The sequence below is a fragment of the Thermobia domestica genome, chromosome 11 (assembly GCF_964235325.1).
Source record: "Thermobia domestica chromosome 11, izTheDome1.hap1.1, whole genome shotgun sequence".
Lineage (NCBI taxonomy): Eukaryota > Metazoa > Arthropoda > Insecta > Zygentoma > Lepismatidae > Thermobia > Thermobia domestica.
The window spans coordinates 119,995,154-120,067,242 of record NC_137464.1 but is presented as its reverse complement, the minus strand read 5'-3'; the positions used below and the strand labels follow the sequence as shown (position 1 = coordinate 120,067,242).

The following is a 72,089-nucleotide window of genomic DNA, read 5'->3' as shown; positions in this document are numbered from 1 at the left end:
AAGAGATACTATACTATTTTTCGATCGATATGGAAAAACAATATTTCTCCATACTATTTTACCGTAAATTATTAATTGTCAATAAACTTTGTTACTTTTAAATGAATGAAGCGAGATAATTTTACTATGATGTTTTAAAAGCTGGTCATTTGGGGGGGCAGGAAACCATTTGGGGGGTCTGGCCCCGATGCCCCCCCCCCCTTGGCTACACCCCTGCCTATGAGCGACCGATTCGATCTGTTAAGTGGCCTATGAGTCACCGATTCGTTCATACCAAGATAATGGAAGAAGATAAGGTTCCCTCCTCTTTAAGTTCTTTCACGGTAGTGTGATTTAAAACCTTACAAAATGTCCTATGAAAAATTCACGTTCCTAGAGGTCTCACTTTAAAAACACGGTGTATCCACAGAAATTATTACACAAGTTACCAATCTCTCGCAGGACTTAACAGTTTATCTTGTCATGCTCTTAATTCACCATAACTGCCAATCCTGTGTGGAAGTAAACACTTTTTGAAATGCGCTTTGCACTATGGTTAAACACATATGTATTTAATATTGCCTGGGTCACCACCACGCGTTCTGATGTGGAAAAGTCTTCACAGAAGACTCAGGTAAGAGTGGAGATATTAAGTGTAACAACGACCAGGAAACAATCAAACCGCGACTTAACTAATTTCTGTGGATGATGCCATCGTTAATTTCTTACATTAAAATATATATTGAAAGAAAACCAAATGCAATTACAATAGCTTTATTGATAGGGATGCCAGCCAGATTTGACCTGTTCCATGTACGAGTTGCTAGAAACTGTATTTACACGTACAGTAGTTATTCATTCAACACATATCTGCAAGAAATCTTATTTGTCTCCATGTAATTTTATAATATCGGTTAACATAGCGTTTCAGAGGTATCTTGTCATTTAGCAGAATGAATAGGTGCTTAGTACTTTCATCATTATCGTATTTATACATATTATGACAAGGTTAAAACTTCATTTTATAAAAATTATTCGCTCATTTAATATAACAATTACCATTCATACTTATTCAACATACAAGGTATATATATCATTTATACTTCATATTAATCATGTTTTTAAGTAATATAACTTTGCCCAAACTTCACATGTTAATTCGAAAAACCAAAATGTTTAGCACCAGTAAATAAAAGAATCTGCTGATAGTAAAGCGGATAAGATGTTTCATAATAAAGGCAGCTATTTTAACATATTCAATATTTATTATATATACCAGGCCGATATGGACATATTTTAGAATCAACCATTACATGGAGAAAACATACAGATGCTCTATTCATTGTAAAAGGTGGTATTCGTACATAAACAGAAGCCGAAGAACACTAAAATTTTGAATTGAAGTTTTACATGTATATATTGATTACTATTTCCACATTTTAAATTTTGGGTGGCCTACGGTAAAGACAAAAGCCTAAGCCCCTAGAACGAACTTTCTAATACGACATATTGATCGCAGTTAGGCTTATCATCACAATTAATAATCAATTTATAACCATAAATACAGTCTTGGGAGTAACGTAATGCAAGTAACGCGTTACTTGTAACGCGTTACTTTTTAAGTAACGTTTCCTAGTAATGCGTTACATTTTTTCGAAAGTAACTGTAACGGTAATGCGTTACAAATTTTTAAGTAACGTACCTAGTTTGCGTTACTTTTTTTGCGTTACATTTCGGATAAGGAACTACAATATATGTATATTTTTTTTCGGAAATAAATGTTTCTTTCCTGTAAGTGAATTTCTCAGAATGAAGCAATCGAGCATGAACTACTTATGTCAGTGACCGACAGTCATCGACACACAGAGAAACAGATAAGTTCGTAGTGCCACTTGCTGTTTTTGGAAGATGAGGACAGCCTCAGGGAAATCACGTGTACTGATTGCAAGCACCTGGAAGATTTTGTCGTAGAATTTGACAGGTCCAAATCAATTCATTCAGTAAGTGAACTAGGAGTGCAATGATACCGGTAGTCTATTTTACTTTGATTGGTGTTGTTTTTATGAAGATGGAGAAAGAAAATATTTTACCGTTCGAACATTTGAAAGAATGCTTTTTTCTTAAGAGCTGAGGATGATGGTGGACAGAATTTAAAAGTAAAATGTCTGAAGTCTCCTAGTGGAAAATATCAACAACTAGGGTGCCATAATTAACGATATACAGTAAGGGGTTAATATGAATAAAATGTTCTGAGAAACAGGCCTACTTTATTACTAGAAAATAGTTTGCTGATGGTATGTAATATTGGAGCTCTTTAAGATCAGTTTGCTTATCCTAGAGTCCCGTTGATTATAGAGTTTGAAATTAGCTTTAAAAAGCATGTATCGATTTTAGAGTTATTGGCAAGTTTTGATTCACCCCCAGTTCATGTGTTCTCATTTTATTGGTTGTAGTGTTATGTTTCTCTATATTCTGTATTTTTAATTTTACATAACAACATTGTTATTATTATACTAGCAGCGTTCACCCCGCTTCGCTGCGGTCACCCCGGAACGCAATAAACTTTGTTACTTAGATAATTTTTACTTTTTCGCTTTCAAATTGCAGTAAATGTTAACATTATAGCGCCTGTCATTTATGTTAACCCGCCGAGTGACACGGTCATGCGGGTTGCATATAAATACGTTTATTTTTATACCTATGATGAACTAACAAAGGATTTGTACGTTATGGACACTTGAATGGTCAATTATCTCAAGACACTGGTAATTAAAAATTAAAGTGATATGATAAAAACCATCTAGGGTCCAAATCCTAATAACCCCCCAAAAATGAAAGAAATTGGTTCAGCCGTATTAGCGTGATGAGCTAACAAAGGATTTGTGCGTTCTCTTTTATATAATAGATAATTAGTTTAGCAGTATAATAATAAGCAACAGTTTTTTCTAACGCATAAGGATGAGCACAAGTCAAGATAAAACTCGATTCGACTCGAATTCAAGTCGAGTTTCGAGTCAAGCAAAAGGTAATATTCTTGAGTCGAGTTCCAAGCCGATTCAGTTTATCGCGTCGAGTTTCGAGTCCAGTCGAGTTTGTTAAATGGCTCGTTCGTTTTAACTCGTCTTGAAATCATGGCCTGATTACACTGGAAATCGAAAACCATAAGAAATGTAAGCTAAGCAGTAATATGGAATACTTTTAGTGTTGCTCACGAGAGGAGACACTGTTCGCATCTCCTCTCGTCTCGATAGCGAGACCACAAGAGATTTTTTATAATAAGCTCAGCTCCGCTCGACTCAACTGAGAAGATAGCTCGAGCCGGCTCGCTTGGGGTGAACCATCGACTCGAACTGGCTTGGTTGGGATGAGCAATCTGCTCGGTTCGGCTCAACTGAGCCGAGGGCTCTAGCCGAGTTGGTCGGGTGAGTTGTTGGCTCGGCTCACTTCTCGGTTCGGGTCGATAGTGATTGAGCTGTGAGCCGAGTTGCTCGAGGCGTTGACAATTCTAAGCCCGGGCCGAGCAGTTTTGAAGATATTTAGCCATTGCCTATAATTTTTAACAGTGTTTGGCTCGAGCTCGAATACTCAACCTAGACCCAAATTCAGAATGTCGTGAACAATGTCCTTGACTCCCAGACTTCACGACTAGCGAGGTTGGCAATCAACTAGTTTTTAGTATTCAAATACAAACCGCCTATCTTTCATGTTTATATACGGTGTTATAATAATAATAATAATAACAATAATAATAATAATAATAATAATAATAATAATAATAATAATAATAATAATAATAATAATAATAATAATAATAATAATAATATACGTTGTAGTAGTAGTAGTCATTGATAATAATTATATTGTCTATGTAATATACTTGAAGAGAGTATACACCGGATTTGGTTCGACTCAACTCGAAACTCGACCCCAATTCGAGTCGAGTTGGAGGAAATTTTTCGAGCCGAGTTCTCGGGTCAAGCTCAAAGATGTATGTTTCTAGTCGAATCGAGTTTCAAAGAAAACTCGCTCGTACCCATTCCTAACAGTAACGCAGTATGGCATTTTATCAATGTTACATTATATGAAAATGTTCATATAACAAGTAAAAATTTGTCCTTGCATTTACTTAAAGCGATTCAGAAGTACAATAATAATAATAATAATAATAATAATAATAATAATAATAATAATAATAATAATAATAATAATAATAATAATAATAATAATAATAATAATAGCGGTAGTAATAGTAGTACGGAAAATTGAAGTAATAATATTTTCACATATTTAAAGTTTCGGACCTAAAAGTAACGCGTTACTTTCAAAGTAAAGTAACAGTTACTTTTTTGTGGCAAGTAACGCGTTACTAACGCGTTACATTTTAAGAGAAAGTAAAGTAACGGCTATAGTATACAACAGGTCCTCATCATTTCCCGAGGACTCACGAAGTTTATTTTTTTACGGATTATTCATTGAGGATCTAGGAACTTGAAAATGGGGTAACAAAGCGACTTTCATTTACTTATCGACTAAAACTTGTACCTGACATACCACCATTTCTGTACGTGGTCACTGTTGCCACACTTGGTACAATCGTACCAAATTCAGCCCCTTTTGTCATTCATCGGCCCGTTGGTACCACGCTGGCATTTTCAGCCCCTTTTGTGAAAAAGTTGGTACAATTCTGCCCAATGCAGCACCATTTAACAAATACTTGTCACATTTTCAAAAGTGTCAGTAAGACTTTTCCTACATCTCACGTTACTCATACTGTGTGATGTCATGAGGACCAAACTTGGAGATGATTGATTTGTTTCTCGTTTTATATATATTTTTTCATATATGGCCATAATACCGTTTTGGTTTATTGGTCACTTTGAAATAGAGGCGCGTTTGGTTTCCTTACAATAAATACCAAAGACGATAACTATTTTCTCTTTTAATTTGCAGCCTCTGTCATACTTCCTACGTGCAACAAAAGTTTCATCTACTTCCACGGATGTTTGGGGTCCTCCCAGTGGCATAGCAATAGGGTAGGCAGGGTAGGCATTGCCTACGGGGTCAGGACGTTTCGGTATATTAGGGGGCGCCCCAGGCTTTTAGTAAAAGAGAAGCAAATTATATAAATGGAGCCCCAAGTTTTCGTGGTCTTCATTTCCAAACATGGCAAGAATAAAAATTCCTGCTCACTCCGCTCGCAGTTTATTACATTTGCGTATCGAATTATTGGCATTACTGTTAACTCGTCGAGGTTATAGCACTGTATGATTAAGAAATTAATCCTCCTGTATTAATACGATACCAGTCCTATATTACATGTACTAAGCTTACTAACTATAAATAAAATTCGCCTGCGTAACAGGCTTTCAACAATAACGACAAATTCTATGACCTATAAGATCTGGAGTAAAACGAGTTAAAAAGTGTTATCATGAGGCACAGCACAATTGCCACGTACTGCGGCTACACAGAACCAAGCACAAACACCAAAGGTTGGGCAAACCGGGCAACTGCCCGGGACAGTAACGTCAGGGGCGCCCAAACGAGCACTACAAAATAAATTTTCGAACGTATTTTCTAACATCACTGTAATAAAATGTAAGGTATAGGCTAGGACTAGGTAAGGAGGCAAAGACTCATTGGCAGGGGGAAAAATTTGCCTTCGTCCGCTACTGACGTTGACTGAGATGACGTAGTGTTAAAGTGATGAGGACAATACTGATCTATTTATGCTCTAATCTCAACATTATTGGAGAGTAATAATTAGGTGATCTTAAATACCGATTACAATACTACTTACAATATTTTTGTAGACGTGATAACTTTTTTTTTTTTTTTTTGCAGTTAGCGAATTTTTAGCCCTGTTTAGCGGAAAGAAAAATTTCGTGTTGGCAACACTGCCCAAAGCTAGCCAAATGTGGGATGTGGCGCGTACGCGTAAATTACAGATGGTCATACATTGGCCTATTATATGGGTGAGGGGGGCACCACTAGGGATTTTGCCTAGGGGCGCCAAAAACCAGTTACGCCACTGGGTCCTCCTATTTGGATGTTTTTTTTTAAATAATTTTTAAAAAGAGCACTTTCTTGATTTGAACTCTTAGAAGAGGGGAGGGGGAGTGTTCTAGAACTTTATCTCTTTTAGTTTCGTGCTATAGAACCATATAGGTATAAAATAATGAATTCGGCCCTTTTTGTTTCAATTTGGTACTATTTTTCAGCCCACTCTAGAGCTAGGATTGTGGTAACACTGTACGTGGTACAAGAGTTTCAACTACCCTCGAGTACGGTGCACTTTATGTGCGCCTCTGTAGTGCCCTTGTACTTTATATTTCACTATGTGTGTGTGGGGGGGAGGGATTTGAACGCATATTGCATGTCTTGTGCTCGTGGATAGTTCTTACTGTTGCATTACGTACAAACTGGTATTTCATGTAGAAGTTGTAATAGCACACATAAGAAACGCAGATCACGGTGTACTCATACTGCATATTCCAGTGTGAGTACAACATGATCTGGGTTTCTTATGTGTTCTATTACCACTTGTACATGACATACCACCATTTCTGTACGTGGTGCAAGAGTAAGAACTATCCTCGAGTACGGAACACGATGAATAAATATATACAGACAATCTATAGATTACGATTTTTAAACTAACTTCTGGATGGTCTTTTATATAAATTTGCTTCAAAATTTGTTCTATTTATCACTTTTATAAATAATTCACATTGGTTCAATTCGATATTCAAAACATTTACAAATCTTTCTTTCTTTTATATCGATTTAAATCTTAAAACTTTCTTCTTCTTTTTCGGACAATTAAATCTTTTATTAATTAATATCCTAAACAAGGTGTAATTTTGGTGCAGATAAAGAATAACATAACAAATTAAATAACTTAGGAAATTCTAATTTTGGTAAATCAAACAAAGTATTATGAAATTCATTACATAAACACCTAACTTATAAACTAATTCTGTGATTAAATAAACTGTCAAGAGTAACAAATAAAACAGGACTGTTGATGCCTGTAGTGGGGCATAACAATCTTGGTATAAGGGATTATATCAGATTGTTATATGGCAAGCTTTTATATATAAGTGAAAACAAGGAGGAAGGCGAATTAAGTAACTATTTTACGTTTTGGTAGTTTACAACAAGGTGGGAAGGTAATTTAAAGGGTTTGGTTACCTTTTGGATTGATTAGAGTGTACTGCATTACAATTGGTGGGATTCATTGGGAATAACCAACCAGATGTAAGGGATCTCAAAACCTGTCTATTATTGTTGATTTTTTTTCATTTTATTCATAGAGTCTTAGGAAGTCTAAAAAGTAGATAGTTGGCAAAACTGTTACACGTTTAAGTTTTCCAAAATAAAATATATTGTTTAGCTTAGTGAGTAATTAGATTTGCATTAAATTAAGTAGAAAAAGCAAAACTTTTGAAGAAAGAGGATATTATGATTGGATTTTCAATAATTAATTACCAAGGAATATACTTTTCATGGTAGTATCCCTGTTGTCTCGTTAGGTTATTTGATATGTTTTATGTCAAATCTAACTCAAAATTAAGATAAGTTTTATTTGCATTTACGTAGAAGCGAACAGTATCACTAGCTAGTACTGGCGAGGTTGTTCGGATGCTAATAATTCCAGAGGCAAACATATTTTGCGAGAGGGAATCATATCATCTTCCATCATCTCAATGTAAATGAATCGGTCGCACATAGGACAGATAACAGTTCTTGTCGCTAATAGGTCTGTCGTTTCTAGGACTAATTCACCATGGAGATGGCCCCTCCCTAGAAAATTTTCTTTGGGCGCCCCTGCTTATACTTCCTTAGTTTTTCAATCAGATGTCTCAAGTATTTTTCACAATTCACGTCCACTGCTAATTCCTTCAATAAAAGCAAAACAATGAAATTTTGATTTCATATCTCTCAGCCATTTTTATTGCTTTCAATCAACTTTGAAATTTCGACATAGTTTATTTTTCACCTCTAGATTGGGTCGATTATGTCCTAACTTCTTTCTAAACTTTCAGAATCCACTAGTGACTAAATGATATATAGTTTGCAATCACTCAACAGAATTCTATACAAAATAAGGTAATGATAAGATTTTTCTTACAAGAAATCTTCCGAAAATGCTCCCATATCGAACAGGCCTTAGATTCATTAGTATTGAGAAAGTATTTTAGGAAAACCTAACACTACAAGCCTGTCGAGAAGGATATACGGGAGTATACGGCATATACTCACCTTCAGTGTATTATTACTTCAATTGAGAGGTGTAACTGGGTAATAAGAATGGATATAAGTTATATTTTCGAAAGTGGTCGAGCGATGGAAACTATGGAAAAGAAACATAAATACTTGCAAACAAATATATAAATCAATGAGTATAACACCACACAACACATTTTCACTTTTGCTACTTTTAAATACACTGAGAGAATAGTGTCTCTGTCCATAAACTGCAATATCCAAATCAGCATTGAGAGTACAATTTCCGAATTTAGTTACGCCCCCTCCCTTCAAAGGAAAATGGAGCGGTTCCGTCATTAGTATTCTGAACGTACGTTACTGCAGATAACAATACTCTTTTTTCTATTTCCCACATGTTAAAGGTGAATGTTGAAATGGAGAAACCAGTTCCAAAATTCCTTCAGGTTCCCACAATAGAAAAGTAAAACTTTACCATTGTAACACACAATATAATGTGAAGTGAGTCATCATGAGAGAGGAACTGTTCATCATGGTGGAGAATCAAGTAACATAGTGGATATGTGTTGTTATATTTATTCATTAGTGTTGTTAAATATCTCAATGCACTATATTAAGTGATCCGAAGTTCACCTATATACCCAGAAACTGCAGTAGAAGTGGGAAAGGTGTAAAAGTGAAGTTGTGAAACCCAAAACTGTAAGGATTCCTAACAGTGACTGAATAAGCCTAACCGGAATCCTGCTCTTTGCAATCGGGTGAGATCTCAACAATCCGTTTCCTATGTGCATGTTGATTGGGTATTCATGGTGGCAATAGTTTAATTTTCTTTTAGTGTTAAGAGTTTAAGTGATATTATCGATTGTGTATTTTCTTAAGTGTATAAACTTTAATTCTTGTAAGTCATTATACCTGTAATTCAATATTAAGATGGCGGACAACCAGTTTAATGATATTAGGAACATAGAATCAACAAATCCAAACACAAAGAAATATCTGATAATTCATCAGCTATGGAAATAACTGATAATGCAAATAAGCAAACCATATCAAATCCAATAAAATTAGGCTCAGATAAGAATGAATATAATAAGATGGATCATACAAAGAATTATGGTGATTATGTAAATATAAACACATCTCTCGAAAATTGTTATACGGAAGAGCATGTAGCGCCTTATTATGTATTCACAAAATCAAATCAAGAGGATCTAGGAACGAAGCATGTAATGGCAATTAGCCGTAAACTCTATCTAGCTTAGTAGAAGGCATTACAAATTTCAAAAAAATCGGAAAAAACTTACTAAAAGTATCTTTTAATTCTGCCAAAGTAGCAAACGCTTTTTTAAGTTATTCAATATTAAAATCACAAAATTAGATGGCATATATACCTAACTTTGCAATTTATACAACGGGGGTTGTAAAAGAGGTTGACCCGGAAGTACCGGTAGAGAAACTTTTACAAGAAATAGTCTCTGATGTTCCAATAATATCAATTAAACGTATTTACAGGACACATGAAGGCAAAAATAATCCCAACTTCTACAATAATAATAACTTTCAACTCGCAACGACTACCACTCCACATTAAAGTTTTCTTCTTAAGATTGCAAGTGGAAACGTATATCCCAGCTATAAAACAATGTCAATTATGCCTACGATACGGTCACACTTCCCGTACTTGTAAAGCAAAAAATTCAATTTGCAAAACTTGTGCTCAATCTCATCCATCATCACAATGCTCTAATGTAATAAAATGTTTTCACTGTGGACTACTGCACGAAGCGGATAATGTTGAGTGTCCGGAAAGAGCTCGACAAAAACAAATCATGTCTATAATGGCTACAGAACATATTTTAATTAATGAAGCAAATATGCAAGTTGGTAAATTAAATTCAGAATCAAGGAAATGGAATTTAAGTAATAGCACTATTAAATCATCGGAGAATGTGATCAATCACTTTCAGAACAGAGGTACCGCACAAACATCAAAAAATAAAAATACAAATGCTGTAAACATTTCAAACTACAGGAAAAGAAGGAAAAGTACTGAAGAAAATAATGGTAATGGGGAATACTTTGAACGTAAGGGTTACGATTTTACTTCAGCTAGTAGGAGCGGACAATTGGTATCAGTGGTAACATCTTATACAAACACACACACAATGATGGACCAAAATCCACAACAATTGTGACCTGAAATGTATTACTAACGACAATAGCCCACGTTTCCAAGAAAAATTCCCATTGTATTTATTTATTTATTTATTTATTTATTGAACAAATTCCCAGATACAGCATAACTTTGCCATTTTACACAGGGACATGCTAACAAAAAAAAACAAGACAACAATAACAACAACATAGAGAAAAAGAGTGTAAAAGTAAAACTATTCCGTCAAAGCTCGTTTAATTGCTCTTTCAAACACTGGGTAGCTCGAAAAAATGTCCACATCAGTTGTTACTTGATTATAACAGTTTGGTATTCTATAAAAAAGAGACCTCTGTATAACAGCCAACCTAGGACGGGCAAGATGGAATAGGTGGGTATTCCGGGTGATGCGGGAAGGTACACGTAAGGATAGTTCCTGAAGTAATATTTCCGATCTTAAGTTTCCATTAACTATTTTATGTAGATACTTCAGGTCAGAGGTAATTCTGCGTACTTCAGGAGTCTGAATATTAAGATGTCGCAAGAGTTCCTTCTTAGATAATAATCGCAGTGCAGGAACACGAAAACGGACTATAGCAATGAAGAAATTGAGAACAGAATCAAGTCTGGAGAGATGTGTAGGTGCTGCCATGGCCCATATGGGAGAGCAGTATTCGATCTTGGGCGCTATTAAAGTCTTATAAAAAGTTGCTAATGAAGAAACAGTGCGTAGTTCGGTGAATCGATAAAGAAGTCCCAACATGCGCATTGAATTCTTTAGTATTGAGGAGATGTGATCAGAGAAGGTGAGTTTTGAATCAAAGATGACACCAAGATCGTTATGACTAGCAGAATGTGTGATAGGGGAATCGTTGATATGGTATGTGGAGGGAACAGGAGACTTTTTCAAAGTAATAGTAATACTGTCACATTTCTTACTGTTGAGTTTCAAGTGCCACATTTCACACCAGCCTGTAAGGTAATTTATGTCTTCCTGTAGAGCAATTGTGTCATGGAGACATGATATTTCTCTGTATAACTTACAATCGTCAGCAAAAAGCAGAAGGCCACTAGGTTGAGCTGATAAGTGCGTGTGGAGATCATCCATATACAGTACAAACAGCAGAGGCCCAAGTACACTCCCCTGAGGCACCCCTGAGATCACGGGTTGGGGGTTAGAAGTCGCCCCTGAAAGAACAACTCTCTGTTTACGGTCCTTCAAGTAGCTTGTGATTAGAGAGAGAAATTTGCCATGTACATTAAATCTATTGGAGAGCTTATGAAGAAGATGAATGTGACTGACAGAATCAAAGGCCTTCGAGAGATCAAAGTAGATAACATCTAATTGAGTATTGTTATTCATACATTTGACTGCACAGGAAAGAAGAGTACTTAAGTTTGAGAGACTTGAGCTTTTCGGTAGAAAGCCGTGCTGAGAACTATGGATGTAAGGTGAGGTGAATTTAAGTAGCCTGTCTTTGATTATTTTTTCGCAGATAATTGATATTACAGACAGAAGAGATATTGGCCTATAGGAGGATACATGATCTTTAAGTCCTGATTTATATAGTGGGGTCACGTGAGCTAGTTTCCAACTGGTGGGATAATATCCTTCCTTGAAGCATCTATTGAATAAGATAGATAGAGGAACCGCAATAACTGAAGCAGTTTTGTTGAGAAAGAGAGGACTAATTTTATCAGGTCCAAGTGATCTATGTGGAGATAACGATAGCAAGAGAGCCAGAACTTCGCCCGGGGTGGTAGAGAGAATGGATAAGGTGTCCGAACAGATGGGATGGAGAGGGGGAGATGGGTTGTAGAGGGAAGAGAAGTAAATGTTTTGCAGAAGTAGTTATTGAAGAGGTCTGGTCTTTGATCATCACTCGCTTCAGTATTTTCATCTTGAACTGTTGCCGGTATGCCCGGAGATTTTGTTCTAGATTTAATTACAGACCAAAAGACTTTAGGATTACTAACAGTAAAATCACCAATTGAGTCCATGTATTCAAAATATTTACGCCGCTGCACCTTCTTGGCAAGACTTCTAATTCTAGCAAAGTTTTTGTATGTGTAGTCACTCGGATGTGATTTCCATAGAGTCCAGGCAAGCTTTTTGTTTTTAAGAAGTTCACGGAGTTCGTTGTCGTACCAGACCGGAAACCTGTTCGATTTTGATGCTTTCACCGGCACAAAGTCCTTTATAGCTGAGTGGACAACAGATGTAAATAAGTCCACAGCGTCGTCAACAGTTCCTACCTCTAACAAACACCAAGGAAGCTTTGTATGTAGCTCAAAACCAACCAATGCTTCGGCCTCAGAGCAATCTTTGCACACAACAGATATTCCAATTCAAAAAACAAGTAAACATATTTTTCAAAAATCTACGGAAAATTCGGAAAAGAAAACTGATATAGATTCGGCAAACTCAAAAACAATATTTGCTATTAAACAGTTACTAGGTAGCACACTAATATTCTTAAATTGTAACGTAACAACTGTGCATATGGAACAATTATCGCAGCAATTTTATCTGCTATTCAATTCAATACATTCAAGTTAATTCACGTGCCGAAAAAAACTTGGTTTTTCCACTTAAACATGGAGCATAAACAAAGTCTTAAAATTTTGCAGTGGAACTGTCAGAGAATTTACAATAAAAAATATGCAATTCTGCATTTAATAAAATACTTTTCTCCGGACATCTTATGTTTACAGGAAACTTGGGCAAAACCTAAATTTTCTTTAAAATTACATAATTACAATATCATTGAACATTTAAGGAATGATGGATATGGTGGTTTAGCTACATGCATCAAGAAAAATATTCCTTTTCGTACGCTCAATTTAGCATTAAGTAATACACATAATGAAATACAAATAACTGGTTTTGAAATAATACTAAATTTGTTAACATTTATATACCGCCTGATATTACACCGCAACTCCAACTCTGGAAAGAACTGTTAGTAAATAATAAGATTGATTATTTAATGGGCGATTGTAACACTCAATCTCCAGTATGGGGAGCATCCAAAGGGAATACTGCTGGTAAAATACTTAATCAAGCCCTAACTGAATATCGCTATCTATGTCTAAATGATGGTACTGCAACTCGAATTGCTATAGAAGGTAATAGCGTTCCTGACATAACTATTTGTAAAATTCAATACTACATTTTTACACATTGATCTGTCTACTTTGATCCATTAGGAAGTGACCATCGTCCTATTCTGACGATCCCTCATCCTTTTTTAGATAAACTATCTCCTCATCAGAATTCAAGTAGCAGTAACTTCACATCCAAAATAAATAAAATTAATAAGGAAATTAATTGGAATAAGTATCAACATTTATTTCAGAAAGCTTAAATAAATCTAATTCTAATTGCTCTCTATCTAAATTAAACCAAATATAAACGCAAGCTAAAGCGAGATCAAAACACAAAGAATTGGTACAGAGTCATAAACTGAAAAATTCCTTTCAGTCTATACCACAAGCTAAACCTGTTTGGTGGAACCGGGAAGCACAACAAGCAATTAATAAAAGAAAAACGGCTTTTTTGCAATTTATTCGTACAAAAACTCCTCAAGACTTTAGACTCTACCTCAATAGTAAGGCATTAACAAAAATTATCTTAAATATAATTAATCGAAACCACTGGAAAGAATTTTGTGACAATTTATCATTCCAAACTCCTAGAATAAAAATTTGGAAATTTTTACATTCTCAACTTATTAAAAACTCTATAAAATCTGCAACAAGCACTTGGAATTCAATGAAAAGCGATTGGATACACCAATTTCACGCTATGTTAACACTTGATTTTGTAAATTCAAATAATCTCATAATAGATAGCTTACAAAATAAGCAAGGACTTAATAAGGATGAGCTTTTTAAATTAGAAGAATTAGAAGTGGTGTTTAAAACTATGAAGAAGAACACCTCACCGGGCGTAGATGGATTTCAATACGTCCATTACATAAACTTACATTTAGAAGCGAAAAGAATATTCTTAAATTACTTAAATTCAGTTTGAAAAACACTTAATGTACCTGAAATATGGAAAAAATCGATCATCGCACCAATTCTTAAACCTAATAATCCAAGTCATATTGCCACAAACTATAGACCAATAGCTCTGCTCTCATGTAGCCTAAAAATTTTTGAACAATTAATGTTAAATCGTTTACAATGGTACATAGAGTATAATCACTTGTTACCAGACAATATCACAGGTTTTCGTAAAAATAGTTCGACTCTTGATTCTATTGGTCCTCTAATTATTGATATATGGAGAGCTTTTCAACAAAAGAAATATCTCATTTTGATTAGTGTTGACTTTCAAAAAGCCTATGACTCTATAAATCTAAGTATATTAATTTCCAAATTATTTAAACTACATATCCCTCAACAGTTCATACTACTCATTTACAATTTATTATATGATAGACACGTACATATTAAGTTGAACAATTCTTATTCAAAATCTAAACGAACTTCTACTGGCCTGCTTCAAGGCTGTAAACTAAGTCCAACTCTTTTTAACCTTTTCATGTTAGATCTTATTAATTTGTTGAATAAAACAACAAATACCTTTCTATATGCTGATGACCTTGTCACACACGAAACAGTAGAAAATCTAAAAATTGGAGTGGAGAAAATACAACACAATATGCAAAATATACATCAATGGAGTTCTCACTGTCTGGGAAATAACTATTGCCACTATAATTCACTTGTAACAGCATGATCATGAGAAGTTGAAGAATGGATTCGATATTAATTGGGGAAAATCATCATTTACAATTTTCACGAAAAAACGTATTAATATTTTCCACAAATAAGTATTAATGGCAAAAAATTAAAATTTACGAAACATTTAGGACTTAATCTTGATACCACCTTATCCTGGAAGTCGCACCTTCAATATGTAACCAAAGAAGCAACCAAATATCATAATATATTGAAGAGTATGAATGCCAAAAAATGAGGTATACAACCTCATGTGCTGAATATGATTAATCAACAAACATTAACAGCAAGAATATTATATGGTTCCATTTTTTATAATACAAGTTATTCAATGTTCTATACAAAAATTCAACAACTTCATTATGATATGATTAAGACAATATTATCTCAACCAGCTTTTTGTCCAAGGAATGCAATCTTAGAAGCTACAATGAATGTACCGATAGAAATAAAAATATTCCAACATACGGCAAACTCTTTACTTTCTCGGATGGCAAAAACTTCCTCAATTATAATTTAAAAACTAGGAAACATGGAAATTATAAATCAAAGTAAAAAACTTTCTTACCAAAAATCGTTGCCATGGATCTTTACTGTCTTTTAAGAATATAAAAGAATTGCAAGCTAATATAGCAAAAACTCCAAGTATACCAGCATACTTATTCAATTATAATATTAACTTAATAAAAATTCCAGCCATTATTCCACAATATGTACAATATCATAAATTTGAAAACTTACATAATATATATAGAAACATTTGGCAATTTTATATAGATTCTCTTCCAAAAGAATATACACTTATATTCACTGATGTATCAAAACAAAAAAAAATAAATAAATAAAATAAACAAGCTGGCGCAGCCTTATTGATACCGCAATTATGTATACAGAAACAATACAAACTATCTTGTAATATGTCTGTGTTTGAAGGCGAAGCCTTCGCCATAAGACAAGCATTTTTACTTATTAAAAAACTCAATCTTAAACAAGCCTGCATATGTACGTATGCTTTGAGTGTTATAACATCTCTGAACAATACAAGATGGACTATTCAAACTTCTTGGAATATTTTATTAATTAAAAAACTATATCAGTCATTACAATCTAATAACTTCAATACTATTTTAATTTACACAAAAGCACATGTAAACATAGAATTTAATGAATCAGTGGACCAATTAAGTAAAGCTGCAGCTAATAAGGCATCAAAACTAATATACAAATTCCTTACTATAATTTCAAATATATCATCAAAAATAAAATAGAAATATTAATTACCCAATGGAAAAAGAAAAATAGAGAAGGTCCTGTCAAGCATTACTGGAGTTTAGCGGATAATTTGGAAGTTAACAATTGGGAAGTATTAAGAATGTAGTCCAGATCGAAAATTGTGCTATTTTATCGTATAATATTCAACACAGCATTAACACCAAAAAAACTGTTCTGTATAAGGAAAGAAGATACAAATATTTGTTGGTGCGGAAAAGAAATTGGTAATCTAAATCATTTAATATTCTATTGTGAAATATTACAAAAAAGAGTTTATAACACATTTATTGAATAACTTTTATACGTTCCCAATTACAGTTGAAATGATAATCACTTAAAGACATTGGATACTTATTAAAAGACTCTTACAGTATATACAGGATAATAACTTAAATCTATTAAAAAATAATTAAAAAATGACATGACAAATAATTTGTTACATAGATATATTTAACTTACATCAAATATTTGGAAAGTCTGGGAAATAACTATTGCCACTATAATTCACTTGTAACAGCATGATCATGAGAAGTTGAAGAACTAATATGTGCATTTCAACGAAAGGAGAAAAAATCTCAACATTTAAAACTCCCAGTTTTTCCACTATCATTCTAATGTTATAAAGTACCATTAATACAACTTTATTTTGGACTATTATAGGGAACAGGCCATTTGAATCTATGTTTGGGCCAAACTACACGGCATTTTACAGATTCCGAATGGAATGGAATGGAAATGGACCATTGTAACAATGTTATAAAGTACGATATGTTTTGATAAGCTATTCGACTTTCTTACAAACATTCAGTTTATGTAGGCAGGCAAACTGCACCCTAAAGAAAAATCAGAGATTATACGTATTTAAAAAGAAATATTGAAAATAAATCAAAATTTAAATTTGTCCTGCTTTAACTCAAGGATCTTACACCTACCTCCCCCTCGGTACGACCCCGGAAAACCGTGATTTTGATGCTCCATCAGTTTACTTTCATTACAAAGATTTGAGATAAAAAGAAATGTGTATAGCTGATTGAGAGAATGAAATATATACTACTATATTCTCCTACATCAGTCAATAACAGTTGTCAACGCTGCACATTCAAATCTCCTTTTGAACGTCGGGAGGCCACAGTTTCTCCTCCTCTTTGCCCGTGCTTCTCCTCCTCCTCTACTACACACAGAGTAATCCTGTTGTGAACGTGGTGTGATGCTGGAATGCATATACACAAGGGATAAAGAAAGTGGAAGGTCTATTTTAAATTTAAAGAAATAAAAGAAAGAAACGAAACGATAATATCAGTGTTCTAAGTAAAAAAAGGCAGAGGCGATATGTTTTATTACGATTTTCACTCGACATACTGGCTATCTAAATGTTGAAATACAGTGAAGGTGTTACCTAAAAGATTGCATTTCTATTTACATAATGACTGAGAACCATTGGAGAGTTTCTCTGTAGTTACGGAGAGGGCATGGAGATACTTTGCTCTCCCGCCAACAACTTTCTGAAAAAATAAAAATAAAAAATCCTATATGTTGTATTAGAGAGAATTATGCATAAAAATGCTCAAAAATCGACTTTTATATTAACAATTTCCTGCGGGAAATCTCCCAGACACTCTACTCGACTGAAAGATATTCCAAACTCCTGGAAGATCCTCCTCCCACAGCAGACAACCCCTAAATCAACCCATGCTCAGAACATGACATTATCTATTTCCTCCTTACGTTTATATAGAAGAAGCTATGAAAGAATTCTTTGATGAAAACGAGAAAGGCGTAAAAGTAAATGGCCAGGTTTTCAGCACAATAAGGTTTGCTGATGACATAGCACTGATAGCGGAGAACGGAAAGGACTTGCAGGAAGCACTTTCAGATGTGAACAACCAACTGGAAAACACGTCAAAATGAAGATAAATAAGAAGAAAACCAAAGTGTTAAAGTGCACAAGAGCAAGACAGAAAGGGGCAAACGTATGGCTAGATGGAGAGAAAATCGAAGACGTTAAAATGCTCCTCTATTTAGGAAGTCTAATATCCTCGGATGGAAGAAGTGAAAAAGACGTAAGTTCCAGAATGGCGCAGGCTAAAGAAGCATTCATTAGGAAAAGAGAACTACTAACATCAAGAAATGTGTCGTTGGACGTGCGGAAACGATTTATTAAGACCCGGGTATGGAGCTTGGCGCTTTACTGATCAGGGTAGGCTTTACTGATGTACGACATAAATATAATAGTATTTATGATAGTTTACTGCATCGGTAGTACGCATGTCATTTCATTTAACGTTAACCTTAAGTTAATAATTCGTTTTCGTTACAAAGAAACTCACTGAACAAAAGTATTCCAGGAATTCAACACAACTCCAAATGTTGTGATGAATGACAAACAGTGGTTTATTTTTATGAACATACAGTGAAACTTCGTGTAGGGCTAAATAATTTTTAAAAATCGATTTTCGGAGCGTGGGATTATTTTAAGGAATGAGGGGAAATTTCGACCGACACGAGGGAACGTCTACTAGCATCACTGTTAGAATCACTGTTGTAGCCTGAAATAGAAATCTTTCCTACCTTACTAATATCTCAACAAGCCCTTCTCAGTAAAAACAATGTATTGCAAAACAATGGTTTGTTGAGTGTTCTGCTTTTTTAATCTTTCGAGGAATGTTATAAAACACAGTGGTTCCTCATTCAGGAAAAGAGTGCATGTAATCCAAAATGTGAATAAAGAATGAAACACGATAATATTGCAAATGAGTTACTATAAATCAGGACATTTCGCAGGACATTTTAAAAAAGGACATTTCTTGATTTTCTAGACGTCTTCGCAACACGCAGGACAGCTCTTTAAAAACAATACTGTACTGCGAAAATCAGTACGTCTGGTCACCCTAGGTCAGAGACATGGACATTGAAAAAAACTGAAGTATCCAAGCTGGAAGCATTTGAAATGTGGTGTTGGTATAGAATGCTGTACATATCATCAGTGATTTATCTACATTCCCTAACACCCCCCAGCATCCCCTAAAATTTTCGGACACCCCTCCGGAAATAAATTCGTTACACCCCCCAACTAGGGTTGTGCAATATTAAAAAGATTCATTCTCGTTCTGCTAAAGCTTTCCAGGACTTTGTAGAAAATATTTTAAATGATCTTCTCTTTAGGTAGAACGGGAATTCCCGTTTTGCCTAATCTTTGGAAACAAGAATTCTATGGGAGATGGAAATTTTTAGGGAGATTCAGCACCAAAAAGATTGACTCCTAGAGTGTCTGTATGCAGATCGGAACTCACGTATAAAATGGCTGTAGTAGATAACAAGCGGGGGAACTAAACCCAAGCTCTCAAAATGCAAGGAAAATTCTGACGACGACAAAATCCAAAGGACCAAATCACAGGAGTAGTGGATACAAAAGTGCACACCTTATACGATTATTTTATTCCTTCAATTGTCATAGGAGCTATACGCTCGTATTCTAAAATGTTAATTGTATTTTTTCAACTGAAATAACTTTTTCTTTCTTTTAAAATGCTGAAAACTCGTAAAATGCGTAAAGATGTAATAATAAAAGAACAGATTAGCTTTAATTACTTTCATACATATCATGGACGCCCAAAGGGGAGGGGTGGGTGGGGCCCGGGAGCCCCTCTGGCTCTCGAAAATGTATACCTAAAATAGCAAACCAAGTATATTAAGTACCAGAAATACCATGGAGATGGACCCCTTTGTAGAAAATTTTCTTTGGGCGCCCCTGACACATACCTATATTAAAAGTTCTGGGTATTCCTATTTATTATACCTTCAATACATTTGAAATACGTTTAGCATATTACAGGATTTCCTTCGAATGAATTTTAAAATTTGTAAAAAAAAAAAAAAAAAAAAAAAAAAAAAAGTTAATGCAAGATTGCATCCCCCCACCCAAGATTTATTTGAACACACCCTAAGTTCAAAATTCTGAAAAATTACTGCATATCATGGACTGAAAGGAAAAGGAATGAAGATGTACTTAAAGGAAGCTAATGGAGGACGACAGATCATGAAGATAATAAGAAAAAGAAGAAACAGCAAGCTTGGCCATCTTAATCGGCACTCTTGATTGGATAACCTTGCTGATAGAGGGAAAGGCAGAATAAAAACCAGTAAGAGGAAGACCAAGGATAGCATATTTAGATGCAATTACGAAGAGACCTTACCAAATTATAAAACAGCTCTCCAAAGGGAGAGAAGTTTTAAAATTTCCATGCAGCCCACCAACCTATGGTTGACGTGAACAAGAAGAAGAAAGGTATTTAGCACCTACTCTCCAGTGACAGTATGTCTTGATCACTGAAAAACAGAGGCGGTATGCCGTCATCACTGAAAAACTAGAAGTAGTATGGCATACCGCCGCATACCGTCTCACTTCGACCACTGGATAATATAATAATTATTACATATCTTAAGGAGCAATAAAGAGCGCACAATATTTGGCGGTTCACGTGCTCTTGTGAACTCTATACGGCGACGCCACTATTAACCAGCCATACCTCACAATGTTGGGCATGGCGAGGGAGTTAACATGCGCACCCTTCTTGCAGTGGCGTATTTAGGATTTTGTTTCGGAAGAGGCTGTGCACAATACGTGTATAAGCACTTATAATTTCTTTTTGGGTGCCGATAAATTTTAATAAAGTTTTCCATATAACAAATTTATTTCCAGTGGGGGCTTGAGCCTGATAGCCACTCCCTAAATACGCCACTGCCTTCGTGCCTATCTATAAAACAGACCACCGAGCCTTCGCTGTCCTCTACAGAGTTTCGAAACAAATAAAATCGATAATTAAATACTAACATGCATTTGAGATTTAAAAAATTCACATAGCTAACTGGTTCACTTATCTCTTCGTAAAAAATGAAACTGTTTAGTTTAATGTCTTATGATTATGTCTTTTAGGCTTATGGAGACGGATGATTAATGAAACTGAATAATGAAATTAAATTTTGTGCTTTTCCACCAGGAATCGAACCCAGTACCACATACTCCACAGGGGCACGCGCCAACATTAGATCGCGTGGAGAGCTTACCTCTTTATCTTTCAGTTAAGTGCAATATGCAGTTCGTTCCCCCCATCTCATTATGAGAGGTTCTTAACTCTTGGTGCTTAAGAAATCCATTACATCTCCTTTAATGCTCTTCGTATTTTCTCCTTTCATTTGACTTTCGCAGTAATCGGTATTGCTAGATTTTTCCTAACTGTATAGATATCCATTCTCTGCGATATGTAGAAAGATATAATTATGTAGTTTCGCACTCTGTCTACGCTTGGAGCATATTTTAAATCACACTAGACACTAGCCATAGAAGCTAAATACGCGATTCTGATTGGTTGCAGTTATCCGTTTCTTGCCACGTAACACAAATATAGCAGAAATCAAACACTTACTGCTGTCGGTCCTCATAGAGGAGCGTACTAGCACAACGAGCTAGTAATATTAATCGTTTTTGGCGTGGGTTCAAATCCTACCCAAGGAAAGCCTTTTTTATTGTTTTAATTTTCATAAGATTTTTTTCATTAAAATAAGATTAAATTAATACTCAAAAAGGTTATTTACTTACGTTACGCGTGTAGTTTTGCTATACGAATCCATAGTATAAGTAAAACTAGTAATAGGAGGAGTAGGAGTAGAGAAACAAGTTAGAAGCCCAGCAGGGCTCGTTTTGTTCCACCTTGCCCCAATAATATAAATTTAACCTCAGTTGCTTCTTCAATTTCAATAAAGTGACCATTTTACTTCTATTACTATAGTACACAATACATGCACTAAAAGGTTTGGACAACTGCAACCAATCAGAAATGTGAATTCAGTTCCTATGGCTAGAGTCGAGCATGAAAAAAATATGCATGCCACGAAAAGACAGGCGTCGTCTAAAGGGTTACCTATGATATGTTCCAATTGCGTTTTTTTTTTTTTTTTCGCAGAGGATTCGGATGGTAGACCCGTATATCTTTCCTTGATGTCGTTTGATAATTTCTTTTCTTGATAATACTGAAAAATGTTTGAAGAAGTCCTAAAGAACATTTTATACCAATGAAAGTAGAAGTAGTACACACACACACATTCACACACAAATATGTATATTTATACCAAATAAATATAGATAAAAATAGATGGATGGCCCTATAATAGATTTCTCCTCCTGCAGGAAAGGATGTACTTCTGATTGATTGTTCAGTGTTATTTTATTTTAATTTGACGTTATTGATATAATTATTATTTAATTAATTATTAATGAATAATTAATTAATCATTAGTGATAAATTAATTAATTAATTAATATTATTTCTTAATATTCTTTCTTGGTCTTTTGGAACCGACCGGGAAATTTCAGGGTTTTGAGCGGGTAGTCTGTTATACTGAATCTGACAACACTGGGCACCACTGCCTTGGTATTTGGCAATACTGCTGCTCGTCAATGTTTCTATCAATTTGAAATTTTGAATGCTATATAAAATTTTATGTTTTATTAATAATTCTTATCTCCGCAAAGAAGATAATGCAACCCGATAAGGTGTGTGTTAAATTGATTAAATCTAGTAGTGTTGCACTTATACATATTTAGTATTCTTTTAGTTAACAATTTGGTTACGATAGATCAAGATCTAATAATAATTATAAAAGACTAACGGTACGTCATTTGTATGATATAAAAGTAACTGTTTAGATTAAGAATTGTAGAAATAATTGATCAAAAATTCGTGCAGATTAATTATACGGATCCATACATAAATTCATGAAATATATACTTTCTGCATTCGCTTTTTGTACCTTCAATCATTTTCGAGGGTTCACTCAAGCAGACGGTTCTACCAATCAAAAATTTTATAGGTAAAATACGATGTTAAACATTTCTCATGAAAGAATGAGTGTGAAAATATAAGTAATTACTGTCAGGGCACAGCATATTGAAATGAATTGTGAATGATAGTGAAAATATCGTATGTGTAAGTGTGCTCTTCCCATATCCACGTTTATGCGTATATCCCCGTCGCTGACGCGCCTGCTCCCTGCGGACGCGTCCTTTCGCTACCGCTCGGGGTCCCTGTTGCACTCTTGCACTGGCACTTTTAGATTACATTCGTGCCTTTTAGTGGAGACCGGGAAGGTTCTAGAACACAGGTCCACCTATATAGATTAGTAGCTAGGTTGGATCCTTTCTGTACCAAAGTTTAATATTTAGGTCATATAGTACTGCGGAGCGAGCGTGAGCGAGTGAAGGCGGGTTAGAGCCCCGCAGGGCACGTTGTTTTCTGTCTTTATCACAGCTAAATGGGAAGGGGGACCCCGCCATTCTAGAACCTTGCCGTGGACACCTGACACACCTTGGTTTGTGTTTTATATTTTTTGTCATAGTCCACACTTTATTTATACTGAGCCCTCTTGAAGTCAATCTGCAAGTAGTAATGGAACTCCTCATTTAGTGCATGTTCTGCTAAAAGAAATACGAAGCTCTAACCTAACCTGAAACTAAGAAATATGTCAAATTTTGGTAGCATTTATTCCGAAGTTGGGCGTCCGCTTTCGCCACGTTTTTTCGCTGTTATCTCCTTTCCACACTTTCTGCAATTTGTTATTAGGTTCATTAATCCGTGCTCTTCACAAACTTTTACAAGAGTTTGCTCGTTATCAACGTATTGCTTCACAAATGTTAAAACTGTTAGTTCATTGCCCTTGTACATTCGCCATGTTGATAATATAAATGCTCGTTTCTTACCCACAATGCAACTGTTCGGTTACCTTGCGCCAAGTAGTTTCCTCCGCTCACCGTATAGTCCCATGTTTATAGCCGCTTATATGTAACAAATAAACAGATTTTTCGAGACTCTCATATATTATCAAGCACACAAACGATCAAATTATCCATATCTTTCCTGTAAATTTTAAAAATTTTGCTGGAAATGAACGACCAACTTTGGAACTTAACCCGAATTGTCTGATCGAGTAATGCCATTTTTGATGTGTGTACTTGCATTTCCTGAAACAGATTCACTTTAACAGGTCTTGTGCAAAACACCAAACAATCTGCTTGGTGGCCACTAGAAGGCACGAATGCTATCTAACAGAGTCAGCGCAGGCGCAGAGGCCCATGCGGTAACGAGGGGTTCGTCGGTAGGGAGCAGGCGCGTCAACGACTGTGGGTAAACGCATAAACGAGGATTGTGGAAAACCACTGCTTTCAGAATACAAAGATATGTGATGGGTCCCTTCATTATACTTTCACTTAAAAATCTGGCATAACTTACCTTCTACTATTCTGCACATCTTAGCATTCTTTCCTGCTGACGATTTGTAACAATTTCAGACATTTGCAAGAACTGTACGAACACTTCACCTTCGTATAGCATACCCTGACTCACTTTCCTTCACTTTATACACTGTGCTCAATGGGTGCATAAAGGACACTGTGTGCGCAAGATGTTTCAATTTCTGTTTTTCTACGTAAAATTGTGTCGGACCTAAGAACACAACGTAGCTACTTGGTTTATTCACATACTCGTCTGTTACAATGCTATTATTAAATTATTCTGTCAATCTGCACCCATAAAATAATAATCCTTCACTATCTCCATCTCTGCAAAAGATTATGATCGCACGATATGTCATTCCGTTATTTTTGTAGGCGAAATTAAAGTGGCCAGCCCCAAACATTGCTGCAAGTGTAATCTTTTAAATGCAAACATCGTCACCAAATGCTTTATAAACACGTATATTATTAGTGACTTTACGTTTTTACTTGATACAGATTAGGCATGACATGGTTGTAAATAATTATTAGGCAATTTTTATCACTTTATTCGTCAAGCGTTATTTGCTACTTGCATAATTATTTGGTACGTTCATACGAATTTTTTTTTCGTAATCCACCGTGAAGTATAGGAACCGCAGAAAATTTAAGCAGGAGAGGATGCAGGTGTAGAATAGTATATATATATAGGGCCGGATCCAGGATTTCTTGAAGGGGTGTGTGCAGCAATAACTACCACAACATTTGACTTAGTCTTTCCTGGTAAGATAGTGAAATCGGCCCTTGATAAAAATTGGGTTGCTATTGACCCAAAAGATTAACCTTAACCTAAAACTACCTTTTAAAAAAAAATTGACCCTCTACTCCCTCCCCTTACCGAATTATCGTATCATACATGCTCAAATTTGAATATTTTTGGTGGAGGTGGTCCAAAAACTTTGAAAGTTTCACAGATTGTAGATACTATCTAGATGCAAATGTGCAATTTTTTTTCAAAACTATCGATGCGTATTTTCTTTATTTTTTTGCGTGTTGAAAATTTCAAAAAAAATTGTAGAAAATTTTTCGGGGGGACACGTTCCTGATTTTTTGGTTAAAAAATTTGTTATACCCTTAGGTACAACATATATTTTTTTCGGGTCCTGAAAGTGATGGCAACATTGTCAAAATGAAATAAAACTGAAAATAAACGTGTTTTTCGCACAGTTTTTCCACCATTTTAGGGCCCTCAAGGTGACGGCCCCCTTCAAACAATCCTTTACCAAAGTTCACAATTTTATCTTCTCTTGCGTCCCTTCCGCTTCTGACGTTTTTCGGGTGCTTCGATTATGTCCATTTCGAAACAGAAACACCAAATATATCTCTGCAACAGTGCTTCCACTTCAACCGACTCTTGCAAAACAAAGTTACACACAGCTCGCGGTAGAGAGCGCCACTGTGTGCGGCCACTGAAGCAAACACTGATAGATACGAGGAACTGACGCGAGGTATGTGTTACTTTGCAGGAGTCGGTTGAAGTTGAAGCACTGTAACGGAGATATATTTCGTGTTTCTATTCCGAAATTGATACAATCGAAGCATCCAAAGAACGACAGAAGCAGAAGGGACGCAAGAGAAATAAAAACTGTGAACCTTGGCAAAGAAATATTTCAAGAGGTCCTCACCTAGAGGGCCCTAAAATGGTGGAAAAACTGTGCAAAATACACGTTTGTTTTCCGTTTTATTTCTTTTTGACAATGTTTCCATCATTTTCACGCCCCGAAAAAATAAATGTTGTACCTAAGGGTATAACAAATTTTTTAACCAAAAAATCAGGAACGTGTCCCCCCCAAAAAAAAGAATTTTCTACAATTTTTTGAAATTTAACACGCAAAAAATAAAGAAAATACACATCGATAGTTTTTTTTAAAAAAAAATTGCATTTTTGCATCTACATAGTATCTACAATCTGTGAAACTTTCAAAATTTTTGGACCACTCCCACCAAAATTAAAAAATATTCAATTTTGAGCATGTATGATAAGATAATTCGGTAAGGGGAGGGGGTAGGGGGTCAAAAAAAAATTTGAGGTAGTTTTAGGTCAAGGGTAACCTTTTGGGTCAATAACGACCCAATTTGGATTAAGGGCCGATTTCACTATCTTACTAAGAAAGACCCTTTGTAAGTTTCTGAATGCCTTTAGGCATCTGTGGTGTGAATGAGAAATATTACTTTGTTCAGTAAATCCTTTTCCTTCAAAACATACTCGGGCAATCATGTCCTGCGTCACTGATATTATGGCAGTACGGATCCGGTTCTTCAACTCTTCCAGGTTCTGTGGGAGTGGTGGTACATAAACGTTGTCTTTAACGAAACCCCACAAGAAGAAGTCACAGTGTGTTAAATCCGGTGTCCGTAGAGGCCAGCTGAGAAATGCAAAGTTACCAGCTCCTTGACCAATCCAACAGTTCGGTAGAGTTTCATGCAGATATTCACGCACTTGGCGACTCCAGTGAGGGGTGCCCCGTCTTGTTGAAAAATGAAGTTGTCTTCGTGCAGCCTCGGAAACAACCAGTTTTGTAACATAGCGAGATACTGCTGACTGTTAGGCCTACCGCTCACTGGCAACATTTTGTCGGGCAACTATCTTGTTGCTCTGGCTAAATGCATTGAGTCTTATGGGAGTCCGCTCACTGAGGCGACGGTGACAGAAAAGTTGCCGAGGTGTCGCCAAGCAGGGCAACAGCTCGGCGACGGGACAGTTGCGCAACATTTAAAAATGCATTGAATCTTATGGGAGTCCGCTCACTGAGGCGACGGCGACAGAAAAGTTGCCGAGGTACCTCCAAGTAGAAAGGTAAAAAATAAATGTTTTCTATAAGTTTTTTCACCTAACAGTTCGTTCCGTGTATAGCGCGTGAAGAGAAGTGTTCGCAATTGAAACTAATACATTCTTTGATTAGTGACTAGCATGCCTTTAATTAGTGATAAAGACCATGAAAAATTAATTGAGGAAATAGAGAAACGCCCAGCGTTAAAGAAGAAATAGTGGAAGGAAGTGTGTTTCGCTGGTAAGAAACTAGAATGAGTTTTCCAGATAAGAAAAAACAACACAGGTAGGTATATTATTCGATAATGACATATTCTGTCATACTACACACTACTACTTTCATTAATTTCCTACAACTAGAAAAAAATACAGATAAAATTATCATTTTCAAGTTTCTTTCCATTTCAAATATAAAAAAGAAAAAAGTGTACAGTATAAAAAATGGCCAATTTTAAAATGTGAAGAATACGCGGGAAGAACGAAGAAAGCCAATTTTTATTTTATTGCTATACGTGGAACATCTGAAAGTACAGTTATGGTACAGGGTTGTCCGATTTCCGTTTTTGTTAGTTTCGTTCTGTTAGTTATTTCCAGTCGTTTTATATTTTCGTTATTCTTGTTATCTTTTAAGTCGAATAATTGTTCCCTTTCGTATTAGTTTACGCAATGCTGTTATTTTTGTCACTCATTGACGCTCAGGTACGTCATTTAGGGGGGCAGGGGGGGCAATTGCCCCCAAGAGTTTGAGGAATACATATACTTTAATCAATTGTCTACTAATATACTAGTACAAAACGTGAAAGTCTTATGTCGGTGGTGCTCTTGCCCCCATCAAGTGAAGTCTGAAATGACGCCCCTGTTGACGCTACCTTCTACTTCTAAAGTTTGATAGCATTGGCGTAATTAAGATAATTTGCTGGGGAGCCATGACCCCTTACTTCTAAAAATTGCAAGAACATTTTAGAAGATCTTGTTATAATAATGTTATATATGTCGTCTGAGTCCATCCCCCGCCCTCATTGTTAATCTCTTCAAATTATTTAGTTACGCATTGTTAGTTCCACTCATGGCTTGTTTGAGCTTATAGACCTTTAACACGCCCGAAACCCTGTGCATTCTAATTCCGAGTGTGGATTGACTTAAAAAAAAAATGAAAATGGTAAAGGTGCCCACGATAGGGTACATGTCTAATAGACCTTTAGTATTAATTTGAGGATGCTCAATCCACCCAATTTTGAGATTATTTTTCTCGAGACCCCATAGCTGGACATGTTAAGAAAATAGTTCTATTGGATTGAGCGTCTTGATACTAGTAGAAATGGTGTACTTTGAAATTTGTCCAAGCAGGTCTTATTTCATTTATTTAAATTGATTTATTTAACCATTGGAATGGCCTTTTTTTTTTTTTTTTTTTTTTTTTTTTTTTTTTTTTTTTTTTTTAAATGCCCGAAACCAGCAATTATGTGAACTGTTCCGGTTGCCGATTATGTAAATTGTGATATCAAATGTTCGGCAACTTTTCTCTTGCCGTCGCCAGTGAGCGAGGGTATGGCAACAAAACTGTTTTGTCTCCGTGAAGTTGCTGACTGCAGGCGGCAGCGACGAGATAGTTGCGCAACTGTTTTGTCGCCAGTGAGCGGTAGGCCTTAACCGTGTTTCCATTAAAGAAGAATGGGCCGTAAACAGATGATCGGGATATCGCACAAAACACATTGACTTTGGGCGAATCTCGTACATGTTCAATGACTGCATGTGGGTTCTGTAGGCCCCAAATTCGAACATTTTGTTTGTTTACCTGACCACTAACACGGAAAGTCGCTTCATCACTGAACACGATGTGTTGTGCAAAACTGTTATCATTGTCAATACCATCCAAAATCTCGTTACAAAATGCCACACGTTTGCGTTTGTCATCAGGACGCAGAGCTTGTAACAGCTGTAACTTGTACAGCTTCATAACCAACCGACGTCTCAAAACATGCCAAATTTTTGTTGTCGACATTTGTATCTCCTAACTGGCACGACGAGTTGATTTTGAAGGACTACGTTGGAAAGCAGTTTGAATTCGTGCAACATTTTCTTCAGGAACACGAGGGCGGCCAGGACTCTTTCCTTTACATACACATCCTGTATCTACAAACTGTCGATACCATCTGCGAATGTTCCACCCATTCGGAGGATCAATCTGGTAACTCAACCTGAAACGTCTACCTGAAACGTAATCACGGAATTGCACTTTGCAAACTCGAGAACAAAAAGTGATTTCTGTTGCGGAGTAGCCATTTTAAACATATGATGGTTACCAAGCAAAACAGAAGACAACTGACATCTAGCGCCTATTAATATAAACAAGAATATGTATTCGTTTCTCCAATAGCCGAGCCGAGGCGCAGCGATCGATAGTTTGGACAAAATAATTCTTCGTAATACGTATATTCTTTTTGAAACAGGGTGTACTTGCTATACAGCGCCATGAAAACTTTTTGCAGTTTGGAAAATGGTAACGTATTCGTCACTGCATGTTTTACTTCGGTTGTTTACTGATTAAGATATTTTTTTAAAAAAAAGTATGTTTATTGTACATATCTTTTTTTCGTCCAATGATTGTGAACTGATTCGCAAGATCACGGTTGGCCGCGTCTACTTTTAGATTTTGGTTGGATGGACAATATTGTGGAGCTACTGAATAACTGTTACATGTGAGAAACACATCGCGGAAAACACAATATAAAAGTCCGAAAATTCCTGATTTAGTTTTTATTCTGACATCGCTTAATAAATAAATCTGAAAGTTCCCGTACTTTACCAATTAAGAGAAGGATCATCATTTAAATTTCCTTTAGTTTCATTTTTTTTTCTAAATTCAAGTATAAGTGATATAAATAAAAAAAAATCAACAAGAATGATTTTTTTAAAAAGAAAGTCGTGATTTTTTTCAATCCTGCTCGTGCAGAAGATTATGTAATAATCACTGCTCCCGTAGTTCCATAGTTCAAGAAAATTATTCCCTTATTGATTTTATTTGGTAATATTGTTGTAGATACAAGTGTGAAATCATTTTATACTGAAAACAAATGACGCTTTAAAAAGGATATCGACAGTCTTACGTTTAAATTTATCATTCCAGAATACGGCTGGTACGACTGCATTGCAAATGTTAACTATTCACCAGCACCCTCTTGGTAAATAATAAGAGCTACTTTGCGTAACTTTTTCAGCTTCATTGTAATTTTGATTTCCGTAATACACAATGTATGGATCAGAAGATAAGTTTTGTGTCTTAATAATAATAGTAATGGGAATTACTGTTGCAGCATCTAAGATTCAAATATACTTTGATGACAATCTGTTCCTACCTCAGTTTATTGAAAAATACTGAGTGACAATACTGTTAGTTTCGTGTGTAAAGGAGATAGGAATAAGTGCATAAGTGACACAATTTTTCTACTATATTTCAGATGTATTATTTCAACAAATAAAAATTGATGTAACTGCAAATTGTAATCATTGAAGCTAAGAATTCTAGATACTGCACTTTTTTTTCTTTTTCTATTAAAAAGCCCAAATTAGCTTGTGTTGCTAAGCTAATTCCTGATTCACAAACACTCCTAACTGCGTTTGATTGCTTATTCTTGCTCTTTTTAAGACGACTTCTTTTCCACATTTTAATGTATACCTATAATTGAACAAGGAACACCAAGCATTTTAGACTTCACATTACTTTTGCTTCAGTGCAGTCCCTTTAGGCGAAAGCAATTTAATAGTAAGTAAAGGAAGATAGTAGAGAAAAAAGCGATAAAACTGTATCTACTTAACAGTTATTGTAAAGTTTAATACAAATGAAATTTTTACCATATTTTTATTTTGTATGATAATCGAATAATCGAAAATGTATACTTTATATATATATATATATATATATATATATATACGAGGGGGAGTCAAATGAAAACCATAATTATTTTTTTAAATATTATTTATTGGTCACACAGGGTACAGAAGTAAATCACTTTTCAACATAGTCCCCTCCTCGTTCAATGCAAGTCCGCCAGCGCTTCGGAAGAGCCTGAATACCTGCAGAAAAAAGTCTTTTGGGCGACGGCCCAACCACTCGTGCACCGCGTTGCGTACCTCTTCATCGGAGTGGAACTTCCTGCCGCCACTCCTTGCTCGCTCGCTTTGTTTCAGGCTGATGGTAATGCACCCATGTTTCGTCACCAGTGACGATTCGTGACAGGAAGGCATTACCGTCACGTTCAGCACGCCACGAAAGGTCTTCGCACGCATCAACACGTCGCTGTTTCAGTTCCGGCGTCAGTTGTCGGGGCACCCATCTTGCAGACACCTTATGAAACTGGAGAACATCATTCACAATATGATGTGCCGATCCATGACTCATGTGTACACATGCTGCAATTTCGTCTATTGTCACAGGGCGGTTTTCCAAAACGATGGCTTCAACGGTGCATGTGGCTAGTGGGGCTGCCATTTTGGAACTGTTGTTGCGCCGGTGTTTGTGCATCTGCCGGCTGCTGCCACCTAGGAGACATCCGGCATACTATCGTAAACAGGCATGCCAACTTACAGCTCACTGGCGCCATATGCGGATTTTTATTTCTATTTTTATGGTTTTCAGTTGACTTACCCTCGTATATATATATATATATATATATATATATATATATATATATATATATATATATATATATATATATATATATATATATATATTCTTTTATTATTATTATTTTGTTGAACGATCAATAAAGATCCTTGTATTTCGATTTATTTATTATTAACATTGTTATTAATAGTTTCAGGATAACAAATCAACCAATGTGAAAGCTACCGATAGGAATGAAGAAGCCGAAATAGAAAATGACAAAACAGTGGAAAGACTTGGTATGTTGAACCATTAGAAACTAATTTCAAGTTAAAAATTGTTCTTTTCTTGTCTTCTTTTTTTTGATACATATATCCCGAAGTGGATTTGGAAAAGTAATTACGTATGAGAAAATAGATGGATGGATCATAAGTCTTGCAACAGTTCCACAACCCAAACAGCAGGCGCGTGTATACGCTGTGATCAGCGGTAAGTACAAGGTCAAACTGGCCAAGAAGTAGTGTGGCAAGCGAATATTTGACACAGAGCCCGCCACTCAGGCAGTTTTTAATAGCAGTAACGATGAGTGCTCAGTAGCGTCTGATATGTGAATTTTTCTGTATGAGTTTGAACTCGGACATGACGTTGCAGCAGCAACCCAAAATATTTGTCATATAAAAGGGGAAGATACAGCGACCGCAGCAAAGTAACGCTGGTTTCAGAAATTTCGTGCAGATTTTTTAAGATTCCCAGAATTTGATTTTCAGTGAGAGCTGATGTTCTTATTCCACGTTGAGCTGTAGGTGGAACGTCTCATATTACCGTTTAAAATTTATAGGACAATTTGGTATGACATAAGAAGAATTCTCACGTTTATTTGAAGTCAATAAGTCAAGTACTTACCGAGATATACGGAATTTTGTAAAAGCTGAGAATTTTGCGCTGCAGAAGTTGGTAACGCTGTCAGCTCTTACAAAATTCCGAATATCTCGATAAGTACTTGACTTATCGACTTAAAATAAACGTGAGAATGCTTCTTATGTCATACCAAATTGTCCTATAAATTTTAAACGATAATGTACTTATGGCCTTTTTCGAGTTATTGAACCATATCCAAACTCGACTTTTGTCTTTTCTGTTATGTCAACACTGTTTAACGAACCCATCTAAACTTGGTGTCAATGTAAACCGTTCTGGTCAATATTTAAATTATTGTGCAAAACTAGTGTGTACCTCACTCCCTGTGTGCAAAAGGCGTTTAAATGTGACACATATTTAACGTTATTTCTCGAGAAGTTTGCAACATTGACCTGCGGGTGGCATATTTTTCGTCTTCCTTTTTAATGTTGAATTCAATTATGAAATACAATTTAGGTCGTTCCATTTTAAAAATCATAACTTTATATTGAGTTGGCAACACTGTTCATCCGGTGATGTCAAATAATACGTCTACCAATGTGCCCCTTTATATAGTTGCTTCGTGCAAAGTTTCGCTTCTCTCTATCTTTTGGTTTCTCCATCATCAAGGTTTGACATTATAAATGGCGCACCCGGTGTATATATATATATATATATTCATTAGCATTAGAAAGCCTGGAATTTATTGCCACGTGACTTACTAGCTGTAAAAGAATTACGTGTTCCATATTTCTTCTGTACTTGTTGCTGATGTTTACGGAGAATTACATATTTGTCGTTCAATCTGTGTAAATAAAAATGAATGTAACATCGTCTGATACTTAACTCCTCAATTGTTGCACCTATTTTGATGATTTTGGGACATGAGTGCGCCCTGATCTGTCTTAAGTTGTTAGTGCATTTTCGGCAAGGAGAGGAATGAAAGTGAGGGAAGATGACATGTAAAAATAATGGAAAATGACCGATATTAGTGTCAGTCCGTAGTTTTCAGGATCGCTGAGAGAGTAACATCCCCGATGAAGTTTAAGTCCAAATTCGTCTCCCATCCGTATTTAAGGGGAAGGGGGAAAGAATTCAAGTATTTTCAATAAACATTCTTCCTGTGCGAAAAACTGGCATTTCAGCTAGTATTTTTAAATTTTTGATATAATTAAGTCCTCAAGGTACACAACAAATTTAAGAATCCTTCGGAGAATACTGTATTACGTATAGAAGACACACAGAAAATGTAATTGTTTACTGCTCAGTTTTATAGTTAATAAAAGTCGCTAGGTAAAAGTTGTAGCCTAAGATATCTTCTAAAGAAAAACTAAAGTATTGTGTAATATTAAGTTGAGCAAATATTCTTGATAGAATTTCCATAAAAATGCAATGAGGTAAGTAGAAGAAAGTGAGGAAAATTTCTTGCACAAGTATTATTTGAGAGCGGTTACATTATTACATCAGTGTATCAGTATTTGCTCATTTTGGTTCGGTTTGGTTACGATATTTAGCGTCCCTTTTCAACACCGAGGCTATATGAGACATGGACCTATAGTTTAAGGTGGTATCCGAACCATCGTAATGCGTTCAATGTGTTCCACAAGGAATCAAACCCGAGATCTCGTATACCAAGGGCTCGCGTTCTAGCTACTAGACTATCGGGAAAGGCTTCCACACTTTGTAGTAAGGAGAATTAAAATATATTCACAGAAATATATTCAATCTCTATTAGTGTTAAAAAAATTTACTTGCTTACTCTTTTCCTTACTACCTATGGCGTAGGAGCCTGGATAAAGTCCCTCTAGCACCTGTCTTGTGCCACCTCTCCCATTTTCTTTAAATTTGTCTTTTCCTCTCATACTCTTTTCCATTCAGATGTTTATGGTCTACCTCGTCCTTCCTTCGTCGTCTTCCTTGCCTTCATTACTCGTAGTAATTCTTACTTGATTCGCCCTCATAACATGCACATACCGTTTAGCTGTCTTTCTTTTACTACTTTTATTATCGCCTAAATTTTACATTTTGGAATTAGTATTTGCGAAAAATTAGAATGTCTTCTTCCCTGTATTAGGATATGTATTTCAGTCAGTGAAAGTATAAAAACTCAGGTCGACCTAAATGGTAACTGTTCAAAAGTTAATTTCAAACCATTCAAATTAGGGAAATTAAGATATTTTAGAAATGACACTACCACTAGTGGGTTCTACAGAGTTTTGTTCTTTCTATTCGACTAAACTTGGTAGTAAATGTCATTTGGAATGTTACCATTCAGCTTAACGACCTTGAAATCTATAGATTCAACACTAATCTCGGTCATTTTGGACATTTTATTTTTCACTCCTGAACCCCATGCCAATATGTGCTGAACTGGGACTTAAACGCATTGAAAGTGTCACTTCTCATCTCAGTGACCCCGAAAACTATGGATTCAGGATTAAGATCGGTCGTTTCCGATTATTTTTATGTCGTCCACGGCCTAGAAGTGTCGTATCTCCATAGTATTTTTTTCAGATTGTAAGTGATATGTATATCACCTTTGGTTGTGATTGTTCCAGACTTATGTGGAGCATACATACATCCATTATATATATACATAGATATAGCTATAGATAGGTAGGTAGGTCGGTCGGTCGTCAAGTTTACCATCTTATTTTTGACCAACTTTTAGCTCCATGCAGTAAAGTAGTAAGTCTAAACTCATATAAAGTAGTAATTTTGTTCTTAGCTCCATGTCTTCTTTTCCTAATATTGTTTTCTCTATTTGATACTGCACATATGTTGCTTGTATTCTGTATTTAATTTCTTTACTTTTTCATTCGTAGTAAATACTATTTCTAGATATTTGAACTCGTTATATTTTCTCTCTAATATTTTTGTATGTGTTAATGTCATACAACAGGGGGAGGAGATAACAGACTATTCATGCAGTGGTTGATAATATGTGTTAAGTGACTAGGAAAGTAACTTTCCTCCTAGAATGTTAAACTATAAATGGGGAGTACTTATAGTTATTTTCGTACATTTATGAAAAATGGATGTATTAAGAGTGTTTAGTGGGAGTGGCTGGTAATTAATTGTATATGGACTTAACTAATTTTTTCTTATTATTTCTGTATTGACATAACTTTGCATGCACATTCGTGACTCATCTGTTCCTATTGACTAAAAATTATGTCTTACAGAGACGCTGAAAGACGAGGAGGATGACATACTTCGAGAAGTGGCACACAAACGAAAAACTTATCCTAATAGATGTGCTGTGTACCTGGGTAATATGTTGAAACTCCGACATGAGAAATTGGTATGTCTTACTTAGTTTTTAATTTTCTAAAATAATATAATGTTACGTAATAATATAAATGAGTAGATCACAAAGAAAGAAAACTGGTACTAAACTAAATAAGTATCTATCTATCTACTATATATATATATATATATATATATATATATATATATATATATATATATATACGAGGGTCATTGCAAAAGTCATGGCAACTATTTTTCTTTGTCAAAAATGATAATGAATAAAAAATTCTAAAATATGCAAATGAAGGTTAGTTCCAATGTAAACATTACATGGAGGGAAATGGACGAACACACAGACCACCATAAAGATATAGCACAGGAAAAAAGACGAACAAAATTTTGTCCTTTCAAACGTGTTTTATTGTCAATTGCAACAGTACACAATAGTACAGGGCAGAAACACGTACCTGTAATATCTTAAGAGTCTCTCGAAGTAGTCTCCCAAAGAATCCATCACACACTGTAAACGCTGTGAAAGACTATGGCCTCACTTTGAGCGAATCTTCGGATCTCACACGTGACTACTGTGGCAGTCTTCACGTGTTCGAAAGCGTGTTCCACGCAATGGCTCTTTCAGCTTTGGTATGAGGTGATAAGTCTGGCAAATATGGCGGATGCTCTAAGATGTCACAGGTTACTATTCCTGCCCTGTACTATTGTGTACTGTTACAATTAACAGTAAAACACGTTAGAAACGACAAAATTTTTTTCCGTCATTTTTCTCGTGCTGTATATTTATAGTGGTGTGTTCATCTCCCTACATGTAATGTTTACCTATGAACTAGCCTTCCATTTGCATATTTCAGTATTTTTTTTTATTCGTTACCATTTTCGAGAAAAAGAAATAGTTGCCATGACTTTAGCAATTACCCTCGTATATATCTTTGTTAAATCAAGTAAACGAATACAGGTATTTTGGTTCATTGACATGGTTCAGTAGAGCAGTAAGATTTGGAACACAAACATACTGAAGTCATTTTATAGAAATCTTTAACTTCAAGCTTTCAAAAGTTCTTCGAACTAAAACTATAAAAGTTATATATGCCGAATTTGAATGTGACACTTACTAAGAAATGCTGTGATCCCACCATTGCTTGTGTTCGATCTGGAAGCCAACTCTACAGACTATTGTCCGGCATCAAAGTTTCCATTGCAGAATGCTGTGTTACACCTGGATCATAGGTATTGCATCCCACTTCTCTTTACAGATTTCCACAGACCGGTGGCAGTGCAGACTCGACGATGGGATAGGCATCTCTTTAGAAGTCCAAAAGTACAGTAGTTCATTAAGCTGGCATCTGGACTCATGACAAAAATGTCAGAAAAGATAGTTGCGAAATTCCAGTTTACACACACACTTTTATATATATATATATATATAATATTAAAATGTATATATCAGACATTTAGAGTAACGAGAAAATGAATGAAAGACGTAGGATATGGAAATCCCATAGAATTCACATATGTGGTGATATCAGTATATTACAAGTTATATGCAACCAGCCGGCAATAAAAGCGACACAGTGATGAAGGCCCCAGAAATAAGTTTATATCCTCTATAAGTGACTATAAACTAACACTACTTTATTAGTGGAACCGTGTTTGTGGTTCTGCGGAAGGACTCCGAAGTTTTTTTTTTTTTTTTTTCGTATCTTTTGTATACAATATATTTGAAAACTGTACGATTATTTGAAAATATTTCGAACGAAATATTTGAAAATAAGTACGATTTTTTTCTGTTCATTCAGAGTACATTCGTGTTTTGAGCCTGATTCTAAGAGGTGAGATAAACGGAAGGTGTTAAACTGCTAATACAGCATTCTTTAGGGTTATTATTATTATTATTATTATTATTATTTTATTGTGGTGCGTACACATTAGCAAGACAAAATACCTAGGTACAAAATGCATTTACTACAAGAAAGATAATGTGTTTCGAATTGTTTTCCAGTCCTTAAATAGTTACAAAGAATTTTTTTAAGCTAGTCTCTTCAGTGTTGTCTAAAGTATATTTTTGGTGTTTTCAATACTTTCTTGTGTAGAACACTAACGCGACTACCTTGTTTGTCTTTTCTAAAAGATTGTTATGTCTTTTAATTGGAGTGTAACTTTTATTATATATAACCATACAAAGTATTATCCGCAACTATTTTTTGGTGATGGTAAGGATGTTTGTTTAATATTTCATTTAGCATTAGTGTATATATTTTAACGAAAGCTGGAAGAAAAAGAACAGGTTTGAATTCTCGAAGATAGGTAAATAATGCCACTATTATTATTATTGAATAAATAGTTTGAAAATATCAAAATGATTCCCGGTCCAAATAACAGAACAGCAACCAAAAGTAATGAGTTTGCAACATGTTTGGAATGCTTAAAAAAGACTTAGGGTAAATATGGCTATCAAATCAAGCAAGAATGTGAAACAGTATTTGACGCATTGTGAAAGTTAGTTACCAATAAATTGGAGAAAAGTTGTGAATATTATATTTTGAATACCAAAAGTAGCGTTATTACTAAAATTGGAGCATTAGAGATTTTGGAAATCAATTTTCTGCGTCAGTATTGGCCCAGTATTTGGAAAACAATGACTTGCATGACATAAAAGATATGTTCATAAACAATCCAAGAATGACGTTGAAAGGGAAGTAATGGGAGACCTCATAAAAACCGAGAACCCACAATTAAATTCAAACATTGGTGAATTAAAGAACGGTTGGAACACCATTGTAAATTTATTTGAAAAATATTAAGGGCACATAGGAAAGAGAGCCGATAGCAAAGGGAAGTACACAGAAGGTATAATCAGTATAAGTGACAAGTCTCTTTGAGCTAGACTTATGAATTTAATAATCGGGCTTGCTTATGTCCTTTTGCTTTTGACTTTTTTTCGTGTATATTCGTTTTCTTCCCCGTTATAGCCTTCTCCTTCCGAAGATTGTGAGTGTAAATTTTGATAATTTGAATTGCAAGCTTAAAATTTCAATAAATCATCATAGAAGCGTTTGAGTTTTCGTTTTTCAAACTGTGTTTAAGAAGTTTTGTAGTATTTACTAAGAAAAGATTTCTCCCACCTGATGCGTTCTATTTTCCGATCGGATCACCACACCTGTTTTCTTGTCAAATGATAGATCTTCGTGGCTATAGGTGTTTCGTTCTTCTCCTACATTTTAACATGTTCCTATCTATTGTAAATGTTGTACAGGTACATTTTTCACTAACTTTATTTCTGTCATAATAAATGCAGATTCTGAATATTATATTCCTATTTGCTTGTATAATTAATTGGTATCTATATGAAAATAGTGTAAACTTCTAACTATTGTAAATCAATGTTTATTAATGAAGTTGGTTATACTGCTTCATTGTGTGTCCAAATTCAACTCTGAAATCTTTGTTCTGATAAAATACAAGTTGTATGCGTTTATTTTTAGAAATGAAGAGGTTTTACATAAAATATGTTTATCTCTAATCCTTGTGACAGGTTCAACTGTTTAAATAATCGTGACATCGCTGAATTACCTTTTACATTCCGAACATTTTCCTTAATTCAAACTCCTGTATTTGTTTTATTCATATCATTGTATGATTTATTACATTCAAACTGGCTTCGTATGCATCGAGGGTGACCAAAACACTTACAAGATTTCTATAAGCGATGAGTAATTTTTCTTTGTTTTTGGGTAATTTTCATGTGTTTCATGTAATTTTCATGTACTTTCTAGTAATGTTAGTCAATATATTACTTGGCGTGATCTGGAGCCGAGACGTACCCTTTACTTTACTCCTATTCGGATTATACTTAAAATACTTGAAAGAAAGAAAAAAAAACTATATAATTAATATCGGAGGGTTCTCAACTGTTGAGAGGTGGGATTTATTTCTTCTCCCAATGTGGCTTAGGGGTTTACCCAGCCTTTATGAAGTGGAGATTTTCAGTTTAAGGGCGACCATAGCTTGGTGTCGATTCCATCACTTTCTGTAAGTCGAGTAGACCTTTAACCGCTCATTGGCTAGATCCGAAAGTGGAGCGCCTCAATGTTATTACTCTGAAATTGCAACGGAAGATAATTCCGTCTGATACAGTGGTTCCGAACCTTTTTGACTGTAGAGACACTCTCCTGCATGCCCACGATATCGCAACGTAGTTGTTTGATTTTTTTTATTAATAATAATAGAACTTATACTATTCTAAACCTACAAGTTTCTCTATGTAATACTGAGCCTTGTTGTTGCCAGGTGGAAGCGTTGACTCTTACAGTCTGTCTCAAAATTGATTTTAACCAATTATTAAATATTTAATGATTTTCAAATTCTAAAATTTCACAATACACTATGGATCTGCACGACACACGGATTGGGAAGCAATTCAACCGTCAAAGATATTCCGTGACATAAACACTAAATTGTCCAAGCACAACAAACAGTTGTTGTACAGTTTCTGTGGTCTGAGTGGCTAAATAACGATTTCAAGGGTGATAGTTCGTTCCCTGAACAGTCATATATTCTAAGTGCCGTAAGACGGAGACCCGGGCTCAGTTTTCAATCCAGTCATGTATTTTTCATTATTTGTGTAGCATTGAATTCGCGCCTATGTAGGAATTGGTATAATATAAAATCGGTTATTTTCTCTATTTATCATATATAGAAGTATATCAGTTTATATAGTAACAGAAAGATAAAGGTATATGAGTGGCTAAACGTAAATAATATTTTTATTGATTTTTTAAATTAATGATTTATTTATTTATTTATTTATTATTACTATTATTATTTAGTTTAACTTTCCCCAATTATATAACGAGGCCGAGGGAGACATGGATGATAGTGGTGGAATGACAAAAGTGGGAAGAAACGGGACAAGTCTCAGGAAACCCACGCACACGGTATTTGTCCATACAAAACAATAATAAATGAATAAATAAAAATAAAAGAACATACTTCAAACTATTTCAAATTTATTACAGTCAAAAAACAATTTCGAAAACAAAAACTACATAACACCATGTTTTACATTTGGGAGAGCCATGTTTTATTTCTAGTGGGAGTGCACGTGGTTTGCATCCCTGTTGAACCAAAGGTGTGTCTTATGTAGCTTCAGTGCTGAAATGGGAAGTTAGCCTTTTACACATGGAAAGGAGTAATTTGACTATTTCATCGGAGTGAAAACTCCAAAATTAAAAAGCGACCAAGAACTTAAAAAGAAAGAAAAAAAAAGCATGGTATGCTAGATACGTTTCTTAAAATATAACTTGCTTTCTTTTTTTATGTAATCTGTTTCTTTCTAACTCCCAACTCTTGCTTTATTGTCAGTTACTTCTACTGATTTTTTTTTTTTTTTTAATTTAGTAACTTTATCGACTCAAGAATCATTGTGTATGCATTAATTAATGTTGCTTTTCATCTGTTTCAGAATAATGCTCGAGTGATCCCGTATATAAAGTCTCAAAACAAACATCTTGATCTCGTTACGGAGGAGCAACGGAAACAGTTCGATAAAAATAACCGCATTATTTCCGATGCGTTGAAACGTTCAAATAGGGTTAGTAGAAAAATGCATTAGTATCTTATTATCTTAAGACTATGGTTACTGTTATTTTTAACTTGTGGTTAACGTCACCATTACTTTATATGAAGGCTAAAGGGAAAAACTAACTTTTCTTTACATCATATTATGAAGTATTCAAAATAAATCTATTATTATTCTTTAAAAGAGTATGAAATAAAAACATACACATCACGTCACAAGTGTAGCAAGTACTCTTATATAACAACGCGAAGTTTTAAGGACGCAAGTAAGCACTACATAGTAACAAGGAAGTTAAGAATCACGGGAAAGAAAGCAACTTTGTGGGAATTAGCTCTGGGAGTTGGGATTTGGTGAATGAGGTTAACAGTTGGATAGAAAGCTCAGAATCATCTCTGCTGACTACATGACTACCTTACATTTCTTTGCTATGTTTTACAGCTAAAGCCTTTTGTCAATATGATTTACGAAGACCAACCTAGTATAAATAATTTGAATTCTTTATTGATGTCGAGCAATGTCTAAATGTTTTCCAGCTATACCTAGAATAATTATTATATTTCTAAACTTCCGTTAACAATTTGGCGATAGCTTACAAGCTATCATATTTGATTGTGTTAGGATTTTTCCAAAGTTTATATGTAGATTTGCTTTAAGTTTATATGTATTCATTTTGACGTCGAACGTGAGTATCCAGTGTCCCAGTTGATGCTTAGCCATTCCGTGTCCTGTCAAGCGACACGTATTCTCACATTTGCAGTCTGAATGGCTAAGTAGCATAGTTATTAACGCACGATAAGCCGGAAATTTAGGTTTGATTTACGATCCTGCCCACATTTTCAGAATTTTGGCATAACAATTTGTGAAGCAGCTAATGTGATACATATCATTCCGGTATTAAAAACCTTAAAACTCTTCATCACGCTTCTCTCTCTTTTTCTCTGTTTTTATTATTATTATTATTATTATTTTATTTTATTTTTTTAAATGACTAAATAGCAACCTATAGTGCAATAGTTTTAACGGGTCGTTTAACTTTTATAAGTAATATTAAATGAACTAAAAGTTTACGACGCTGTTCATACGATGGAAAAATTTCAGAATCCCGACAATTATGACATAAATTCAATGTGTCTATCGGTCACGAAGGTCACGAAATCAGAAAACGTTCATGAAAGTCAAGAAATTTAGCTTTTGGGTCACTATTTTTTTATTTATTTATTTTTTATTTTTTTATTTTATTTATTTATTTTTTTTTCTGTACAGATATAAGTACAGACTCAAAAATTTCGTTCATAAAACGTCAAAATTCACCACCAAAAATGTCTATGGTCGGCTTTGGACGCTACCAAATCGCAAGCAAAGCATGCTTCTATCGCATACATGAAAATTCGACCTAATTGACACCCAAATTTGCTCTTGAGAATGATTCGAAGTTTTTTGGTTTGGTAAAGAAAAGGTCACGAAATTTCGTTTCGGAATTTTAGTAGACACCCTGAAACTGCGTTCACAGATTTTTGGGTTATATGGCATCATATAATTTTGTAAAGTACAACTACAAACCACATTTTTTGGATCAAAAGATCCAATATATTTCAGGCAAAAATTTTCTTGTATGCCTTATATCTCGAGAAGTACATATAGTGCAGCTGAACAAAAACCAACAATTTACTCAGTATGATGTGCTTATTCCGTAAAAAATATGAAAATTCGATTTACGGACCGTTCAAAAATTTTGTGGCTCCTGATCCATAAATTTCAATATATATCATCCACTCAAATATTTTCTTGTACGCCTTATATCTGGAGAACTACATATAGTGTATTCAGATGAAAACTTACGATTTACTCGGTATGATGTGCTTATTCCATAAAAAATACGAAAACTAGATTTAGGTGCCGTTCAAGAATTTTGTGGCCCCTGATCCAAAAGTTCAGTATATTTTATACAATCAATTTCTTGTACCATATTTTTAGAACTACATATAGTGTAGCCAAACTAAAACTAACAATTTACTCAGTATGATGTGCTTATTCCGTTAAAAATACGAAAATTCGATTTATGGACCGTTCAAAAATTTTGTGGCCCCTGATCCACAAAACTTAATATATTTCATATAGTCAGACATTTTCTTGTACGCCTTTATATCTGGATAACTACATATAGTGTAGCCAAACCTAAACTAATTAGTTAGTTTGATGTCCTTATTCCGTACAAAAATACAAAAACTAGATCTAGGTGCCGTTAAAAAATTTTGTGCCTTCTGATTCTTACACCAAAACTAACAATTTACTCAGTATGATGTGCTTATTCCATTAAAAAAAATACAAAAACTCGGTTTACGGACCGTTCAAAAATTTTGTGGCCTCTGATCCACAAAATTAAATATATAACACACAATCATTTTCTTGTACGCCAAATATTTTGAGAACTGCATATAATGTAGCCAAACCAAAACTAACAATTTACTCAATATGACGTGCTTATTCTGTAAAAAATACGAAAACTTGATTCACGAGCCGTTTAAAAATTTTGTGGCCCCTGATCCCAAAAAAATCAATATATTTCTTTCAATCAAAAATTTTCTTTTACGCCTTATTACTCGAGAACTACATATACTGTAGTGTAGCCAAACTATCATTTAACTCAATATGATATGCTTATTCCGTATTAAAAAAAAAAAATGAAAACTCGATTTAGTTGCGTAAAAAATACGAAAACTTTTGGAGCCTCTGATCTAAAAACTAATTATTGGCCAAGATCGCAATCTTTTGATGTATTTTTGGATCATTCCTAAAATTCTTGGCCAAGATCGGAATCTTTTGATCCATTTTTTGGATCATTCCTAAAATTCTTGTTCATTTATTTAATATTTCACAATTATGCTCCGAGACTAGGGAAGACAGTTATGGTAATAATGAACGTAATGGTGGAATGGTTCCCTTCATAAACTTACAATATTGTTCGTTGTTTAAGTTTATTCATGAGAACTCAAAAGACTAGTGAGAAGCGTGGTGAAATTTCATTCATCCACACTGTGGAGTGCAGGGGAGGAAAAGAGAAATCTCCGTATGGAAACCATATGCAAATCTCTCTCTTACTACCTCTTTACCTACAGGAATGTTGTATCATACTAATTTAATGAAAATTTCAAGATTATACCAAATAAATAATAGTAATTAATTAGATTTAAATAAAAGTCAGTAGAGCCAAAATTAAAAAAAATATATATATATATATATATATATATATATAATTTCTATGATTCCATTCCTGTAAGTGTGAGTTCCTTATTTAAAGTCCTGTATCCCTTTCGGACTTCCTTTGATATGTGGACTAACGCATGACTTATCTGCCACCTTAGTGTATCAAAGAATAGGTGTGTAATTACTTTCGGATGAGTAGAATATCTGGCACCAGAAAGAATGCAACTCAGAAGAACTGCAGGAGAACAGAATTAGTACATTGGTACTCACCATACCGGTTGAAACTCAGCTTTGAAGAGAACAACTCCAAGATAATTGAGGTGAAACACATTTATTTCATTCACTCACTATTATTGACCTTCACTAACAAAAACATAATTATGCACTGATAACTACACTTCACACGATTATAAAAAAAAAAAAAAAAAAAAAAAAAAAAAAAAAAAAAAAACTTTGACATTCTCTCAAATGTCTTCATTAGAAAGTTAGCTTAATGAATTAATCTTTTCAAATCACTTCGGATAGGTATTTCTGTAACAGTTCTCTTCTTAATCTTCTGGAGAAGTCTGTCCGTTATTCCACTTCTTTTTGTCTCTGTAGATGATGAATAGTTTCTCTATCCTGAAAAAGAACTATCCCTTCTTATGGTATTGGTAGCATTCAGGCTAACTTAACGTCCTTCTTGCCTGAGAATGACGGTAATGCCACTAATTGAAATATGCATTTGTATCTTTTAGTAAAAAAAAAAAAAAAAAAAAAAATAAATAAAAAAATAAATTATATATATATACGGAATAAAATATGTGTATAAAAACGTTTTATTTTGCGGATGTTCCACTAAAAACTTGCAATAGAATATTGCCACTTTCCTTGGGCCTGATGATTACATACATTATCACAAGATAGATAATTTTCACTGAAGTAATATATATCTATATATTTATCTATATATAGGAGCGATATAATCTGAATATTTTTCACTGTTTCAATTCTTCCACCAGTCTTATGTTTTATCTTGCTGGTACTAAGAATAAACTGAAACTAAAAGAGTACCTTGTGTGTTAATTCATATTTCATTAAACTTCTTCAAAAAATCACAGTATCAAAATTAACGTCTATCCTCTGACTCCTTTATAGTTTTTTTTTTTTTTTTTTTTTTTTAACTACTGGTGTTGTTATAATAAATCACCTATAATTACATAAAATAAAACAAAATGCAGTATGATGGTCAGAACTTAAGTGTAATTGTCCGAGTCATGCTATGACCATGCCTTCCAAAGTTAGAAAATTACAAAGTTTGTGAGTTTAAACCGCTCATAACACCACTTAACCTGACACTCTCGTATTCAATACCGAACTAACTATTGAAACCTCAAGATTCTAGTTTTAATTCTCTTGCAGTTTCTCAAAAACATTACACTCGCGCCGCGTATGGTCGCTTTTTCATATGGGACAATAGGTCTTCCCTTTTTCTTTTCAACTTTAACCACCTAACGGGTTTTGGTAACGGAAGTCTCTTATTATTGTTTACATTAAATATATTGATTAATTTTATAATTATTCTTGATTGTCATCTCATACTAACTAATGTACCATAAACTCCATAGTTTTAGCTTTATACCGATACCAAATACATAGTGATCTCTTTCTAATAACACCTTTAAATCAATATTTTTTAAATTCGATATTAAATATTTTACAACTACATCTCTGTCAGCATGTTTTTGCTGCTCTGATCTTTACTGCCCTCTACAGGAGTTATTTTGCAACTACCTACGTTCATGGCGCGTAAGTAGTGTTGTTCTACAGGTTTCTGCTAGTGAGTGAACTTTCATTACTTATTACACAAAGTTAACTATACATGAACATTATAAATATATCCACACTCATTCCTTTTACTGCATACATATGAGAAAATGAGTCGTCATCTTCCAATAAAGCGAAAATAAGTGAGTTTCTGAGGGTGTGCACCAAATTTCTTCTGCTTCGTGCGGCTTCTAAAGCTCCACCCTCAAGTAATGCGAGATGTGTTTGGGCGTTTCTATTTCTTTTCCCGCGATGAAAAAGAATGTTTGAAACTACAATTACACGGAAGGATGGCAAAAGGAAAACAAAATAAGATTGCGCGTAGCTTTCCAAAACATAGTTGATTAGTCTACGTAATACTTATCTTTATTTTAATTATTATTATTAATTGCTACTATTCTAGGCTTAATTCTGGTGAGCTTGGGAGAAAGTTCGCGTATGTTTTCATATATTCGCTACGCCAGCTAGAATTCTTGTGAAATCGGTAGCTATCCCTTGGTTTTAACACGTCTTTGTCCTTCGGTTTTGATATCTGTGTGTTAAATTTTGACAATGGACAATTCTGTCGCCTTTTCGGTAGTGTTACAACTTAAGTTATTTTATAGTTTTTCAGTACTATATAGTATCCTTATGGTTACTTAAAATTATAAAACAGTAAATTTTACATCCAGCTCACAGTAAGTGGTTGGCAAGGCTGACCACGCATAGATGACTGATCCTTTTTAGCGTTGTTGTTTCTAACAAACCTGAATAAAAAAAATTCTAACTTACTAGTCTATCTTTCTATATATACATGTATATAAAATCCAATATCTGTCGTTATGTTCTCGATATAAAGCTTGAATTTTATATTTATGAAATAAAATAAGTATGATTTTAGGCTAATCAATAAAAATAATAATAATAATATATGAAAATAAAGAAAAAACATTTCCATTTTGATATGCAAATTAATGGAAAAGTCTAAATATAATATAATATAAAATTATTAATACAAATAATAAAGACTGCGTGTGATAACACGTTTGTGAGAGAGAGAATGTGAGAAAAAAACTCTCATTTTAACATTTTAATAGCAAATATAATTCATATACAGATATTTATTGCTGGCAGCGCATCAAAGTATCCAATTCAAAAATAGGACAATTGTCACTTACCATGTTTTCCTTCTTAGTTCTTCATTTATACAAAATTTATTGTAAGAAACTGTCTTGTGTATACAGAAACTTATAAATTGGTGTGAATTCACCCTCTTATCTTATTTTATTTATTTATTTTTATAAAAAAAATACAAATCTGAACTTCAAGCAATGAAAATAATGTGAAAAATCAAAGGAAAGTATTTGGTATTGCATGAAAATCGAATAATTTTTGTAGAAGTTATCAAAGGAAAGTTGTTTCGTTTTTACATTTTGCACGAATGTTGGCGGAAATTCGTAGCCTGAGCTTGAGTTTACTCCATTATTATTATAGCCTCAAGTTAAGGTCAGATAAATTTTACGGAAGTTAACGCGGAATAGACAGACACATACAGTCACAAAGTACGTGTGAGAAGCTCTCTTACACTCGCTTCATTATTCTTATTTATACTGAAGTGGGTGAAGTTTAATAAAAATACATCCGGTTTTGCCCAAACTTGGTTGGTGATGTGTTTGTATTCTCGAAATCATCCCTATTTTGGGGGCTGAAATCTCCAATATTGATAAGTGGAAGACGGTAAATTGAATAGTTCGCGCAAATAAAACTCGTCACAGTTACTTTCCACTCACTTTTACTGTGCATACGGAACCACTAATACAACTATTATCATAGAATTATTTACGTTGCTGCTTACTCCTTCATTAATCGAGGCTTTCTGTTTTCCTCCGAAGATTCATTGCTTTGTTTTGAATCTCTGATGTTCGTAGTAAATTTGAGGATGGATTTTGAAGATTTGAAATACTTTGCTCAAGGTGCAAAATTTCCGGTCGCCAGATCACCGTTGGCGACGAGAAGTATTCGGCGACAAGTGTTCAGTAGGATTGCTTTCTGCCTAAACTCACAGGGCTGCGCAGTTTCTGTTTCGCACGAAAATAATTGTCACTGAAGTGAGAGAAAACACGGAATGTGAAGTCTTCATAACGTTGTAATTCACCCCTCCTTCCCCACAGAATTGTCCAATTCAAAATTTATTATCCTGAATCTAATTGTCTGGTTTTGAAATGTTGTGCACTGGTGTAACCTCTTTCTTTGTCAAATCAAAGGCTCTGTATGTCTGTCTGTCTTTGAAATTTTGCTCCGTGCTTTGCTTTTTCCACGAGATAAATCGCTTGCATTTTAAACATTTTCCCCTGGATATGGAGCAAAATATTCCCAAACTAAACCTCTTTTTCCACTTGGTAATATCGTTGTGTGTTCTTCTTCCATTCTTTCTCAAATGCCCATTGTTCAGGAATAGGTGAAGAACTGAACTGAATTTCCTTCCGAGTTCAGCAATATGTGATCTATGATTGTACTTTTTTTTCGTTTTAGGCAGTGATGCCCTTATTGTTGTAAGCTGCCGTTTTTGAGGGTTGTTTTCGCTAACTGATAAGTTGAGGGCTAGACTATCCAAATATTTTCCAACCTTTTTCTTCCTTTTTATAATCATTATTATTGCTGATACTTACACACTATCAACAATTATCACATCGATCCAGTTATACAATATAACATTAACGTTCAGCGTTTCTCTAACGAGATCAACAACAGGTCTATAAGAAGAGAATAGCTTTTGTTTCAAAGTACATTACAATACGATCCATTTCAAAGATTCGTCCACAAAAATTTGCATTGTGGAAGAATGAAAGTCGTAGCCCGATAATTTGTATTTATAAATACAAGAAAGTTAATAAATATATTTGTGTTTATTTGTTCATTTAATCTATCTATGATGTAAATTTAAAAATGAAACAAAAAGAAAGGATTACTAGTTTTTAGTTTTTGCGTGAAAATAAAAAGAACTGTTTCAATCGTAAAAAAATTATCAATATGAACAGTCATACATTTTAGTAAAATGAATTTATTTTTTTAAAATTTGATTTAGATTATATTTTTCTTGTCTTTTTATTTATTTATTTATTTTGTTTCAGTTTTCAAAAGGAAATCAATTCCTCGTTAGCATACATACCGATAGGACTGTTCGGTTTTAAGATTTACGTATCGATTTTCTATATGTTTTAAATACCTCTCGTCACTATATGGTTAGCCTACGCCCCTTTGGCTCGAAAAGCATGGGTTAGTTCCCAGTAGAGCTTTTGTGGTTTGGATCCTACATTGGACTGTAGGTCCACGTTTCATATGACCTTGGTGGCGAAAGAGACTCTAAACACCAATACAAATAAACAATCAAGAAAAGCCGTAAGTTACCAGAAAATCATAAAATACCGAAAGAAAACAAGATCAGGAAATTAAAGTAGGCAAGAATGACAACAAAATAATCGTAATCAAAAAATTGTTTACGTGTGTTTAAGTGAAGACAAAAATTGATGGAAGAACAATGAAATCAGTCTAAAATATTATGGTATTTCTTAAAAATTTTTATTCATTTCATGTGGAAAAATTCGTATGAAATCAGTTTTCATAATTTATTTATAAATACGTATAAACCAGTAATGCAGCAGAAGAAATTCGAGCTTTGAGTTTTGATGTTTTGCGTCCTTACGCAACACCGAGCCTATATTGAGAAATTATAACGTCATTTTAAGGAGAAAAGAATGAACCACGAGTCGTACTCTGATAAAATGTATTTATTCATACAAGGAAGATAATATACTTCGCCTTTTTCTACAGTAGAAAAGAAAGATTGATCATTAAATTCCGGTTTAACAAGAGAGAAAATAAAGAAAAAGTAATGAAAAATATCATTCAGAAATTGATCTATATTTCAGTATTTCGGTATGAGTAATACAGACATTTCGGTATTCAGAAATACCGATACGGGTTTCGGTGTTCCGATATTTTTTTACAGTCCTACTTTATAGTTGAGGTGATAGGAAAAATGTTGACACGGATATTTTGGTAAAGAGAGCGGGACATAATCTAGAGCTGTACAAACGTTACATGGGCATGACATCCAGGAAGTAACATAGAAGATTTTTGCTTATGAGAGGACATTTTCGATTGTTATATACACTATGCAGAAACGTGAGCTTGCTGTTTCTTTGTAATAATTCCGAAACCGTTTAACCATCATGTATTGTTTCATTATTTGGCATTTGTCGTGTAATATCTGACAATCGAATAAACGTATTTGAGTGAAGTGTTGCATAAATATCAGTATGGCACCTTTGTGGAAGTATACAATGTTTTCCTCTTCTACATCCATGTATCTAAACTTCGCGGGAGAAACGGTATAAATTAAAAAACAGGTTTTTAGGAGGTGATTTTTTATTTTACCAAGTGTAGATATGAATTACTTATACTAAGATGCGATTATTCAACTCACGTTTAGAATTGACTTATATCGAGTTAACTGAAGGTGGAGTATGACAAATAGATCTCCAATTTTGACTTATCTCATTTTGGCCAATTTCTCACTTAAATTGTTTCTCCCGCGCAGTCTAGATATATAGACTAAAATAGATTAGCTGTATAGTTTTTGCATGCTTACTTCTTGGGCATGAAGAGCGTATTATACTGACACTTTGTGCGAATAGGTATTGTAGTTTTCGATCAGTGTGCCAAGTTGAATCATTCTACGTGCTTCTATTCGCGTGATACAAGGAAACGAAATCAACTTTCTTCGTTCTCATCTGTTTAAACTTTTTCTGAATTCGAACGTTAGCGCGTTGCATATGAGTGAAGGTATAACGTAGAAATAGCCGAGTGGAAGGGGATATGTTTCTGATCATGGGGTCAGTGGTTCGATTCCAGTCCTGGGAAGCTTTTAGATATATATTAGAATTTACTCAGGGGAAAGATAGTATTGGCGGGGTAGTCGCAAGCTCAAAGCAGAACCGTGCCCTGGAACCGCCGTCGAATCACTGGCGATATAAGTGTAATTTCGTTGATGATCTGCCAACAGCAGCAACTGATGGCAATTAAAAGTATGCAGTTGAGCTTATTTTTCTCTTGGGTCACTTTGGTCTGGGGGCCGCGGTGGCTCGGTGGTAGAGCGTTCACCTCTGGTGCTTGGGGTCCCGGGTTCGATCCCAGCCCCCGCCAAGTGAACTTTGTAGTGGACGAACACCGTGTGCGTGGGTTTTCTCGGGGTTCTCCCGTTTCCTCCAACTTTCTTCATTCCACCATTTTCATTCATTACTCATTATCACCGTCTCCTTTAGCCTAACCGGCATAACCGTGGGACGTAAAACTCAAAGATTTCATTTCATTTTTTTCACTTTAGTCTGATACGAAACCATTTCAGTGGGTGAAAAAAAAAGTCAAAAAATGAAAAGACACTCGTATATATATTAGAACCTAAAAAATCTTATCTTTCAAAGTTCGTTGTGACAAATATTGAAGGAATTCATTTCCTTATTCAAATGAAGAAATTAGTGTTAATTCTATTAAAATATCTTCTGTTTCCATTACCATGATGAGAATTAATTATTGCAGAGAAAAAATATTCTTCCAGTTAGAAAGTAGTAGACTAACTGTGCCACTAATTTCAATGTTTATTTATTGCATTAGATTTTTATAAAACGTCAAAAAGAATCTAATATATTGATTGTTTAGATTCTGTTTCGTTTAATTTTATTTTCCACAATCTCTGTTTGTTATTAAGTGATAGTAAAATATAGTCTTAATCATTATAGCTATATTATAATTTTGTTTATATTTTCTTACAGGCTACTGAGCTTATGAAATTGATGGAAGAATATGAGATTATCTTGGAGCAATTAAAGAACAACAAGAAGAATCAAGTATATAGATATGTGTCAGAACCATTAGAAGTCTAGGTATATATTTGTAAATGTTATTAATGAAGTAGTAGATTTGTAAATTAAACCTCACACTCAAAAGCTATCTGTAGTGCTTGAAACTAGAAACTACTTCAAAGAACCTGTAGAAGTAACCAAGGCGTTAGTTTTCCACGAGGTAGAAAAGAAGTTGAGCTTAGTAAACTGAATGTTCACACAGACAATGACAATTTCAGAAAGTAAAATGTATAATTTTCAGTGTGGAGGAACTGTATAAAATAACGTAGTATATTTGTAAACTAAAGACAAAGGCAAATTACAGATTGGCTTTTAAATTTCTTCAAAGACTGTATCCCTGTAATATGTAAATATTTAAAGTATAATTAAATATTACCAAAACATGTTATTTCTGTTTATGTTAAGTAAACTTTTTATGTATCAAGAATACATTTGCTTTATTCCGGCGACAGTGTCAATCCATAACCTCCATGAAAATATGAGAAATACTAAAAACTAACAACTAACTATGGCCTATGGAACCTGAAGGTTCAATGCTGCGCTCACAAAGCTCTCCACTGACTTCTATCCTTAGCCAGCTGGATCCAGTTTCTATTTCGTATTCCTATTTCTCCGAGATTCATCTTAATATTGTTCTCCCATCTGCGCCTAGGTCTTCCTAATGATCGTTTTCCGATTGGTCTTCCAGTTAAGACCTTGAAAGCGTTCCTACTTTCTTCCATCCTGGCTACATGACCTCCCCACGTGAGCCTCCTAGACTTGATGACCCTAACAATGTTTGGTAAACCATATAAATTATGTAGTTCTCGTTATGAAGTTTCCTCCATTCACCATTCCCGTTCCTCTGGGTCCAAATATTCGTCTCAGAATTATGTTCTCAAATATTTTCAGTCTGTGTTCTTCCCTCAGAGTAAGCGACAACGTTTCGCAACCATACAGAACAGGTATGATTATCGTTTTATAAATTTTAAGCTTCAAATTGCTCGACAGAATTCGCGACGACAAGAGATTTTGAACTGAATAATAATACGAATTCCTTATTTTTACTCGACATTTAATTTTTTCGTGGATATGGTATTCCTCTGTTAATTTGTTCCTAGATATTTGAAAGTATCCATTTTATCAAAAGTATTATTTAATATTTTAAAGCATCGATAATTATCCGTATTACGATCCTGACGAACTTCCATGTATTTAGTTTTCTCTGCATTTACTTCTAAAGCCATGTCCCTGCGTTTAATAAGGCCTCTGCATTTCTTTTTATTGTTCTATCATTCCGTATTAAATTTACATCAGCATACGCCATAACCTGGTGTATACCATTCAACTCTAGGCCCTGGTTGCTATCTTTAATTTTCCTTATAGCATATTCCAGGACAAAGTTGAATAATAATGGCGAAAGCGCATCTCCTTGTTTCAGGCCATTCTCGACATGAAAGCTCATGGACAAAAATTTTTTACCCGGACTTTACTTTGAGATTCATTTAAACATATCTTAATTAATCTAATTGGCTTTTTCGGTATTCGAAATTCTGTAAGAATGTTGCACTATGTTTCTCTCCTAACCGAGTCGTAAGCCTTTCTAAAATCAATAAATAGTTGATATACCTGAGTATTCTATTCCCACTTCTGTGGTGGACAAACACCGTGTGCGTGGGTTTTCTCGGGGTTCTCCCGTTTCCTCCCACTTTCTTCATTCCACCATTTCATTCATTATTCATCATCACCGTCTCCTTTAGCCTAACCGGCATAACCGTGGGACGTAAAACTCAAAAATTTCATTTCATTTCATTTTCTATTCCCACTTCTTTTCGAGTATTTGTCGAATGGTAAATATTTGGTTGATAGTTGATCGATTTCGTCTAAACCCGCACTGATAATCTCCAATAATTTCAACTGCGCATGGGGCCAATCTTACTAATAGAATGTTCGAAAGAATTTTGTAGGATGTTGACAGAAAAGAAATGCTTCGATAATTATTATAGTCAGTTTTGTCGCCTTTCTTGTGAATTAAAACAATGATTGATTCTTTCCACTCTTGTGGTAATTCTTCCTTGTTCCAGATGAGGAGAATGAGTTTGTGTATCTTGTTCCACAATTTTTCGCTTCCAGCTAAAATTAATTCAGCCGCAATTTTGTCTTCACCCGGAGATTTGTGCTTCTTTAATTTCTCTATAGCGATTTCTACTTCTATTCTGTTAGGTTCTGGAATATACAGTTCTACGGTATTTCCCTTTCTCCATGCACATTAGTTTTTGGCTATGTGTTAACCCATCTGTCAAAGAAATCTTTCCATCTATTTAAGATGCTATTTGTATCACTGAGAACTGTTCCGCTAGTTTCTAATATAAATAAAATAGAGTTTGTCTGTGTGCAGCCTGGGGACCTGACGAGTGAATCGAGAGTTATCAAAATTTGGTCACGGTACCTTGATCCAGGCCCTAGATCAAGATTTTTTTCTTTCTTTTTAATTTCGAACTAGGAAGGGGGGGAGGCGTTTACCGGGACCGGCCTGGGAACCAGACAAGTTGACCGAGAGTTACCAAATTTTGGTCACGGATACCTTGGTCCAGGTCCCAGACCAAGATGAAACTTTTTTTTTTTAAAAAATTCGAACTAGGGCGGTCTCAGGGGAGCGTTTACCGGGACATGTAAATGTAGTAGAAAATGACCGATATTAGTGTCGAAATCATAGTTTTCGTGGTCGCTGAGATCTATGATGAAACTCTGATCGCATTAACCTCAAAATTCATCCTATTCGGCTGTGGGCCGGGGTCACCGGGGGGGGGGGGGGGGGTGAGGGAGATACGAGACAAAAAACTAATCCAAAATGACCTATATTAGTGTCAAATCCATAGTTTTCGCGGTCACTGAGATCAATGGTGACATTTCCATTAGCGATACCTTGCAAATTAAGCTACCATTGTATGCGGGGGGAGGGGTTCAGCTGAAGGGAGGGATATCGAAACATGTAAAAATAGCCTAAAATGACCGATATTAGTGTCAAATCCATAGTTTTCGTGGTCGCTGAAAGGAATGGTAATACTTCCACAGGCGTTGACTTCCAAATCCAGGCCCCACGCAAAAAATGGGTATATTCAGCTAGTACATTAATATATAAGCACGAGGTTGATAGCCTTTCTTAAATTCGTTAATCTCCTTATATATGTCCCGAATGTTTTTATTTTTACTATTATCTTCAAGTTCCTTAACTTTAGCTTTCAAAATATCCCGTTTCTTTGTTCTAAAAGTTTTGGAAGTTTCCCACCTGATGTCTACGAAATTTTGTGTAGTTATTTTATTCAGATTTTGTAGCCAACGTAATTTTGCGTTTTCTCTTCTCTGCTAGTTTAATGTATTCCTGGTCGAGCCACGTTTGTTCCTACGTATTTCCGCGTGTTTAATTTCTCTTTTGTTGAAATTTTAATGCTATCTCTAATTTCAATGCAAGTATCCTCAACACTGGTGCACTCCGAATCTTCAAAACTGCGAATCTATTCAAAACTTCAATTTGGTATTCCTCTCTTTCCTGTCTCTCTTCTAATTTCTTTAAATTAAATCTCTCCATTTTCATTGAATACTTCCTTTATTCAACGATAATCTCTCTCTTACTATCGCTGCTACCAGGTAGTGATCAGTGTCACACGCTACCGGGTAGTGATCAGTGTCTTCTTCTATCTACTAAAACCTGATCAATTTGATTTTGCGTTTTTTCGTCTGGTGAGGTCCAAGTGTATTTTTGAACGTCGTGATGTGGGAATTTTGTACTCTTCACGATTAGGGTTTTGGATGTTGCAAAATTCACGAGTGTAACACCGTTGTCATTACTTTCCTTATGCAGATTTTCGTTCCCGATAATCGATGTGAAAATATCTTCTCGTCCTACCTTCGTATTGAAATCCCCTAATAGAATTTTCATATGGTATCGCGGGGGTTGGTCAAATAATTGTTCCACTTCTTCGTAAAAACTGTCTTTTATATCGTCATCCTTATCTTCTGTTGGGGTATGTACATTTAAAACAATAATATCACGCCACCGACTCTTAAGAGTAATAAAAGAAAGTCTACCATTAACAAATTCAACCTGCTTAATTGCTGGTATTATTCGTTTGTGAACGAAAAGCCCTGTTCCTAATTAGTGATTTTTATGTCCTTCCCCGTAAAAGAACGTAAAATTTCCGAATGTTACAGTTCCATTTCCTTCCCACCTAACTTCCTGAACTCCTACTAGGTCCATCCTGTATTTCTCTAATTCATGTTCATTTTCTTTTGCTGAGGTTGTGCCAAGTTATCAGTCCTGGTCCGAGGCTTCTTTGAATGTTTCTGAACAAGTTAAGTTTTTTCAGTATGAAGTTGTTAGCCTCATCCAAACCCCCAAGCTGGCGGTCCACTCCTTATCGTCTGTTCGCGATTGCTTATTCAGTATATTCGCAGCTAACCTCTATATCTAGAGGCCTTCTTCCCAATCCGCAACCTGAGGACGCGCCATGCCATGGTGACAGGAACCCACATTACACGGAAATATGAGAAATACTGTATGAGTAAACCAATAGTTTTTACTGTTGTTACATCAGCTCGTGTGTACTGTTCAGAAGTAATGATAAAGATATTTCAGATTCTTATTGCTTATATTTGAGCGCAGCACGCCGGCGTTTTGGTGTAACAAACGTAAAAATTTTCATTTTTCATATTTTATTCACGAAACCGTTTTTCAATCAGTCAGCTTATGTTTGTTATCATCGGAGATATGGGACTTTTAAATTGTGTACCTGCAATACATTAGTCGTTTGATCGTTGTATCGAAAGTAAAGTGAATTCGAGTTGCTGTTCATTTAGTCTTTTTCGGTTGTCATGACTTATCCTTTAATTTCCTAAAGTTTGCCCTCTCCTCCCTGAATACCCTTATATATGGTGTGTTTCAGATGAAACATTCAGTGTGCCCTTCCCACTGGTGTAGAGGCTGGCATTTGCACCTTTAGTGCATGGAGTTGGGGATTCGATTCCCGGTGGGAGAGCACTGAACGTATACGGTGGTTCAGATCCACCCCGAGGCTGAAAATGGGCGGAAACTTCAATAAATAAACAAACAAACGAAAATGCTCATTGCTGATAAATCACAAACGGTTGGAGGTTTAAAAGATTAAATAAAAATTGAGAGGAAAATATTAGAAGACGCATTGAATGAAACATTCTGCTTGCCCTACGACCCTCTATAATAGAGCCCTGAGAAGAGTTTCGAAGACCGCAGAATATTGTCGTTGGGATGTGATAAGCGGAGAAGAGAAGATGCTAGTGTGTCTTCAGTTCTTTGAATTTTGAATGACAGCGATAAACAAAAATTCTTACTTTAAAGAAACAATCAGGTATGGGCAGTTATTGTGAGCCGCTGACATGTGTGACATTAAGTATTGTTGGTGTACATTTTAGTGTATCAAGATGTCGAAAGTAGGCCTTTTTAGGATAGAAAAGTTTGTGAGACTATCTTGCAACGTATGTGAAATTGCGGTTTCTGCTGAGAAGTGTTTTTTGTCAAATATGAGTACAGAAATAATAATAAAAAAAAAAAAACATTCCAAGGACACGCAAATCAGCTGGTGAAATATTTAGAATCTTCGTGGTACATTCACGAATCCGGCTTCACATTCTGACAGTTTTGCAAATGATTTGTGTGAAACTCTGACATACAAGTAACGTTGACATACCTTAATTAAACTTAAGAAATATTCCTTTTAGAAAGTTTCTCGAGAAATACACAAAAAGTTTCTAAGTGAATAATCTTTGAAAAAGGCTTACGTTGATAGCACATACAATAGAACTATTGTCGGTATCTACAAAAGTATTGATGACAAAAAATATGGATTTCAATTGATGAAACATGCGATATTCTCAGCCATTCCATTGCTAATGTTGTAATTAGAACTTTGGAAGGAGGAGAAGACACATAAACGTATTTGAATTCATCAGAAGTTCTGAAAAAAGTAAATGGTAGGGTAATTGCACACCTCTTTATAAAATCGATGACTGTTCTGTGACCAGAATGACCAAAACATGATAGTGTTATTTTTGTCAGTCTGAGCTGTATACATAAGAAGTGCAGCAAAAGCTCTTAAGGTTCTATTCCTAAGTATTCTGCATGTCACCTGTCTGGAACATGCATTGCATTGAATTGTAGAGGAAGTGCGTTTTCATTTTCCCAGCGTTGATCTCGTGTCAAATGTGAAAAAGGTATTCCTGAAAACTCCTCCCGAAGCAGTATTTTTCGTGAATTAGTTACTCAACTTCTACCACAGCCCGTCCTAATGAGATTATGTACATAGATTTACAGCTGTTCTCTATTATGCTAAGAATTTCGAATCGATCAACAGAATCATTGATACTTTCCATTAGGATGATGCATCTTGAATTAAGATTGCTCAAAGTTTGCTTACGAAGAATTCCTTGAGAAATAACATAGCTTTCATCTTTCATTGCAACACATTTTGTAAAGTTGCCAGACAGTATCACCAAGCTTTGGGAGAAAAAAAAAAACTCATCTAGTTCTCTGAAACTCGTTCAAGATCTGAGTGTTGTACCTAATGACAAGGACTCGCATATTTGGCGAAAGTGTGATCGTGTTGTAAGTGCTAATCCAGATTTAAAAAATTGAACATTGCCAGTGTTATAGAAGATGATGCTGATCTGATCTAATCGTTGAAAATGACATGAATCCTTCACAAATTACATGTTTCAAGTATGCTCCAGTGATATCTGTAGATGTGGAAAGATCATTTTCACATCTAAAGCAGATTCTTTCTGACAGAGACAAAGTCTTTCGTTTGAAAATCCTAAATTGACAATTACAGAGAACAAAAGCATAAAATATTCTGTGAAATTAAGTTCTAGTGCAGTGTAAAATAATTTCATTTTAGTGTTTCTTGTGTTTTGAATGTTTTCTAAACTGCTAAGGAACTGTGTGTGATCAGGGTTTTCGTGTTTATCATTTTGTTTTATTGTTACTACTGAAGAATGCTGAATGTATCCTTAGATGTCTTTCCTTTTGCGCAGTTTGAAAGTTTCCAGAAATTTTAAATTGTATACTAACTGCAAAGTGGAAAGTTTTATTTCGTAGAATCGATATTTTTTATTCAATTAGTAACCCAATTATAGGCTATATAGGTCTTAAATATTTTAGTATTTTTTTTTTTATAAACAAGAACACTTATTTGTTTTATTTTGCCATTTTTCAGTTTTTATTTCGCAATTTTGCTAGCTATAAATTACCCATTACGTCGCGCTCACACCACGGACATGACGCGCGAGATGGAATACTTTTATTCTCAACGTATTACATGTGACGAGGAGGTATATGCTGTATAGATTAGGTCGGTACCGGCAAATCACATCCTGTGTGAATCCTCACACGGCGCTGACGTAACACTTGAAAACTCGGACTTTTTCCTCCTAGCGCAGACTCGAAATATGAACGCCGAAATTCCACTGCTAAGACGAGACATCATCAAATATGTATGTACCATCTAAAACTTATTATCAAATCTAGGCTGTTTGAAGGAAAAGAAAATAGTTGAAAGAAACAAATTAGCTTTAAGGAAGAGTAACTATGTTTATTCCAGCATAGAAAGAGATCTGCTACAAAGTCGTATGAACGGTCTAGCATTGCCAATATAATATACACAGAAACGACGATACAGTCGGCATCGAGGGGTTATGTTGCTTTCTGTTATCACTATCCTTCATTATATACAAGTACGTACTGTCCGTAGAGCAAAATAAATTATTTATACTTTGGAAGTATATATAAGAGAATACTCGACTGAATACAATAATAGTAACAGGTTGGTTCCCTTTTATATCATGACATTAACAAGACCTCATATCAAAGTCGAAACATCAGACAAGCATAACGTCGTGACATCTGATTAACATGCTCATGTATTGGCTCGTTATACAATGTTAATAATAAGATTAGATTCAGTACATACAGCAACAGGACATAAGAAATGAATCTGACAATGTTAGCTGACTTGAGTCAATTACAACGCTAGAATTTTACATCTAGAAAACATCGAAGACGAACGGTAAGGCCTTAAGCCTTACATATTTAATGTGACATATTATAAAAATCATACATCGTCATAAGTAAATATTACTTTCAATAGGACTTGACTATAAACCAGGGTTGAGAAAAATACATTTAAAAAAAAAAAAAAAAGAATAAAACGTGTTTAAAACATGAAAAAGGTGTTTAAAATATTTTAAACATGTTTTGAAACACACACGAAAAAAAAAAAAAAATGTTTTAAAAATTTTGAACATGATTTTAAACATATATTTCAAAATCGGGTAATAACTTATTTGTTAAGATTTCTTGCTCTTTACTAGCAATCAGTGATGTTATTCTAATTCTTTAACAACCGGTTCTGTATATATACATACATATCATTATATATATCATCATCATCACCATCATAGGTATTCTGCCCTTACTGGCAGGTCACTTGCAGCAGCTGAGAAACTTTCATGCTTCACGGTCCTCCGCTAACCTCTTCGTCTTCACGTATGATCTTTCTGTTTTTATATCATCCATTAATTGTAGTCTCCTTCGCCTTCTGCCTCTCTTTCCCGCCACCATATCCTCTATGACATCTCTCATGATACAATTTCTTCTTAGGCAATGTCTCAACCAGTTTCTCTTCCTCTTCTCAACAATATCTAACAGTGTTCTTTTCTCCCCCAATATTTCTAACACCCACTCATTCGTTTTCCGCTCGATCCAACTAATTCTTTCCATCCTTCTCCACACCTACATTTGGAATGCTTCCAGTTGTTTTTCATCACTTTTACGTAATGTCCTCGTTTCCGCCCCATACAGTACAACACTCCACACGAAGCATTTTATGAGTCTTTTTCTCAAATCTCTACTCAAGGTCCCACAAAACAGACTTTTCCTCCTCCTAAAGGCTTCTTTCACCATTCCTATCCTTGCTTTTATTTCACGTTCGCACTTCATGTCATTGCTAAGAATACTACCCAGATATCGAAAACTATTCATTTGTTCTATTTTCTCCCCTCCCACTTTTATATTTGACACAGACCTCTTCGTTCCAATCATCATGGTTTTTGTCTTTCTAACATTTATTTTCATCCCATATTCTTCAAAGCCCATCCTCAGGTTTTCTAACATTTTATTGATTTCCTTTTCAGATTCTGCAACAAGCGCCATATCGTCTGCAAATCTTATGCATCTAATCATTCTACCTCCTACCGAAACGCCGTCATCATCATGTAAACTCTTTTTCACTATCTCGTCTAGAAAGACATTAAATAGTGTTGGCGAGAGGCAGCATCCTTGTCGAACTCCCCTTCCAATTGCACTCTCTTCCGTCAGTTCTTCCCCTACCCTAACACTTACTTGTTGGTTCATGTATAAGTTTCTTAGGAGTCTTCGATCTTTCCATTCCAACCCTATCTTCTTTAGAACTCCCAACAACAATTCCCAATTCATGCGGTCAAAAGCCTTTTTTAGATCGATAAATACAACATACACCTCTTTCCCTTTTTCTATAAATCCTTCACCGATCGCCCTTAATAATCCCATAGCATCTCTTGTCCCCTTACCTCTTCTGAACCCGAATTGCTCCTCCTCAACTTCTTCATTCGTTCTTCCATATAACCTTCTGTTCAGTATTCGGAGCAAAATTTTAGCTGCATGAGATATGAGACTAATAGTTCTATAATCCTCACATCTCTTTGGGTTCGATTTCTTAGCCATCGGTATCATGATCGTCTTCAGGAAGTCTTTTGGCCACTCTCCTGTCTCATGTATTTCATTCATAGTCGGAACAATTCTTTCTTTCCCTTGTCTCCTATATTTTTAATGAATTCGATTGGTATATTATCTATTCCAGTTGCCTTTCCATTCCTAATCTCGGATATAGCCTTTAAAAAACCGATCCCGAAGAATACTAAATCCTTTATCATCCTCGCCTACTTCATTTTTTACTTCAACATTAATCTACACGGTCTCTCCCTACTCTCATGTAAGTCTTCCACGTATTCTTTCCATCTTTCAATGACCTCATTTCTGTTGCTGACTACCTTTCCATTTTTATTTTCTACTGCCATCATAATACACCCTTGTTTCCTCCGAAATTCCACAGATTTCATCTCCTTATACATTTCCTCATATTTCCCAACTCTTTCTAATTCTTCTATGTTCTCGCATTTTCGTTTGTAAAACTCTTCCCTCGCTCTGCCTGTTTCTCTCCGTAACTCATTATTCACATTTCTGTACATCTTTCTGCCCTCTTCTGTATCAACCTGTTTCCACGTCTTCCTTTCCTTCATTTTTTGCAACATCTGCTCTGTAACCCATGGTTTCTTAGCCGTTTTGTGTTCGCGGTAACCTACTGCTTCTTCTGCAGCCTGCTGTAAGCAAAGTTTAATGTATTCCCACTGTACGTTACTATCTGCGCCTATTCTTTTCTAATTTGAATATGTTTCTTCGTTTTTTCAACGAAAAGTTTTCTTATTTCTCCGTTTTTCAACTTTTCAGTATTCAACACTTTGTTACCTACTTTTCTTCTGTCTACATTTTTCAGTTGAATATCTACTTCGGCCAGCGTAAGATTATGATCAGAGTAAATATCAGCTCTGGGAAGGGTTTTCGCGTTCTTTAAGCTATTCCGGTACCTGTCCTGAATCATAACATAGTCTATTTGATATCTTCCACCGTCTATTGGTGATTTCCATGTATATCTTCTCTTGTGCTGATTGAACCAAGTGTTCCCAATTACTAGTGAATTCTGTCTACAGAAATTCACTAGTCCCTCTCCCCTTTCATTTCTTTCGCCTAAACCATATGATATTTGCCTACGATACTACCTTCCTGTTTTTCTCCCACAACTGCATTGAAATCTCTCATTACAATTACGCATGCACCCCTCTTCTCCTTACCTATAATTTCTTCTATTTTCTCATATATATATATATATATATATATATATATATATATATATATATATATATATATATATATATATATATATAGAGAGAGAGAGAGAGAGAGAGAGAGAGAGAGAGTAGATGGATACGTAGATAAATAGATATAACTCTCTTAGGAAACAAACCGTACAAGGTAGACAAAAGCAGTTTTTTACTGGATACCACAAGTGACAAGAAGCGACCTACACAGCATTCTAATACAAGATGGTGTGACGAAATTAGGTACTACTTCAAATATCTAGGAAACAAATTACCCAACATAGATGGTTGTCAAAAAGTATTGGAAAGACCTTAATCCAGCAATAGATCGGCAAGTGTTGATAATATGTATGCGTTTCAAATATACGAAGACCTAAATGACCCTCATCACTACACTCATGTGATCCCAGTTTTCATTCTTGATATCTGAGCATTTGAGATTAAGAAATAAATCGCTTATACTTTGTTTCTCGGAATCATATGTTTAACGCTTTAGCTCTGAGAATTTCTAAAAACAAATATAGTTAAACTAAAATTTACTGTTCCTGAGTATAACTGGGTAAAATTTACTGTTATGTCTTTTTATAACAAACGGTTCTGCGAACTCGGAATATTTAACAACCGGTTCTAGCGAATCGATCGGAACCGGCTGAATAGCAGCACCACTGCTTGTAACCAACCTTTTCATATATTTTATCCCTGTTAAGACTACAATGTGTTGGGTACAGAATATTTCAATATAGATTAGTAATTCTCAACTTTTTTCATATCACGACCCCCTTTTATTACAACCTCTTGCCAGTAACTCTCATAAGTACTTTCTTGGTTGTAATAAGCTTTTTAGGTAGATTTTAAAATCTACCTACTATGGAGATTTAACACCATCTATCAATATACATGGTGAAATAAAAGTCCTCACCACTCTTGTGTGTTGAGAACGGGTTGAAGGAGAATGAAACTTGAAAGTGGTCTGACACATCAGATGGTGCTATCATATTCATCTTTGATTGCAATTCGAAATTTCAAATGCAAAGGGAGTCATGTTACATGTTTTAAGGTTAGAATGTTACCAGAAATACGCTTGTGCGGTTATTTTAGCCCTAAGACAAGTCATTTCAAAGTTACTGTTTCTGAAAGTTTCCTAGTTATGTCCTTAGGGGCTAAACTCACGTATCGTGAGGCGGGTGAGATTTTAGTTGCAAAATTTGATTACTATTTCAGAACACTGATGCTAATAAAATTATTTTAAAATAATACATTTTCGAAAAGTAATATTTGGAGCACACTTCGCATTGTGTTAACTTTAGAATATTTTTTGCAAGCCTATGTAATTGATTCCTTTTTTTCAAGCCAGTAATTTATTGAAGAAAAGCAATGTTTGGGGCGTTCAGAGCACAATGGATCCAAGTCCATTTTCAATAAGGTTCCGTTTTACTTAGGAAATGAATTCTATTTCGAAACGTATCTTCGCAGTCAAGAGTCCGAAATAAATGTAACTAAAACCACGTAAAATGGCGTAGGATAGTTTCATATGACAGCCGCTAAACAGGGGCATCAGTGGGGCAGGAGGCAGCCGCTCCCAACCCCACACTGTATCTCAGATTTTGGGGACAGAAGGCAGTTTTAGAAACCTTTTGATAAGCAAAGTCCAACAGACCAAGTTTGAGGTCCTTACCAGGGTTACCAACCGTCCCGATTCTGTCGAGACTGTACCGATTTCTGACTTATTTGTCCCGACCGGACATTCGTCGGGACGCATATTGACCCGTTTTATCGATTTTTAAAGTTAATTAATATTTTACTGGGCCATTTTTACAAAGAAATAACATTCTTTTACATGCAGTTTTATGTATAGAATCACTTGTAACAAATGTATGTTTTAATTTGACTCACAAAAAAATAGCAGCTCGTCTTTAATTTATAGTTATTTCCTAATTGTTTTGAGTTGATAATCCAGCCGATTATGATGATAGTATATTCCATGCAGCAATAAAAATATTGTTTTTGCAACCTCTTTTAAACGTTGTTTATGTTAAATAAATTACAATTACTTTGATTTGAATTTTTTGCATGACAATGGCCAAAGAATAAGACTTGATTTCAGTAATACTTTTTTTTGCCAGTAATTCCTTAACAATGTTATGTACTCATTTGTGATAAAAAAAAATCTATACAGTTTTCTCTCTAAACTTTGTTTATATTAAATAAATTGCAGTTGTTTTGGTTTGAATTTGTTGCATATATTGCTTATACTTAGTGATGAGCAGTGGATGGGAAAATAAAAAAAGAAACAAGGTGCCGCATTCATTCAGATTCATGTTATTAAGCTGATTATTTACATTGTTTTCAATGACTCGCCGTATGTGTAGTTTTCTCGGGGAAGGGGGGGAGTTCCGACACCGATTGTTCCGTCCCGATTTTTTCTTAAGAGAAGTAGGCAACCCTGGTCCTTACACCGATTGATTGATTGATTTTTGAGTTTAACGTCCCTTTCAGCAGCGAGGCTATGTGAGACATGGACCCACTGATTAGCGTGGAATCCGAACCATATGAGCTCCCGCCGGGAATCGAATCCGGGTCTCCCACGCCAAAGGCGCGTATGCTAACCGCTTAGTCACGAAGGAGCTCGGTCCTTACACCGAATAAATACGGAGGAAATATAGATTATCAAAACTGGAACGTTGCTTAGGCCCAATTTCCAGAATTTTAAGCAGGCCCGAAACTCGAAAGTAGATTCACCTTTGAAATCCTAGGCCAAAAAATAACAAGAGAGCAATTTAGGCCTATAGTTCCTTACGCTCAATAGAAATGGTGATCAAAGTCTATATTTATTCGGTATAAGGACTTCAAATTTTTTCTGTGGATTTTGCTCACCAAAGGGATTCTAAATCTGCATTACTGATCCCAACACCTGAAATTAAGGCTAGGGGGCGGATGACCTCTAAATGGACGCCCCTCTCTACCGGCAATCATATAAAACTCTAGATTGCATCTTGTCATGTAGTTTTTCTTTCTTTCATTTCGGATTCTTCTTCTAAAGATGTATATATGAAGACTGAGAACCAACTCTGTATCAACGAATGCCTGCGATATTTCAGAAGCACAATTTAGCAAAGAACCCTTTGTTTGTTTTCTGAATAAAACACAAAAACTTGTTTCCGTGATAATTCTTTTATTTATTTTTTAATATCAGTTCTATAAGAAGTCCAACCTTTGACTACGACACTTTCTCGCAAGTTAACTGACAAACATTTAAACAGTACAATAAACGTTAAAAACAAGGGGAAAAAAGAGACAAAAGAAATTGTAGATCACCACATTGACCTGAAAAATCAAAACATTCACATGAGAAGAAAATAGTCTTTTGAATGAGAAGCACTTTTTGACCATTTCCTTTCTCTGGCAGATTCTTTTTTTTTTTTTTTTTTTTTTTTTTTCAAAAATGAAATAAAATAAAAATAAGTATATGTTTAAAACAAGACAAAAAATACACGTGTTTAAAACAAAATGTTTAAAACGTATATGAAATTTGTTTAAAACAAAATCAATTGTTTAAAACAAGTTTTTATTATTTGTTTTAAACAAAACAACCCTGCTATAAACTATGTTGTGAATGTATATTAGTCTCATTCCGGAATAATTTTTAAATATAAAGTAATACTCAATCACTACTTTTGTTTCAAAAATTATTTTGACAACGAAATCATGTATTATGCAAACTTTCTACAAGAAGAATAATTTTTGCATTGACATGTGGTTTTCTACCCACATTTTGTAATTGAAATTGAGTAAATAACATATTTATAAAGTTCATTTATCTTGATGGCTATCAAGTATAACTGAAAGAAACATAAATAATGAAAATGGAACTTAAATTAGATTACAAAAATTGACAAAATTAAATCGAGAAGTTGTGAAAAAAGACGGAAATTCGTCGGAGTTCACATGTTCTTGACAATTAGACTTGTCTTACTGTAACGTTCATCAAATCGGTCCGTTACAGAGCTATTTTGGGCTTTTTATTTTGCCATTAATTCCGGGCTCTAACGATCACACAACCGCCTTTTACATTAAAACTCACGTTGCTGTTTATTAATTGTAAAGTATACAAGGGTATTAATATCTAATCCTGTATAATGTCATCATGAATGTTGCAAGTCATTGAAACTGGTAGTATTTGATCAGAGGAGATTATTCACTTTCTCCATTTTGCTTCGTAATGTCATCTTACCTTACAAATGCAGCTATGTCATTACAACTACCTGCACCATGTGCCTGCTTTCCTCTTGTTGAACGTCAATATCGTATATAAATAATTAACATTGATCAGAATAATCTAATTATTTATTAAAACTAAAAAAGCGTGTTACAGTTTCAACAACTTAACGTTGTCTTCGTCAGACACTCAGACAGATTAGCTGTCTGAGGAAGATAACGTTAAGTTGAAACTAACACATTACTTTAGTTTTAATAAATAAGTGTATTTTTTCTGGTCAGAAAGTGTTAGTTACCTATCTAATAACTTTCAGCGTCGTAATGGATAGAGTCAATATCTTACGCGTTTAACAGAACATCAAGTATCTCATTATTGTCTTTTTAATAGTAAAACCTACCTTCTACTATTGCTTTAAGCATTTCTGCGATGGCTGTAGTATTGCTTGCCTCTTTATGTAAATTAATATTTATTTTTACTAACACGTTTTGCACACGAGTTTTTATTATTATTATTATCTAAAATACAGAGATTTTTGATCAAGGAAGAATAGAAGTGTTATGTGAGCTAAAAATTGACGGGCTTTGTTTTCTACAATTTCTGACCTTTGAGTACACTGCTTGCAAAAACGTTAGCCTAAATATACAGCAATTGACTCAACATATACTTTTTGGATGTTTATATATATATATATATGGGAAGGTAGTACACAGTGGATCAAATTTTAAAACTTTCAGCATAAATCCGTTTAATGTAAGTATTACTGAAAATTTTTTAGTGTAGAACATAGGCACATCTCCCCTACATTCGTAAGTAATTTATTAATTTGTAGCGCTGCTCTGTATCTTACAGTTAACGCTAATGCTTGTAAAGTGATTCACTGTGTAAGGTCGTGGCAGAAACCAGAAAGCTCTCCGTGGGTGGTTTCGGCAATGTCCGAACACTCGTATCCTCTTACTAATGACATTGTAAGTAAATGTGTATCCACCAACGTTGCCATAGTTTTGGTCTCGGTTATACTCTGATTTATGACTTACAAATGTGGGTTTAAGAGGTCACTTTCCTCTCTTTAATTTTCCCCCTTGCCGTGGGTTTGGGATTCCACTTTGCTCTTTTCTTCCCCTCGCCAACGAAAGGTACATGCTCTATTGTGTGTTAATGCTAGAAAAAAAAAAAAAAAAGAAAGAAAAGAAATAGAAATAGAAATAGAAATAAAAGATTTTTAAGTACACGACCACATCAATATTATAATATTTCAGAGTACACCATATTTTTATTGTCTGATCTATCTATAGCAAGAAATCATGTGTAGTATTCACTATTTAATGCAAATGTCATAATTTACTCTTAAAAGTATGTATTAAAATACAAAATATACACCACTTTCAACTATTAAGGAGAATGAATTCTGTTATTATTTATTTGTTTTGCTTATTTCAACTTTTTTTCGATAAAATTAAGAATAATAATTAAATAATGAGTAAAATATTTGCTTTTAAATGAGTAAAACAAAGAAATGGCTTTTTGCAATCGATTTAGTGTCCCAAGAATACGTTTTAATCTCCTTCTTGAATTCGCATAGTTTGAAAGTTTTAACTTACAGTGAAACGATATTCACTTGTTATGTCATCAAAATGTATATGCTAAAGTGGAAGAACAGGGTTTAAAATGTGTGTCAAGAATAGGATATTTCGCGACATGTTAGGGAGATGAAACAGTATATAAACTCATTATTAAAAGTAAGTGAACACTTGCTCCAGCATTTTGTGAAATTCCGCTTTAAGAGGAAAAATTCTATAATTATTTTCTCAATATGTAATAAAAGATACAAGCCACTCCACTAAATTTTCTCACTCCAATTTCTTAAATTATATCATATTATGCTGCAGTTATTGCTTAAACATGAAATACGAGCGACATTATGTTTTGAGGAAATTTCATTCGAGGAAAATTACCTACATGAACTTTTTTATATTTGTCAAGTATGTTTTTACATAATCGCTTTATGTTCATTTATAGAAGCAAGTTTCTACTATTCGACATGATGTGTGCTTGTAGTACTGCCTAAGAGAATAGATTTTGGGCTTTCTTGTCTCGAATAGTATATTTGATTCTACTGGAAGAGTTCTGTTTCGTAATGTATCTCGTCACGAAAATTTTGTTCCATCTCATCTCGCGTATGTGTCTTTCTGTTCGATGAAGTAAAATTTACCATATTATTATTACCGGTTATATTAAAATTGGTGTAGTGAATATTTAAGAATTACCAATCCTCTGTTGATGGTGTGATTGAACTCGGTGAAAAGTAAGAAAATAAATGCCTCTCTCAATATAAGAAATGTGTGTCACAACAGCTTCTGTGAGCTCTCTCGTCGGTACGTAAATAGCGTACACACCTCCGGCGTGGACTTCCTGGTGGAGCTCATCTTCGGATCCCACACTAAGCTGTACATTCACGTTTCATATAGCCTTTCTGCTGAAAGCGACGCTAATCTCAAATCTAACTAATTAACAATTTCTGCAAAATGTTCTGATTTTCATGAAACATGTTTTATGTATGAGTCTGTGCTTGTATGTTGCATTTGAAATTTAAGAACTATTCATATCGTTTGGAATTGAGATCAGTCAAGGATTAGGGTTAAATTTACTCTATTATTTATTTTAAAAACATACTCTCGCTTACTTTTTCTCTTCTTCTTGTCATACCCTCTGTCGTATTCATTATAATACAACTTCTCCAGAACGCACTTAACATTCTTCTTCTCCTTCTCTTCCCTATATTTGCCAGCACTGACTCGAGCAGCTGATGGAATTCTCCTCGTTTTACTCTTTCATTTTCAGACTAGCTTTCCGTCAACCATGGCCTGAACACAGCACCAGGCATATTTCTCATCTTTATCGAATAAGGAAGAGAAAGAAGAAAATTTAATACTACAGTAATGTTCTTCTGGTATCACAAGGAAAATCAGTTAAAGAAAATTAATTAGGACGACCTATGTTCTGGTGTAGAATTTTTATAAAAATAATCGATGTAAGATAATGTAATTATGTAATAAAGTAATTAAATATAATGTAATAAAATGCAAAATATAATTAAAATACATTATTCATAAATATCTGATCTCATGTTGCCTTGTCTTATCTTATGTTAATGAGAAAGTTAGATACTTCTACATCATACATTTCAGATATTATTTGATTCAAGAGTGTTTTGTATAGATTAAAATCCCATCCTTCTTTTCAATAGATGTATTCATGTTTATAACTTTAAAAGAATGCACACTCCAAAATAGGCAAGGGAAAAATAAACACATTAACCAATATTCCTGCATATGGTTCATTCCTCTCCAAAGGAAAAAGGAAGATTTTTCCACTCAAAGTATCAAATAACAAAACAACACAAACCATTCGGAGTTTCTACGCTACTTTTTTTTTTCTTTTTCGCCAAAACCTTTCTCAAGTGACAGAAAAGAATACTCACCCCTCTGGTCGAAAATTGTCAGCTAGCTTGAATTTCTTGGCAACACCGGATTTCGGAGAAAATATCTGTTTCACTATCATGTAGTAGGAGGAGAAGGTTAATAGGTCAATTTTCCATACCTCCCCCCCCCCCCAAGGTTTTTAAGATGTTTCTAAAAGTTTACCACCATCGTACACAGTGGATCATATATGCGTACACAGTGAATCAAAGGAACAATGTATTGAAAGTAATGAATAGAAAGTATGATAAAGGGGCTCATCATTTGAAAATCTCCAAATCTATATAAAATTGTAAGCATTATTGTCAAAATCTGTACTATTACTCACAATACAAAATAAATTTTAAAATTCTAAATAAAAGTTAGAATTGAAGTATTACAAGCATCTTAATAGCATACTATTAATTTCAGGAATTGATTACCAAAATAAATAGTACAAACGCCTGTTATAAAACAAACGTTTTAGACAATTAAATTGATATGTTGTACAGAGAATCGTTGGTTCTGGATTAGTAAATTTAGAAGTTTAAGTAATTATGCACAATAGCATAAGCAATTTATTATAAAAATGGAGAATTTAACTTTCTGTACTGGATTCAATTAGTCTGATTATGCAAATGATTAGTTTTGCTATGACGAGAAAAATATATGTCCAAGTCGACATTATCATCCTTTGAAAATTCAA

At 34.7% G+C, this 72,089-nt stretch overlaps 1 protein-coding gene across 1 annotated transcript; it reads left to right on the top strand.

Annotated features, from left to right (window-relative positions):
• Positions 1-22,778: 22,778 nt before the first annotated feature.
• Positions 22,779-53,120, top strand: LOC145664408 (uncharacterized). The gene is made up of 5 exons (XM_081731090.1): positions 22,779-22,934; positions 32,292-32,379; positions 36,163-36,281; positions 41,706-41,834; positions 52,643-53,120. Exons 1-5 carry the CDS (start codon positions 22,920-22,922, stop codon positions 52,751-52,753), a joined length of 462 nt encoding a protein of 153 aa, XP_081587216.1. The 5' UTR covers positions 22,779-22,919; the 3' UTR covers positions 52,754-53,120.
• The last annotated feature ends 18,969 nt before the right edge of the window (positions 53,121-72,089 follow it).

Coding starts and splice junctions, on each gene's coding strand:
- LOC145664408 (XM_081731090.1), top strand. Junction 32,380..36,162: donor CAAAACAGTGGAAAGACTTG/GTATGTTGAACC, acceptor TATGTCTTACAG/AGACGCTGAAAGACGAGGAG. Junction 41,835..52,642: donor CGTTGAAACGTTCAAATAGG/GTTAGTAGAAAA, acceptor ATTTTCTTACAG/GCTACTGAGCTTATGAAATT.